The sequence below is a fragment of the Mercenaria mercenaria genome, unplaced genomic scaffold (genome assembly GCF_021730395.1).
Source record: "Mercenaria mercenaria strain notata unplaced genomic scaffold, MADL_Memer_1 contig_1283, whole genome shotgun sequence".
Taxonomy (NCBI): domain Eukaryota; kingdom Metazoa; phylum Mollusca; class Bivalvia; order Venerida; family Veneridae; genus Mercenaria; species Mercenaria mercenaria.
In genome coordinates, this window is record NW_026459263.1 from 1 (window position 1) to 59,340 (window position 59,340).

General features: G+C 34.6%; 2 protein-coding genes across 2 annotated transcripts; both read right to left on the reverse strand.

The window, feature by feature from the left end:
- Positions 1–13,099: 13,099 nt before the first annotated feature.
- Positions 13,100–36,849, reverse strand: LOC128551590 (uncharacterized). The gene is made up of 6 exons (XM_053532487.1): positions 36,521–36,849; positions 19,990–20,724; positions 19,124–19,615; positions 16,441–16,494; positions 15,328–15,810; positions 13,100–13,764 (listed from the first exon to the last, which is right to left on the reverse strand). The coding sequence occupies exons 2-6, from the start codon at positions 20,561–20,563 to the stop codon at positions 13,730–13,732; spliced, it is 1,638 nt and encodes a 545-aa protein (XP_053388462.1). The 5' UTR covers positions 20,564–20,724; positions 36,521–36,849; the 3' UTR covers positions 13,100–13,729.
- On the reverse strand, positions 31,751–32,182 carry LOC128551589 (uncharacterized). The gene has a single exon (XM_053532486.1). It carries the CDS (start codon positions 32,180–32,182, stop codon positions 31,751–31,753), a length of 432 nt encoding a protein of 143 aa, XP_053388461.1.
- Positions 36,850–59,340: the final 22,491 nt, after the last annotated feature.

Consider the following 59,340-nt stretch of genomic DNA (forward strand, 5'->3'; position numbering starts at 1 on the left):
AAAACAAAAATTTTGTTATCCAATCTCCCTGGTCATGACCAATAATATTACTATCAGCTGTGGGCAACAGGTCGTTGACCTTTGTGACCTTAGATAAATAGTGAACTCCAACAATAAGACCAGCATTAATCAATTTTCTACATAAATTACTAACAACAAAATAATTCTCATCCTTGTTCATCCAGAAATTAGTAGTTAATTCTTCTAAATTCATATATCTAAAATATTTGAGACTTGACAGTCAGACTGAAGGCAACACGAAAATCAATATTTCTATAACCAGATTGTGGACCAGAATGAAAATGCCTTTAGAAAGCATAAGTAATGAATTAAGGTTTGAAAAAAAAAAGGTTAACAGCCAAGCCAGCCAGCTAAAGGAGCCACACAAACTGGCTATGCACAAGGCAGATGGCTGCTAAAGATGTAATACAGGTGATTAATGAAGCAGGTTCAACTGTACTTAACATTTGACAATTAAACTATACAACAAGAAAGAATGTAGAACACATGACCAAACACCATGAGTTAACTGAATTTTACTTAATATGACTTTTACCTAATATGACTAACTTTTAAATTAGACTGACAAGTTCATTGACAGTTCAAGGGAAACAACTGTTACAAAAAGATTGAAAACTTATCTTATACATTATCTCCCCTTAATACCAAAAAAGATGATTTTCAACATGATTCCACTGTTTTGTTAGAGGGTCACTGTGAAATTATTATGCAAATTCCAATGATCTTTCAAAGGGTCCTCAACATAATACAAGCCAGCGCATGGCAGCACAGGCTTTTAGGCTATCGGAACTGCTATCATTGGTAGAAAATCACCAAAGGAACATTTCTGCAAACTAAGTCATATACTATTGTCTGGACGGTCTGGTAAGCAATTTTTCAACCATATTGCAGTCAAACGGAAGCATTTAAAAACAAGAGGGTCATGATGACCCTGGATCGCTCACCTGAGTAATATGAGCTACATGTTTCAAATGTCAAACTGATAATAAAATATTAAGAAAGTCAGTAGGTCACATTCATGGTCAATGAAATTCAGTTTTACGATTGGTGTGCAAAACTGTGTATCAAAACTTCAAGGCTGTATCTTAAACATGAGGGCCATAATGGCCCTATATCGCTCACCTGTTATCAATTCACTTAAGGACAGGAAGGTCAAAAAATCATAATCAAGATCAATCAAAAGAATCATGAGTAAATATAGTTGAAATTTTCTTAAAAGTACAGATATGTCAAAATACACCTAAAATTGGAGGTACCATCCATGTTGTACCACAGAAAAGTGGTCTCGGTTTTTCCCTATGGCCAATAATAAAGAAGTTACAAAATAAGCTATTTATAGTAACATAGAATAAAGTAACCCCTGGGGCTGGGTCAATTTGACCCTGGGGGGGTCAAGATTTGAAAATTTTTTGTAGAGGTCCAATAGGCAATGCTACAGGTCAAATATCTAAGCTCTTCTGGTTTATTTTTAGAAAATGTTGAAGATTTTTCTATGTACAATCAAGTAACCCCATGGGGCGGGGTCAATTTGACCCCAGGGGTCATGATTTGAATAAATTTTGTAGAAGTCTACTAGGCAATGCTACATGTCAAATATCTAAGACCTAGGCCTTCTGGTTAATTTTTAGAAATTTTTGTTAAGATATTCCTATGTAAAATCAAGTGACCCCTGGGGCGGGGTCAATTTTAACCCCGGGGTAGATGATTTGAAAATTTTTTGTTGAGGTCCACTAGGCAATGCTACAAGTGAAATATCTAAGCTCTAGACCTTCTGGTTTATTTTTAGAAAATTTTTGAAGATTTTCCTATGTAAAATCAAGTGACCCCTGGGGAGGGGTCAATTTTGAACCCGGGGGTCATGATTTGAACAAATGTTGTTGAGGTCCACTAGGCAATGCTACAAGTGAAATATCTAAGCTCTAGGCCCTCTGGTTTATTTTTAGAAAATTTTTGAAGATTTTCCTATGTAAAATCAAGTGACCCCTGGGGCGGGGTCAATTTTGATCCCGGGGTCATGATTTGAGCAGATTTGGTAGAGGTCTACTAGGCAATGCTTCACACCAAATATCTAAGCTCTAGGTCTTCTGGTTTTTAAGAAGAAGATTTTTTAAGATTTTCCTATGTAAAATCAAGTGACCCCTGGGGCGGGGTCAATTTTGACTCGGGGGTCATGATTTGAACAAATTTGGTAGAGGTCTACTAGGCAATGCTTCACACCAAATATCTAAGCTCTAGGGCTTCTGGTTTTTGAGGAGAAGATTTTTAAAGTTTTTCCTTTCGGTTGCCATGGCAACCAGAGTTCTGCATGGAATTCAATTCTTTGAACAATTTTGAAAGGGGGCCACTAAATGATCATTCCTGTGAAGTTTGGTGAAATTCTGCCCAGTGGTTTTCAAGAAGAAGATTTTTTTACAAATTGTTGACGCACGACGGACGACGGACGACGCACGACGGACATCAAGCGGTCACAATAGCTCACCTTGTCACTTCGTGACAGGTGAGCTAAAAGCAGGAAAGTAGGTCAGTAGGTCAAGGTCACTGTCAAGTGACATCATATTACTTGGGGTCATCAGGTAATTATAATTAAACAGTCATAAAAACAGGATCAGGTGAATTTTTAAGTATTTTTTCCTATACAACTCACACAATAACTAAGCGACCCCAGGGCAGGGCCTCTTTTAACCCCAGGGGCATAATTTGAACAATTTTGGTAGAGGACTACTAGACAATGCATCATACCAAATATCAAAAGCCTAGGTCATATGGTTTCAGACAAGAAGATTTTTAAAGTTTTTTCCTATAATAAAACTTGGGACCCCCAGGGCAGGGCCTCTTTTCACCCAAGGGGTACAATTTGAACAATTTTGGTTGAGGACCATAAGACAATGCTACAAACCAAATATCAAAGGTCTCAGTGTTGTGGTTTCAGAGAAGAAGATTTTTAAACTTTTTTCCTATATAAGTCTATGTAAAGCTTCGGACCCCCGGGCAGGGCCATATTTGACCCTAGGGGGATAATTTGAACAATCTTGGTAGAGGACCACTAGATAATGCTACATACCAAATATCAAACCCTAGGCCGTGTGGTTTTGTACAAGAAGATTTTCAAAGTTTTCCCTATATAAGTCTATATAAACCAGATGACCCACGGAGCGGGGCCATATTTGACCCTAGGGGGATACTTTGAATAATCTTGGTAGAGGACCACTAGATGATGCTACATACCAAATATCAAAGCCCTAGGCCATGTGGTTTTCTACAAGAAGATTTTCCCTATATAAGTCTATATAAACCATGTAACCCCCGGGCGGGGCCAAATTTGACCCTAGGGGGATAATTTGGACAATTCTGGTAGAGGACCACTTGATGATGCTACACACCAGATATCAAAGCCCTAGGCCCTGTGGTTTTGGACAAGAAGATTTTTAAAGTTTTTCCTTTTGGTTGCCATGGCAACCAGAGTTCTGCATGGAATTCAATTCTTTGAATAATTTTGAAAGGTGGCCACCGAAGGATCATTCATGTGAAGTTTAGTGTAATTCTGTCCAGTGGTTTTCAAGAAGAAGATTTTTTTACAACTTGTTGACGGACGGACGACGGACAATGAGCGGTCACAAAAGCTCACCATGAGCCTTTCGCTCAGGTGAGCTAAAAAGAGGGCCATGAACAACTATGGATAAAGGCCACCTCAGGAACATCCAGGACAAGTTTCATTGTCTTCCACCACATAGTTTCAGAGATGTTGTTTGAAGAAAAGCGTGGACCGCCCAACGGATAACAGACGGTGAGTGATCACAATAGCTCATCCCGGGCATTTTGAGCTCAGGTGAGCTAAAAAGTCATTTTTAAAAGTTCCAATATACATGGATCTCCTACATACATACTGGAAGAAGTGACCACACAGTCTGGCACCAATATTTTTGAGAAATCGAAATAACTTGAACAATTTTGGTTTTGTGTCAGTCACCCAAGAAAAATTTGCATGAAACTAGGACCAGCAGTTTTCAAAATTCACACTTCGTACATTTTGGGAAAAGTGACCATACCCTCTAGTGGTCAAATTTTTCGACAAATAAGAAGAATAACTTGAACAATCTTGGTAGACGGTTACCCAAAGAATATTTCTATAAAATTATTTTGAAATCCAGAATGTGGTTTCTGAGAAGATTTTTTAAGTGCCATGGCAACCAAAGATCTGCATGGAATAAATTCTTGTAACTTACCATGCAAGGAATATCCTGGCCAAGTAACTTTAACAACCATCAAGTGGTTTCAGGGGTTATGTCTTTTGAATAAGTGTGAACTAATGCATAACATCCAACAGACAGCGAGTCATCACAATAGCTCTTAGGGTGATTAAATTAGCGGTCAACTGAATAAGCCAAGCTGGAAGGCAGAAACATTAGGATGAGATATTACTGCCTAGTTTGTCTTTTTAAGATCACTGCATATCAACAATGTCATACTGGTAAGTTTTATAATTATACTGCTACTTACTGTGGGTTGGAAAGGATCTCTGTAAATACTGCTGTATCCTGCAGCTACAGCAGCCACTGCCATTCCATATCTAGGGTCCTGGTAGTAAGCCGGACCAGGCCGCATCTTTGAGCCAGATGGACTCTGTGGTCGGGACCTCTTGTAGGGAGAAGAAGCATCATGCTGGGATCCCCCTGGGCCCCTGAAAATATTAAGAATACACAACATTGACCAAACCGTTTTATTTTGGAACTGTATACATTTACATTATGCCAAAATCTGTTTCAGAATGATGTTAAAAGGCCAGTTCCTCTCTGCAATATTCCAAAATTCTGTGTCAATATTATACTGGCTTGGAACAAGTAGCCAACCAAATCTTTGTATTTTTCCTTCATCCTTTTCTCAATTTTTTTTACATGAATGAAAATCATATTGCATAAACTTCAGTTCTTACTGCATCCGAAAATGTAATAAGCACAATAGTACAATCAAATATAGGTTTCCTAAGGGGCTAAAATGGGGTCCTAATAAGTAGTAATTCTCTCTGTTTAGTAAACATGTAGTAATACAAATATTTGTGTAATACATGTATCACTTTTAGTCAGCCTACGATGTGTTCCTGGATTTCATACCAGTACTAACTTGCTCTCCACAAATATGAACAGATTTCTTTCAACTTCGACCCGTAAGTCAAAGGCAGAAAACTGCTTTCAGATGTATCCTTCCAAGCTGTCAAGGACTACTTTGCTAGCTCGGAGGGATTAATACTTATAACTTCTGCATTGGCAATATAAATTATTAACATGGCAAATTTATTTCTAGAACAGTAACCTATTATAAACTCTAATTTAATGATTTTGCAATGTAGTGGTCTGTCACACATGCTCTGTACATTGCCAGGTCTTTTGTTAGTTTGTTTGTTTTGGATTTAATGCAGTTTTTTATTGTCTTTTAGTTATGTAATGGCAGTCAGTTAACCTAACCAGTGTTCCTGGATTCTGTACCAGTACACACCTGTTCTCCGCAAGTAACTGTCAACTTCTCCACATGAATAAGAGGTGTAAGACCTATGATTTCAGACACAATGTCTTTTATGAAATCGTAACAGAGAACATACACCTTGCCCGAGGATCGAACTCACGACCCTGCAATCCAGACCTGCGCTCTCCTTACGCAGGTGGGCTCATTGCCAGGTCTGAAATGTTCATGTCTCCCATGAACTACTCAACAACTGATTTAAAGATATTGCAGATTTTGTCCAAAATATGAACAAGACATGGCTTGGAAACCAGAGAAAAACAACGTTACACGAAGCACATAATGCAAAACAAAAAAAAAATTATTTACGGTATAATTTGATTTTGATATTTGAGAGTTCAATTAACAGACTCATCTGCTGAGTGCTGATTACTGAAATAAGCAGGATTTACTTTGCCTTATTTAGGTATGAACCACTATCGTACTGAAAACAAAATTACCTAAATAAGAGACTGTTCCATTATTAAAAGTACAAAAACATAGCTAACATTAAAACAAAATGGTACTGATTGTTTACTTACATACTGCTAAAAATAAGATTAAGAATACCACAAAACTGTGCTGTACTTATATTTAATTAGCACTGGCAGGTTGAAGAGGGATTGGAGAATAATGTTTTTGGACCTGGCAACCAACTAAGCACTTGTGTGCTTTGTTAAACAGAAAGTCGAAGTTATGAATCAAACAATGCTTGCCAACCAGCATTTCAACTTACACTATTGTTTTATGTGATAATAACCCCTCTAGGAGAATATGTACATGGCGCTAAAAGACAGCAAAAGCTCTTAACTTCAAAAACTTGCAGTGAAAGGGAAATATTAAAAAGATGTAGAAGTCCTAATGTAACAAGAGCTATCTGTTGACAGCATGCTCGACTAGACTATTCGAAGAATTGATGGAAGTATGGGGTTAAAATATGCGAAACTTAACTAACTTCTATGTCAAACAAGGAGCTGCGTTCAATAAACGCATGATGCCCCCGGTGGCATCCTTGTCGATACAAAGCAACCTAAGTCCAAAACGAGGTCAAGGTCACACTGAGGTCAGGTGATGTTTGAAGATGAGGAACGGTCACAGGTTACATCTGTATTAGTATCAATTCATTTTTGTACGCGGTATTGATGCTAGACGAAACGGTCCCATTTGGTTAACCAAGAGATGGCCCATATAAAGCAACCTAAGTCCAAAATGAGGTCAAGGTCAAGGTCAAACTGAAGTCAGGTGATGTCTGAAGATGAGGAATGGTCACAGGTTACATCTGCATTAGTATCAAGTCATTCTAGTAAGGGGTATTGATGCTAGACAAAACGGTCCCATTTGGTTAACCTCGTACGGACGGACGGACGAACGGACGGACAGGACGATCACTATATGCCTCCCTGCCCACCGTTACATGACTTACTACTGTTGAAAAATGGCGTTAAACCCAAAACAAACAAACAAACAAATGTCCTAGTTTTGTAATCTTGCCTACATATGTAGACTATGATGGTAAACAAGTGGTCAAAGTTTCAAAGCCAGATGACAAACAGGTTAGGCAAAATATGGACCGGTATGAAAAATTCAACTGATTTTCAAGTCCAAAAAGGGCCATAATTCAGCCAAAATACTTGACAGAGTTATGTACTCTTGCCTACAGATGGAGATCATGACAATAAACAAGTGTTCAAAGTTTCAAAGCCACATGTCAAATAGTTTTGACAAAATGTACAAAACTGAACCAATTTCCAAGTCCAAAAAGGGCAATAATTCAGCCAAAATACTTGACAAGAGTTATGTATTCTTGCCTACAGAAGAAAATCATGATGATAAGTAAAATTTCAAAGTTTCAAAGCCACATGTCAAATAGTTTTGACAAAACGCGGTCTTGAACAAAAATGGAACCAATTTCCAAGTCCAAAAAGGGCCATAATTCAGCCAAAATATTTGACAGAGTTATGTACTCTTGCCTACAGGTACAAACTTTTATCAGAAACAAGTGTTCAAAGTTTCAAAGCCACACGTCAAATAGATTTTACAAAACACGGCCTTTTACGAAATCTGAACTAATTTCCAGAGTTAAGTACTCTTGCCTACAGGTAGCGACTGTTATAATAAAAAAGTGTTCCAAGTTTGAAGTAAATATCTTTGATAGTATATAAGATATTACCATTTCATAAAAACTTTTACCAATGCCAATGCCGACGCGAGTAGAATAGCTCTCAATATTCTTCGAATAGTCGAGCTAAAAATGTCTACTGTAGATTAAGCTAATAGCAAGAACAATATTTTCAATTAAATGAAGAGTTTTAGACTGTGGGGGAATCTAATGAGGGCAATATGAACAAATAATTAGCATAACTACACAACTTGTTAGAATATAGAGTACTTAATCAAACTGTTAACCATATGAAATGCATTTATTTGTTACATTTTGCGTAAATTATTTCTTACCATAATATCAATTGGATAATGCATTTATATCAAAATAAGCATTATATCTGGCTTGTTTTTGTCACTTTTCTGCACTTTTCTGTACTTTTCTGTACTCAAATACATCTCTGATTGATTCTAACTGATATCCACGTCATTAGATTAAGTGTTGTCTAAAGTTTTTTAATTACCAGTGGTTCCAACAGACTTGAAAACAAGGCAATTTGTAACAAATATGCATTCTATTGTGGCACCAAAAGCAGACAATTTGCAGTATTAACTACAGGGTAGTACTGTCATCACTCATCACCATAGCAATGTACAATCTCGGAACACTAACATAATGTCAGAGGACAGCAATCAGGGTTCCCACACTTTTTCGTCTATGAAATTTAAGGACATTTCCAGGACCTTTTTGCGATTTTCAAGGACCTCTGTACGACATATCGGGTTGTACGTTCCCATCAATTTTTCTAGATTCAGTGTAAAAATATAAGAACAAGAGGGCCATGATGGCCCGATATTGCTTAAAATTTCTACTTATTAAATAAATACAGGCTCTGCACTCTGCAATTTTTTTTTTTTTTCATTTTGTTTCCTTACTGTCCTGAAGTTTTGTTTCTCAAGGAAACTATGAAACATTTACTTGTCTAGCATGTTGTGAAGAATTAATCAACTCCTTCATAATAACTACACCTCTGGTGCCACCTACATTATTTATATAATCTTTGATACACTTCTAGCAATTAAATTATTTTCAGTCAAGTTGTTGTTTGATCACTGAATTCAAGCGTGTCACTAATCACGATTTTCACAATTGTTCTCGAAAATAATCGGAATTTCACAGGGCTTCTTAAAAATTGACACAAAAATGACCGAAAGCCTAAAATTACTTTTTAAAAATTCCTTTAAGGGGCCATAACATTCGAACCCATTATGGAATCTGGCCAGTTTTCGAAAGGAACCGAGATATTACGCCAATACAACTTGTGGCCAAGTTTGATTAAGGTTGATTGCAAAATGTAGTCTCTATCGTGTTCACAAGAAATTATGAACAGACGACCGACGGACGACGGACGAAGGGCGATCACAAAAGCTCACCTTGTCACTATGTGACAGGTGAGCTAAAAATGCAAAACAGAGTCATCAATTATGGAACTTGTGCACTGCATGTTAAATCATCACAGTAGTTTCAATCTATTCCTATTTGTGGGAACTGAGACACCAGCTTCAAAACAAAAACTTTACAAAAATTGCTTATATGAAGAGAGACATAATTTTGTAAAAAACCAAAATAGAGTTATGGAAGTTATGTCATGTAAGGGAATAAGTGTGTGAAATTTCAATCCATTACCACAAGTGGATACCGAGATACCAGCTTACATACAAAAACATAACCAACGCGGGATGAGACGCCAACGCAGATGCATGGGCGAGTCAAATAGCTCTACCTATTGTTCAAATAGCCCAGCTTAAAAGATCTTTGGGTCAACATTAAACAATTTTAGATAAAGTGACCATGCTTTGGAGGGGATACAAGGACGCTACTGGATAAATTTAATTAAAATCAATCCAAAGATGCAAGTACTTTTTTCGGCCATTTTTTGAAAGTAATTCGGCCCCATTCCACTCTCCAAAAAGTATGTTCACCTATTCCCCCCCTCCCCCATTTTTTGACAAAAATTTGCAACAAAAAATAAAGATATATCTATATATACAACAATTTTTTATTTTACCTATTCCAACCAAAACTCTATGTAGATCTACATAACTTCATTAGCTATATCATTTTAAAAGTGCATTCTAAGACATTTTCTATTAGATTTTCAAGTGTCACATATTTATGAAAAATCTTGTTATTCCCATTTTCCACAGACACTAGGAGGTCAAGGCCCCCTCCCCTCTCTGCCCCTACCAAATTTTCAGTACAGAGCAATTTTCCCCTTCAAACAAGTCCAGCAACCAGTCTTCCAAAACAGAGTCATTTATGCTGAACCATTTTTTAAAAAATCTTGAGAAAGATCTATGTGAGACGTTTTTACATCATTTTAAAATATATAATATATATATATATATATATATATATTGTTCCTTACAACAGAAGCAGAGAGCTGGCAACTCAAATTTTTATAAAATGAAGTAAATTGAGCTGTCAGAGGACAGCAACGCTCGACTATTCAACAGCCTTGTCAACTGAATGGATATTAAAGTCGAAAAAGGGGCATAATTTTGTAAAATTGCAAAAAAGGGTTATGGAACCTGTACAATGCATATCATCTCATGACAATGGACAATTGTGTGAGTTTCAATCCATTCTCATTCGTTGGTACTGAGATACCAGCTTACATATAAAACATTAACCAAACATTTCTAAGTCGAAAAAAGGGTATAATTTTGTAAAAAAAAAAGCAAAATAGACTTATGGAACCTGTGCAATGTAAGTCAGTTTATCACAGTGAAGAAGTGTGTGAAGTTTCAATCCATTCCAACAAGAGGTTACTGAGATACCAGCTTACATTAAAAAACTTAACAAAATTGGGACGCCGACGCATGGGTGAGTCCAATAGCTCTACCTATTCTTTTGATTTAACTTTAGAATTTCTCTGACATAAGCAGCAGAACTGCTAGACAAGCTAATACATTAATTCCAGCTATTTTTTCATTTCAATGTAACTCAGTTCCTTATATTTTAGGCCCCATGTGGTTCTGGGACGATCTGTGTATGAAAAGAATTGGAACCACTGTCTTACCCTTGCATGATCGTAAGAGACGACTAATAGGGTCTTAACACTTGGTTTTGCAGTAACTCTGTGATTCCAGCAGGTATGCAAATTTTGATTCCATAGCTCATGTTTTCATTTCGATGTAAATGAGATGTGGAACCAAAATTTGTAGTCCTGTTTGGCGCCATATAACCTATAATGTATTGGTGCGCCGTAAAACCCAAATAAATAAATAAATTATATTTTAGACAAAACTAAAGTCTTGTTAAAACACTAAAAATGATTATACAAACAGAACAAAATACCTTGGTGAAAAGCTGTTCCTCCAATAGCATATTTGTTGTTGCTTGTAGATTGGAGGCGCATAAAAATGTCCATTGAAACTCATGATTTTCTATGAACAAAGACTTTGTGGTCTCTCAAAACTAAACACCTTGGAATTTTTCAAACCTAATGTGATTTTTTTAATGTTAAGTATTTGTTTTATAGTATATTCTGATGTATTATTGTCTTTTCAAAGTTTCCACAAGCAAATTCGATGAATTGGTATCCCCCGCCGAAACGGTTTGTGATGAGGAATGGCAAAATACTGCTGATTAACATGTACATTTGAACTTAAAAGAACAGATGTCCTTAAGAGAACACAGGTAAGATATCTTGAACATGGCTGAGGGCAAGGTTTGTGCAGTCACAACTTAACATGTTGAAGGTTTGAACATTTAAAAAAAAAAGGAATGGAAATATAATTATATATGTATATATTTATTTATTTAAGGGGTGGGGGTGCGGGGGAACGCGAGAGGAAACAAAATTCCACATGTTGATTATAAATATTGATGTAAAATTAAAAATTAAAAAAAGGGTAAAAGGGTGAAGTTGAGGGGGGGGGGGGGGGGGGCAGAGGATGCATGATTAGTGGTGGGCATGACTGTATGGAGGAGTGAGGTGGGGGAACTTGCATGTTGATAAATAATCATGGAAGGTTTGAAAAAAAAATCTAAAATAAGAAATGAAAAAAAGTAAAGTTATTATTTGTTTTTTTTTTTTGGGGGGAAGGGGGGTTGGGAGGGGGAGGGGGTGTGACCAAGGCAAGTGGGTGACCAGGTGCAGGTGCGCAACTTCACATGTTTCTAATAAATGTTCACAGAAAAGAATGAAAGAAATTTAATGAAATTCTGCAGAATGGTAAGTTTGTTATGTACAAATATGTGGATTTTTTTATTTTTTTTTTGGGGGGGGGGGGGGGGGGGGGGGGAGAGGATGCATGATCAGTGGTGGGCATGACTGTATGGAGGAGTGAGGTGGGGAAATTGTACAACTTGCTTGTTGATAAATAATCATGGAAGGTTTGAAAAAAATCTAAAATAAATGAAAAAAAAATAAATATTTTTTTTTTTTGGGGGGGGGGGGGAGGGGGGTTGGGATGGGGAGGGAGTGTGACCAAGGCAAGGTGACGAGGTGTGGGTGCGTAACTTCACATGTTTATAATAAATGTTCACAGAAAAGAATGAAAGAAATTTAATGAAATTCTGCCAAATGGTAAGTTTGTTATGTACAAATATATGGATTTTTAGACAATTAAAGGGCAATAACTCTGAAGTTACAAAAGAAATCCGTACAAAATTGTGTGTGCACAACCACATTATAGATCTATAGTACCCTATATAATAGTTAACACTAGAAACGTCTAAGGGCCATAACTCTGGTGTTACTTGGGCAATCTGTCTGAAACTTGATGGGCCCCATAACCTCATAGTGGTGAACATGTTTATGAAGTTTGTCTGAAAAAAATGTAAAATAATGATTTTTTTTTTTTTGGGGGGGGGGGGGGGGGGGGGGGGGGGGGTCCGGGGGGGTGTGATCAAGGTAAGGGGGTGACCAGGTGTGGGTACACAACTTCACATGTTTACAATAAATGTTCATGGAAAAGAATGAAAGAAATTTAATGAAATTCTACCAAATGGTAAGTTTGTTATGTACAAATATGTGGATTTTTATACAATTAAAGGGCAATAACTCTAAATTTACAAATAAATCCAAACGAAATTGTGTGTACACAACCACATTATGGTGATCTGAATTCTGTTTAAGTTTCATAGTTCTAGGTGAAATATATCAAAAGTTATGATGCAGAAATTGCCATATTTATAGTATCCTATATAGTTAACACTAGAAACTTCTAAGGGCCATAACTCTGGTGTTACTTGGGCAATCTGACTGAAACTTGATGGGCCGCAAGAACTCATAGTGGTGAACACGTATATGAAATTTTAAATAAATATTCTTAACCATTTCCTAGATATGGCTCCGGACGGACGGACGGACGGACGGAAGGACGGACGGAAAGACGGACGGAAGAACGGACGTACGCACGCGTCATTCAATAATACGTCCGTTTCTTTCAAATTAGGATTTAACAAGAAATGTTCTCCATAATGAGACAATGCGCTAACACATGATCTAGGCTTGTCAATTAAAGGTCACTGTCTAAAGTCATGTAAAAATATGTTTCCACTCAATAACTTTTATATGTATTGAAGGATTTTCTTACCAGACAATGCATCGCATAAATGACCCCTGGGGTCAAAGGTTAAGGTCACTTTTGAAATTAAAGTCAAAATAGTTTTTGTTCCTTTGCTTCTACATGCCTTGCATTCACACACCTGTTCCCACTAACCAGATGATTTGCTGCGTGTTTTGCCTGTAGAACTCATCTATGTTGCCATTGAAGATCAAGTATAAAGCGTTCTGCTCCATAGCTTTTAACTGCATTGAAGGATTTTCATTATCACACAGAAATGTTCCCCTGTCTCATGTCCCTACTTGACTTAGTGGTGGACTTTTAAAGCCGTACACTTTTAGTGCAGTTTTGCTAGGCTCATTCACATTCACAAAAGCTCCGGTTTCCCTGCATACGATTCTATAGTACTATAGTGTAGTTGACTAACATTCTTACCAACAACCACATGGGACGAACACTAACAAAGTGTTCCACCGGTAGGGGACGTTCGCTTTACCACTGCAACACTCAGTCACTTGTTTCAATTGCAAAAATATATTTACCTTTTTGAAAATGTAATTTCTGCACATTTCTCTGAAATGTAAATGTAAATAGACAAAGTTGTAGTTTCTACAAACACATTTTGAGATTTTAGATATTTACTGATAAGGTAAGATACCGATTGACATCTTATTCAAGTTTATATTTAAAGCGAGACAATATCATATAAAGATAAAGAAATAAGCTGTACCCCTTTCACAGCAGTACAAGAAAATACATGTACGTTTTTATAGAACTTACAGGTTTAGTGAAGTAGTGTGTGCATATTATAGTATCACCTGTACTGAAAGGACCAGTCAGGTTTGGCTAGTAAGACACCTACAGGCATTGATAAGCATTACTTATATATATCTTTAATTGCAAGGCACTAGGCATGTAGGCAAACGGTATAATTTGGTAATAATTATTTCATTAGCTGGCTGCTCACCAAGCAGCCTCCCTTCATTAACAACAGCCGACGCTGAGGTGACTGAAACTTTCGATCAGGCGATTTCGGGACAGACTCCTAATTCATTAGGGCAAAACAGTTTATGTTTTATATGAAAGAACAGGAGAGTAACGTCAAGGGAATGTTTTCGAGTGTCGATTTTTTTTTTACCTTGTCCGAGCGTTGGCAAAAAGCGACAACTTTTGCATGAATTGTGTTCAAGAGTATTAACAAAACATGCTACATACTAAAATTCAATCATATATCCCCCTCTAAGAGACCATGTCGAAATTAAAGTTACGCCCTTTGAAAATATAAGAGATCTAGTGTTTCAAATAGAAATACAATGCACCTTAAATGGAGTCATTCAACAGAAAATTTAGTTCTATGTATTAGGGCGTTTAATTAGGACAGGATGCATACTGCATGAAAGCAGAACTGCTAGGCTGTGCGCTTGCTATTTAATGTTAGACTTCGTTTGATCAGTTAACAAGTATTTTTTTTCTTTTTTACTAAAGTCATATGAATCATTCATTTTCTAAACCACTTCTATCGCATAGTTCTCATCTAAAACGCACAGTTCGGTAAAAATGTACTTTTGGAACATGTGCACAGATTGCGGAACATAAGCATCGGTTGGCAAGGGGCTAGGATGGTAGTCTATTAAATGATGGCATATTATAGGATATGAGAATTATATACATAACATAGGCCAGCGAAGGTAATGCGGGATATTGTCAATCTGAGAAATATAATAGCACCCGATGTGCTGGCCATGGGTGTTATTATTTTTTAAGGGTTTGACAATTTTACATATCACCCAAACAAGCCTGTGTTGTTTGTTTTATTACTCTGACGATCACAGACTAAAATATTTATAAAACGCAGAATCTGCAATAGCAATATCATTTTTTTCCGTGTATAATTAATTCAACAGAAAGAACTCGTTAGTTTTAGATTGGAACTGTTGTTTTGAAAAATGTTTATAAACGACTGAATCCACTAGTCATCTCATAGGAATGATACTCGGTAGAGGGTTTTAACTACAAAAAAATTATATATTTCATATATGTCATTATATATATACATATCTATATATTCAAAACAAATCCTTGTTCGAAAGTTGACATGGAGCATTTACTTGAAGTATAATGAAATGTAATATATACCTCCATACGCATCTGAGGATGGCTCTTGTTTTATTTTAACTACACGTCTTTTTGGTAGTGTTAAGACCGCCTCGAGTATCGGATGCTTTGATTTTTTTGCAATACCACTCAGCTTATCAGGAACGCACGTGATGATAATATTCAACTTGCCGTCCTTCACCGCCGAGTAGAGCATGTCAAACTTCCGCAGCCATTTCTGAACGACAGCCATTTCGGACGTGTACTTTCCTCCAAGATCCTCGATGACAACAACACAAGTTACACCAAATCGGATGCATCTTAAGTCACCCGGTTCGGTCAGTATGAGATAATGGCCTTCTTGATATGACGACAGAAGTGATAAGGCAAGCGTTGTTTTACCACTACCACGTGGACCGGAAATCACAATAACTTTCTTGGACCGGAAGAGCACTAACGCGTCCTCTTTAAGGTTGTTGTCCACCAGTTGCATTTTGTGATGTTTGCAATATGCTATAGATTGTACTGTAATATTAATGGAGCAGATCCTTACAGTTTACAAGCCAGAAATATTAAGAGCTTAAAGATAGCTAAGTAAAGAATTTACAATTTTGTAAATTTAACTGCAGATCCAATTTAAAGATAATCGACGACAAAAGGTTTTGAGAAAGTTAAGAATGGTCGCAACGCCGCTTGACTCAAAACATAACTGTAAAACGCCTAAACGTAGAAGAATGCGGATAAACATATAGGCAAAATGTGATACAAAGATCGCAACTAACACGGGTATGTAGATTGAAAGGACATCAACTATCACAAAATAAACCTAGACATGTTTCCTTTACGTCTGACTAATGCAATATTCTGGCAAATATTATATGTTTAACATATAGTATGACATGACTTACTATAGACATCACACAGAAAAACACAGATGAAAATTTTATTGGCACAAACATAAATACAGTTTATGCTATAATTAAAGTGTCAATATTATTGATAGCAACAATAACCGTATCAATTAATGATAGCTAAATAGGTCTGGCAGAAATAAAATATGTTTACTTGAAAAAAAATCCCGAGCGTTGTTTGATTCAATTATGAAACTTATTGATCATTGATATTGACCTTACTAAATGTCATTTAAAATTTTACCCAACAAGTTTCTGTAATGTGGATCTGTTCCGACTTGATACATTGCACTTTCACCTAAAATAGAAATTGCTACATGTATACGTGCCAATACAATATTCTTCAGTTTTTAATTTTGTATTTATAAAAGCTAGAATATTTATAAATCTTCCCAGAGAAAGTATTGTAAAAATATGAAATAAGTAAAACAATATACACAACCAATAGAGAGAATAAGAGAACACGACTACTAACCTATATGCGAAATTAGAAAAGCCCTGCGAGCATGTCGCGAACATGTCGCGAACATGCTGTGAGGCTGTGAACAAGCCGCGAGCATACCTATTCGCAGGAAGGCCAATGATCGCGGCATGATCACGAGAAGAACTTAGAAGATTATAATCTTTTGGTAAAATGTTAATGAAGAGCTTTAATAAGAGCAGGTAATTGCAGATCAATTATTTTTTAACATTATCTGTAAGGTCACAGTATGAGTTTGATAAGTTAATTACAACCATATATTTTGGACATGTTTACAGGGAAATCTGTAAGAATTACATCTACAGTTTTCATAAGTGAATGTGCACTGATTCTTAGAGGTTGATGGGAATTTAATAGATTCTTATTTGTGGTAAGTCAGAAAATTTATGTTTAATATCTATACTCATATACAGTCAAACCTGTGTTAAACACCAACTCTGAACAGAAACCACCTGGCTCTAAAGACCACATGTTTTGTTTCCGATTTTAACATTTACAGTGTAATTTAACCTGTGAATAAAGACCACCTCCCAATAAAGACCACATTTTGGCTCTCCCAAGGGTAGTCTTTGTAGACAAGTTTGATTGTATCTGAATAAACAGAAGGAATTATGAAAACGAAATAGATGTTTAAACTTTTACAGAGCTGAATCAGATTAATATCTAAAAAGAAATATAAACCTTATTATGACAATTTCTAAGCTTCTTAAGTTTGATTATTAACACGTATAACTATGACAGATTTGTAGTCATACATATAACTTACAAGGAAATTCATTGATGCAAGCATCAAAGACGCCGCCAAGTGTTGTGTCTAAAGTACGTTTATTGCAATATGAGAAATCACCTAAGCATTACTTTATTAGTCTGACCGGCTACAAATTATCAACATTAGCACATGAAACAATATATGTTATAAACTGTTTAAAACATGAAGAATAAACATGATAGAAAAGTATTACCATGCCATACAAATCCTCTGCTTGCAATGACATTGACATTTCAAGTAGGTGTCCCCTTTACATACAAAATTAAAGTTATTATTTCACTAAGGTCAGCACCTGTGAAATCTTATATGCAGGAGCGTGTGTATGAAGTTTCACAGAAATGCAGTTTGTTGGAAAATGAGGTTATGTTAAAAGATAATTATTTCAAGGTTGTGGTTCACAGAAACCATTATTTTTATTATCATGTAATGTAATGTTTTCTATTCATTGATGAAGTTTCATAGACCTTAGTCACCTACATTATAGATTTCAGAATGCAGATTATACACAGCATTTTACTGTTTCCGTTGCCAAAACAACCAAAACATTTGTCCAAGAAAAGACTTATGTAACACAGTAATCTCTATATTGCCCCTATTCACAAAGCATGAATCTTTCTTGTATACTTTTGGTATATAATAGAATTCATTTTTATTTCGGACGAACGATTAACTTGAAGTCCTAGTTGAACCGTAAATAAGACAAAAGGTTAAAAATAAGTTAACAGCGGCACTTCTGCGGTGTGTTCTATTAAGGCTGAACACCATTAAATCCAGCTCTTCTTTATTTCATATAAAATCCACTTACTTCATAACGGGTTTTCGACATTTTCTAGCATATCAGATTTTCAGAGACTTATATTCCCATAACGTCGAATAAGCAATGTAAATAAGAAAAAAAAACATTGGGAAGAAATGAATACATGCACTGAGACAATGTTGTTGAATTTACAATTAACAGTTAAAAATCAAACATATTTTATCATTAAAATTCAAAATGTGAAAAAGTTCAGACATTGACAAGTTCAGACATTGTTACTCAGTAATTTATATCCCTTATTCCTATTAATTCATTCATTTGTGCACTTTTTATGTGAATCTTATTTTGCAGTGATGTTTTTTTTTCCAGCTAGTTCGCGGCATGTTCGCAGCAATTAGTTCGCGTGATGATCGCAGCAACTTGTTCGCGGTAAGTTCACAACTACTTATTCGCGGGAAATTCGCGGCAACTTGTTTGCATGTGAAAAGTGAACACCGAGCGAACATCCCGCGAACATTACACCAGTTTTATCAAAAGTGTTCGCAGCATGTTCGCCTGATATTCGCTGCATGATCGCAACAAGTGTTCGCAGCAAACTATTATATTTCTGTAAGGGTGACATCCAACAATATATTTTGTTTCCAAAGTTATAACCAGAATACAAAATGACCATCAAACTAACCGATCCCATGTCACCCTAATAAAACTTATCGACCCAGTTTCACCCTTACTTAACTAACCTATCCCAAAGCACTTTAACTGAACTTACCTCTCCTGTTTCACTATTATTGATATAACCGATCCTGTCTCACCATAACTGAACTAACCGATCATGTTTGATCCGTATTGAACTAACCGATCCCATTTCACCCTTATTGGACTTATATCTTATTAAGATAAATCGAAAAAACATGAATTACCTTCAACAAGATCAACAGGAGTGTCTTCTGTTGTTGGTTTGTACACAATGATTGGGTTTTCTATCAAGTCATGGCTGAAATGTTTCTTACATTCGTCTAAAATGGACTGGTCTGTTATTATGATGACATCAAATAACTCGTCTTCGTCATTTACTGACACTGATGACTTGATACTATCTAAGACAGCATTCATGGATTTAGCTTTGTCATCGTCGAATTGGTTCTTTCCAAAGGGATGGAGAAATACAACTAGGTCGGCATCTTCAGCACCAATGTGACGCCAGTCAGGAGGAGTTGAAACTAGCACACATCTATCTTCGTCATAGTCACGACTGTCGATAACAGAAAGTGCTGTCTGTAGGTAAAGGCCTTTTCCATACCCAGAAACCACCACTAGGTGATGTTCTTCAAGTTCACTGGTAATTCTTGTAGCTTCTGGAGGGCTTTGGAAGTCGCTTTCTAATTCATTTTTTATGAGAGACCAAAAACTGCCTAAAAGTGTTATACACTTTATAACATTATAACAAAACTGACATTTGTAGAGAATAAGAAACCTCTAGAGTAATTATAGCATTAACTACAGTAAGATGCATCTACCATGTATTTATGTGTCCAGTGTCAGTTTTATCTCAAACGTTAGTAAAACTTGACAATCTCAAATGGCAGCTAGGATCAAGAATTATATTTAAATCTAATTTAGAAATTGAAATATATATTTTGCGTCAGTTTTAAAGCTATGGATGAGAGATCATATCAGTTTAAAAGGATAAAGATACGTAAAAGTTTTTATATCGTTTGTACCTTTAAAAAATCTGCTAACTGTTATAGATCTACTATGCAAATACTGTTAAAAAAATAAAACCAACCTCTCATATTTTCAAGAATATGATCCACAGTTTTGAAGCGTTTAGTGATTTTACCCCCAGATCGTGTGCGTTTCACAGTTGTTTTCTTCAAAGTCTTCCTCGTTTCCGTTGTATCTTCTTGGATTTCATCTATCTTATCTTTAAGTTGTTCTATTTCGTCTTTAAGTTTGCTAATTTCGGCCATATACCATTGTCTTAGAACATCCCCTAGATCTACCAAGGCACTGTTTGCAGCAGTCTCGATATCTTGTTTAATTTTGTCTGCATAACCTTGACCTTTCGCAGACAGAGCAAGCTGGACAATGATTGACTGCAGTTGTTGATACATATTTACAAACTCCGTTTCTGTTATTTGGCATGTACCTGAGATATGTTGCAAATTGTTTCGGATACGTCTTATAACATTTATATTTGTTACTTCTGTCAATTGAAGTTGTTGTTTGAACATTTCCGTTAACATAAGTGATAATAACGTCAAATCCCACTTTTTGATGTTCGTCTGACCTTGACCTTGAGGAGGAATTAACATATTTGTCTGGTCCTGCGTTAATAATTTCTTTGATTTGAGTTTCATGATGTCTTTATTCCGAAATAGTAGATATGCATCTAGTGTAGAGTACGGTGTTGGTAGATTTGGATCTGCCGCGGCAAGCTTCAAGAATAATTTACGCAATGGACCTGGACATATGTTAACCAAAAGGTCACTAAACGATAGTACTTGTCTGTCATCTTAATCTGAAGCAAAGAAAATGGTTAAGGCAACTGTAATGACAAACTGTCTGTTTCTTATGATATTTGTAACAGCATGTAACAATTCTGAATAAAATGACCCGTACCTTAATTAACAAGAGGGCCATGATGGCCCTATATCGCTCACCTGTTATCATTGTACTTGAGGACAAGAAGGTCCTCAGAAAAAATATCTAAGTCCAAAGGACAGGAACAACAAAGGAAAGAAATTTAACCAAAAAGAAAAACAAAATTCTTACAAGGTACAGATATGTCAAAATACACCTAAAAATTGGAGGTACCATCCATGTTGTACCACAGAAAAGTGGTCTCGGTTTTTCCCTACGGCCAATAATAAAAAAGTTACTAAAATCAGGCTATTTATAGTAACAGAAAAGGGAAGTAATTCGAAAGAAAATTATTGTAAGTTAACAAAAGAAGGATCTGCCAAATAAATCTGTTAACATAAATGAAATTTCAGATCAGTATCTTTATTAGTTACGGAGATATACCCATTTTAATTTCAAAAATAAAGGGAGGTAATTTGACATTAAATCAGTCCATAGTTATCTACCCTGATTGGCTCGGTCCAACTAATGACAATAATGAAATTTCAAATAAGTCCTGTAAGTACTTACTGATATAAATCCATTTTGACTACAATCAGGGGAGGTAATCAGATAAAAAATAACTCTGGAAATTACGAATGGATCTGATTTGTCATGGCATCCAAGATTTATTGTTGTTGAAGATATTTTGGAAGTTTGTATCAAACAAGAGCTCGTCGAACACGAAATGCCCCTCTTGATGCATTCAGTAATTGCACAAGGAAAAGAAATTATATGCTCACTGTAAACAAAAGTTCTACCATTCTGGTTTAATCTGACCTTGACCTTTAACCTATTAACCTAACAAGAGATTACAGAGTGATCTTGGCGCCATCCACTGAGCCATTTTTTAATGTTCCAAATTTCAAGACTAGCTCAAGGTCAAAATCAATGTCAAATTTCATTTCGGTACAAAACCATGTGTATGTAGTCCAAATTTGAAAGCTGTGGCTTGCGAAATGTGAAAGCAGGCCACTAGATCAATTTCAAGGTCAAAGTTCATTTCGATAGACAGAACTATGCATGTGCTTCAAATTTGAAGGCTGTAGCTTGAGAAATGTGAAAGTAGGTAATAGGTAAAAATCAAGGTCAAATTTTATTCGGAACACAAAACTATGCAAGTGGTCCAAATTTGAAACCTATACCTTCAGAAATGTGAAAGTAGGTCACTAGGTCAATCTCAAGATCAAAGTTCATTTAAGTACACAAAACTGTGCTTGTGGTTCCAATTTGAAGGCTGTAGCTTGAGAAATGTTAAAGTAGGTCACTAGGTCAAAATCAAGGTCAAATTTTATTTTTGGAACAAAAAACTATGCATGTGGTCCAAATTTGAAGCCTGTACCTTCAAAAATGTGAAAGTAGGTCACTATGTCAATCTCAAGATCAAAGTTCATTTCAGTACACAAAACTATGCATGTGGTTCAAATTTGAAGGCTGTAGCTTGAGAAATGTGAAAGTAGGTCACTAGGTCAAAATCAAGGTCAAACCACAAAACTATGCAAGTGGTCCAAATTTGAAGCCTGTACCTTCAGAAATGTGAAAGTAGGTCACTAAGTCAATCTCAAGATCAAAGTTCATTTCAGTACACAAAACTATGCTTGTGGTTCAAATGTGAAGGCTGTAGCTTGAGAAATGTGAAAGTAGGTCACTAGGTCAAAATAAAGGTCAAATTTTATTTTGGAACAAAAAACTATGCATGCGGTCCACATTTGAAGCCTGTACCTTCAAAAATGTGAAAGTAGGTCACTAAGTCAATCTCAAGATCAAAGTTCTTTTCAGTACACAAAACTATGCTTGTGGTTCAAATTTGAAGGCTGTAGCTTGAGAAATGTGAAAGTAGGTCACTAGGTCAAAATCAAGGTCAACTCATGTCAAGGTTCATCTTGCCACTCAAAACAATACATGTGGTCCAAATTTGAATGATGTAAGTTATGGACATGAAGGTTCTAAGGTTTTCCCTATATAAGTCTATATGAACCATATGACCCCTGGGGCGGGGCCATATTTGACCCTAGAGGGATAATTTGAACAAACTTGGTAGAAAACCACTAAATGATGCCATATTACAAAATATCAAAGCCATAGTCTTTGTGGTTTGGACAAGATAATTTTCAAAGTTTTTTCCTATATAAGTCTATGTAAGCCATGTGACCCCCAGGGCGGAGCCATATTTGATCCTAGGGGAATAATTTGAACAATCTTAGTAGAGGACAACTAGATGATGACATATACAAAATATCAAAGCCCTAGGCCCTGTGGTTTTGGACAAGAAGTTTTTCAAAGTTTTTCCTATATAAACCATGTGACCCCCGGGATGGGGCCATATTTGACCCCAGGGAAAAAAATCTGAACAATCTTGGTAGAGGACCACTAGATTTTGCTACATACCAAATATCAAAGCCCTAGGCCCTATGGTTTTGGACAAGAAGATCAGAAACCGTTTTAACTGTTCCTGGCCAATGTGACCTTGACCTTTGACCTTATGACCTCAAAATCAATAGAGGTCATCTGCTGGTCATGGCCAACCTAACTATCAATTTTCCTGACACTAGGCCCAAGCGTTCTAGAATTATTGCCTGGACACCATTTTACTGTTCCTGGTCACTGTGACCTTGACCTTTGACATACTGACCTCAAAATCAATAGGAATCATCTGCTGGTCATGACCAACCTTCCTATCAACTTTCGTGACCCTAGGCCTAAGCGTTCTTGAGTTATCATCCGGAAACCGTTTTACTGTTCAGGGTCACTGTGTCCTTGACCTTTAATATACTGACCTCAAAATCAATAGGAGTCATCTGCTGGTCACTACCAACCTCCCTATCAACTTTTATGATCTTAGGCCCAAGTGTTCTTGAGTTATCATCCGGAAACCATTTTACTATTCAGGGTCACTGTGACCTTGACCTTTGACATACAGACCTCAAAATCAATAAGGATCATCTGCTGGTAAGGACCAACCTCCCTACCAACTTTCATGATCATAGGCCCAAGCGTTCTTGAGTTATCATCCGGAAACGGATTGGTCTACATTCCGACCGACCGACCGACCGACCGACATCTGCAAAACAATATACCCCTCCTTCTTCGAAGGGGGGCATAATAAAATCATAAATGAAGCCTCTATATGGCTGCAAAAGCCAAAATAGCCAATTTTGGACATTTAAGGGGCCATAACTCTGGAACCCAAGCTGGAATCTGTCCAGTTTAAGAAAGGAACCAAGATCTTGTGGTGATACAAGTTGTGTGCAAGTTTGGTTAAAATCAAATCATAAATGAAGTTGCTATTGTGCAGACAAGGTCAAAATAGCTAATTTTGGCCCTTTCAGGGGCCATAACTCTGGAACCCATTAGGGGATCTGGCCGGTTCAACAAAGGAACTAAGATCTTATGGCAACACAAGTTTTGTGCAAGTTTGATTAAATTCAAATCATAAATGAAGCTGCTATTGTGCAGACAAGGGCAAAATAGCTAATTCTGGTCCTTTCAGGGGCCATAACTCTGGAACCCATAATGGAATCTGGCCAGTTCAAGAAAGGAACCAAGATCTTATGGTGATACAAGTTGTGTGCCAGTTTGGTAAAAATCAAATTATAAATAAAGCTGCTATCGTGCAGACAAGGTCAAAATAGCTGATTTTGGCCCTTTCAGGGGCCATAACTCTGGAACCCATAATGGGATCTGAAGAAAGGAACCGAGACCTTATGGTGATACAAGTTGTGTGTAAGTTTGGTTAAAATAAAATCATAAATGAAACCACTATCGTGCAGACAAGAAATTGCTGACGGACGCACGGACGCACACACGACGGACGACGGACGAAGGGTGATCACAAAAGCTCACCTTGTCACTATGTGACAGGTGAGCTAATAAAATGTATCCTTATTAGCATTAAATGCAACCAAGCTAATTAATAGCAGATTTTGTTTTAAAGAGACAGACCTTGACAGGTTACGAATTGTGCAACAACCTAACATTCCTTGCACTGGCTTCAGCGGAATTCTATAACACATAATACATATTGAATGTACTCATTAGACCAAAAGACCAGACAAGTGGTAGGATATTCTGTATTAAATAGCAATCTTGTTTATTTATTATGGAATTCCCATATTCATTGCAAAATGTGTTAATAGAAAAGTGTTAATTGTAGACGACGAATTTATGAAAGTTCATATCATTTAACAGAGTTAAAATGTGTTATACACGTTTAAGCGTTTTATCGGTTAGAAGTACAAACTATTGTTAGCATTATTTGACCGATCCCAAGATCTAGGTGCGTTCAGATGATAAACACTATTATTTGATAATTAAGAGTCATATCAACTCATCAATCTAACTATTTAAAGGTCTCGATCTTCCTGCAAGTTAGATCTGTTAGACTATTCAAATAATATTTTTCTTTAGAATAAATGTTTCGACAAATTATGAACAGGAGACCATGAGGTTTGTTTCTAGACTATCTTTAAATATTTGTGAAATCTCGAGAAATGCAAAATTGCACCAACTGAGAGATATCCGGTGCATTAACGAAATCGGAAATAGGGTATTTTTAAAGAAACATGCTGAAAATAACTATATTAAAGGTACTGACAAGTAAATGGGATCAACGACTTCACATCTAAGGTATAAGATATTTGCTATATTCAAGAAAACTTAGCATTACGTTTTGAGAAACAAAAATCAAACAACACCAACTCATAAAAAGAAAGAGTTGTTTCACATGAAAATTGAACAGCATGTAAAATATGTATATCATTCTACGAAACAAGTGTCAGTATACGGATATAAACATTGAATATCGGAAAAGAACAGCCTAAAGGGGCCCCACTTCTGGACAGTCAAACGCCTTTAATACTTACCATTTTTAGCTCGACTATTCGAAGAATAAGTAGAGCTATCCTACTCACCACGGCGTCGGCGTCGGTGTCGGCGTCGGCATCGGCGTCACACCCTGGTTAAGTTTTTCGTACCAGTCCACATTTTGACAAAGTCCTTTGAGATAAAGCTTTGAAACTTTCAACACTTGTTTACCATCACCATGTCCAGTTATACGCAAGAGTACATAACTCTGTCAAGCATTTTGACTGAATTATGGCCCCTTTTGACTTAGAAATCTTGGTTAAGTTTTTCGTACCAGTTCATATTTTGACAAAGTCTTTTGAGATAAAGCTTTGAAACTTTCAGCACTTGTTAACCATCACCATGCCCTGTTGTAGGCAAGAGTACATAACTCCATCAAGCATTTTGGCTAAATTATGGCCTCTTCTGACTTAGAAATTTTGGTTAAGTTTTTCGTACCAGTTTATATTTTGTGTAAAGTGTTTGACATATGGCTTTGAAACTTTTATATCTTGTTCAGTATTATAGTCTCTATCAACAGGCAAGAGTGCATAACTCTGTCAAGCATTTTGACTGAATTATGGCCCCTTTTGACTTAGAAATCTTGGTTAAGTTTTTCGTACCAGTTCATATTTTGACAAAGTTTTTTGAGATAAAGCTTTGAAACTTTCAACACTTGTTAACCATCACCATGCCCTGTTGTAGGCAAGAGTACATAACTCCATCAAGCATTTTGGCTGAATTATGGCCCCTTCTGACTTAGAAATTTTGGTTAAGTTTTTCGTACCAGTTTATATTTTGTGTACAGTGTTTGACATATGGCTTTGAAACTTTTATATCTTGTTCAGTATTATAGTCTCTATCAACAGGCAAGAGTACATAACTCTGTCATCTTTTTTGGCTGAATTGTGGCCCTTTTTGAACTTGGAAATTGGTTCTGTTTTCGTATATGTCCATGTTTTGTCAAGACTATTTGACATATGGCTTTTAAACTTTAAACACTTGTTTATCATTATGATTTCCATCTGTAGGCAAGAGTACATAACTCTGACAACTATTTTGGCTGAATTATGGCCCTTTTTTGACTTTGAAATTTTTGTCAAAACTATTTGAACTGTGGCTTTGAAACTTTTAACACTAGTATATCAACATGATTTCCATCTGTAGGCAAGTGTACATAACTCTGTCAACTATTTTGAATGAATTATGACCCTTTTTGGACTTGGAAATTAGTAAAATGTTTCATACAAGTCCACATTTTGCCTAACATATAACTTAACATATTTGCCATTATGGTCACACATTGCCATTTAGCGCAAGACTAATTGAAATCCACAAATACAGAAACATTTTTTGTTTAATCAATTTTTTTCTTTTGTCTGAAAATCTATGGAAATATTTTGACCCCATTCTTCAATCAATTCTTCGAATAGTCGAGCGCGCTGTCATCCGACAGCTCTTGTTAAAGTACTGCTACATACGTTCGTTTTGATGTACTTTTTTGCGTACGAGTGTCGAAATTTCACCCAACTAGGTGGAACACAGTTTTCAGCAATTGTTTATTCTTATTTCTTTACAGACAGGCAGACAGACAGACGTACCTATCGATAACTTTATTTCACCCAATGTATTTATACAATACTACATGAGGATATGCAAATAAGTTTGAGTAAAGCCACATCTAGTTCCGGTAGCAACCTGCGAAAAAGCGTATAATCAGTTGATAACAAATACATGTAGATGTGTACATAATACATCGTAATGATTTAAAGTAAAGCGTGAGAGTGCGTGACTAGATTTCAATGACCTGTCATTCTATATTTAGACAAAAATAAGTGCTTTCATAACAGAACAGAACAGAACATATTCTTTATTTCCAGTAACTTAAACAATATAATGTTTCTCGTTACATAGCATCAGTATAGAGTATATTTATGTGTCACTAAGGACGGTGAACAAAATCAGATAGTGAAATAAATACATGTGCTTATAGAGGGTGAACTAAAATAGCAACCGTAACATGTGATATTTACTTACAGTATACAATATATGAATGCAAAGCAAATGGAACATTGTTGTCGTCGGAGCTATGGGTACAGTACTAGCATTGATATACACCTAGATAAGTAACCAGTGAAATAATTAAGACAAAACAAGTGACTATCATTTTCGGTGCTATGCTGATAAAGTTGCCGAGTATAATACTGTGTCAGAATACAAATGCAGTAGTATGTCGAGTAATAATGATTAACGATACTAATAGGTACTCACATATAAAAAACTAAGAAAATATAGAAATGCGATAGGCCTTACCGAAACGAAAATGTAAGGATAACCAGGCGCGTACGACAAACGGAGAACAAGCACGGATACATAATACCTAAACATGCCTTGTAGAAAAAAAACAACAACAAGGCATGAATAGTTACGAAGAGTGTAAATAACTAGAAAGTGCTAATATATGCCGCAGTATGACAAAGAGAGGTACCTTAAGTGGATATATGCAGCACTGGTACGACTGCATGACAAAGTAACCATAGCTCCGGCTACAGATATAAATAAAACTATATACATCAGCAGATCATGATGTTTGTAAACATGAAGGTAATGTCAATAGCATATTATATTAAACTCCTACTGTATAGCTACAGAAAGACCTTTTCGTAATATGAAAGCGTTATAAATAAATTTACTAAGCTTCAATAAAGCTGAACGTTGAGTATTATGCATTAGTTGATTAAACTTGTATACACTAGGTCGACGATAATAATATGGCTTGATAATACAATTTCCTAATAGTGTCATATACTGGACATTTAATAATAAAATGGTACTCATCTTCTATATCGCCGCTTTTTACACAATAAACAATATCTTTGGTTATGTTCAACCCTGTTAGCGCCATAACGGCCAGATTCGATTCTTAATTGATGCGATGAAAGGCGAAGACGAGAAAATGCAATTCTAAGTTTAGGTGATAAGAAAATCTAAATAGTTTTCAAATCCAAATGTAGTTTTAAACAACTTATATGAACATAAGCATCTGCTATTGTTAATACCATTGTAACAATTTTGTACAAAGTTTTCAATCACTCTATTCTTGAATACAATATGGAACGTATTAAGATCCACAATATCTGGATTAATCCATACATACGAAAACCCGTAACTATCCAATAAATGTTTAACGTTAGATGCCCAATTCGTTCTACCCATTTCAATATCACTTACTAAAGAATAATATAACTTTGTATAAAAATATTATCAGACTTAACAACCTTCAACCAGTATTTATAATACGTACATATCTGTTTACATATAATGGGTATCTGCCTAGTTCGCTATAAATACCATAATTACAAGTAGATGTCTTTACATGAAGAAGCAATTTACAAAATTTCATATGAATTCTTTCAATTGGTTTTGATTTACCAAAACCCCATATCTCACTGGCATAGCATAATGTTGACGTAACAAATGAGTCAAATAATTGCAAAATAGTACTAGGTTTTAAGAGATTAATTTACTAATATTATTTAGCAGAACGTTCATAGCTTTAAGACCCTTTCCAGCAATTGTTTCTTGATTTGATAGAAATGTACCAGTATAATTAAACACTGTTCCTAAGTAGTTATAACTGTCAACGACTCGAGGGTCTTATTGTCATAATACCAAACTTCATTACGTCTAACTGGCCCACGCTTTCTAAAAACAACTATTTTACTTTTATCTGGGTTAACTTGTAAACCCCAGTTTACACAATATTCTTTTAACAAATTTAAACGATTTTGTAAATCCTCAGGATTCTTACCAATAATGACCATGTCATCGGCGAACAACAATAAAAAAAAGTAAACTCATCTAAATTGAAGCCGTTGTCGACACCGTCAATCAAAGATAACTCTATGTCTTCTAGGAAAGAGAAAAAAGAACGGGCGAAATTACTTCCCTTGTTTTAAGCCCAATGAACATTCAAAAAAATCCGAATACGTCTTACACCCCCGTATACGGGACTTAACTTTAGAATACATGTCTCGAATAATACGCAGAGTTTTACCAGCAATTCCTAGTTTATATAATTTGAACCACAATCCATTATGATTTTATACTATCAAAAGCTTTCTGAAAATCAATAAAAGCACATGAAAGACGGCCATTATTATTTAAAACTTTTTGAATGAGTGCATTTAATACAAAAATGGCATCAACAGTCGAAACGACCCTTTCTAAATCCAAACTGAGCATCACTAAGTATATTATATCTTTCAATCCAGATATTAATTCTTTGGTTAAGGATACCTGTAAATATTTTCGAAAAACAACTAACTAATGTAATACCTCTATAGTTACTGGCTAATTCCGGATCGTTTTTCTTATGTAATGGTACAATTATGCCTTCCATCCAACTATCAGGAAAAAGTCCTGAATTAAATATACCGTTAAAAATATCAACCAAATGTGATGCTAAAATATCTGATGTCTCAATAAAATACTCATTTAGTAACTGATCAGCAGCAAAAGACTTATTTTTTTTAAGAGTATGTAAGACCTTCATAATTTCTGATACCGTAATCGGAACATCTAACTCTTCGAAAATACAATCATCAACATTAAAATCGTGATTATTACAAAAGGTTTCAGCGTCATTATTAACACAAATTAGGTAAATTATCATTCAGTGTCGAAAAATAGTTATAAAACACATCAAGCGAAATATTGTTACCTGATGATTTCTTATTACTTTTGAAAAATTTCCAAAAATCTTTAGGTTTGCTATGTCTCAAACGTTCAATATCTTTTATGCGTTGAAACTCATAACGCCTTTTCTTAGATTTTACAAGACGCTTATAAAACGCCCTTTAAAGTACACATATTAGACCTATTTTCATCAGTTTTATGGCAATTATATCGATTGACTGCAGCCAAATAATTATTTTTTTGCAATCTGACAGTCATTATCGAACCAATCAGCCTGTTTGCTCAATTTATTTGATACTTTAGGCCGATTAGACACTGTTACATTTTTAGTAAATAAAGGGTCTGCTACACTAAGCAAAGTATTCGTAAATTCGGAAACACAAGCATTTAATGCAGCTCTGTTGTTAAAATCAGTATTTAATGTTATAGCATTGAAATCTGCAAGCTTTGAAATGATACCGTTACGAAACTGATTACGTAATTCGTCATTCCACTTTATACTCTTTCTTTCATACTTATCATTATTATTCAATGTATTTGTGTTACAATATAACGAAAAGTTGATAGCTGCATGATCAGACAAATGGGAAAAAGGCTCAATGCAAAAATCCGCAAGTGTACCAAAACATCGTTCGTGCGCAACCAAATAGTCAATAACACTAGCCCCCGCAGGGCATGCATAAGTATAATTGCCTACACAAAAGTCTTTTCCAAGTCTACCATTAACGATACGCATCGAACAAGATTTACATAAATCAAGCAACTTAATACCGTTATTGTTGTGCGCAGAGTCCATTGATATACGGTCCATCGGTATATCCGGACAATAGTCATCATTGTCAATGAAATTCACGATCTATCATAAGCAATATAATCCCTTCTGTCCCCATTTCCGACCCTTGCATTCCAGTCACCAACTATCATGACGTCACCACGTGGTTCAAATTCATGAATGTCATATTGAAGCAGTTCAAAAAAATCATCTGTTATCATGTTGAATGCTGGCGAATTTTCGACCCAAATATAAATTCCTGCTAAGTATATGTCATTTTTTGTATTGAAGAAATTTTTATCAAGCCGCAACCAAATTATAGTATCATGGTGATTCTTAAACGATTTTAACTCCTTTACTAATAGAATTTTTAATATATAACACTAGGCCTCCACTGTTCCTTTTAGCCCTCCTATTCTGGTACTTCTATAGAAATTATAACATTTATAACCATCAATATCAAAATCCGACTTCGAGTTCCCCCATGATTCGTATATAAAAGATAATATCATGTTTCGATAAACAGTTCAAAAAATCCTCATCTTCAAGTTTTAAACGATTCAGGCCGTTAATGTTCCAAGAAATAAATAGAGAGTTCATCCTCAACGCGCCCCTAATCTGCTGCCCTATCCCGCACCGGAACTCCGTTGACATACAATGTGTCATAACTGATCCACGCTGATTTGCCTTCACGTTTGGCGGCTTTGAGTTTGGGTATCAGCTTTTTTCTGCGTTCCATAATCTCGGGCGGATATTGCTCATGCAAATAGAAGTTGGTTCCTTCCAGTTTACTCTTCAAACGACGAACGATTTCTCTATCCTTAAATAATGTAAATTTAGCAACAATATTGCGTGGCCTGCGAGATTGATCACTCCTAACCGTGTTACGCTTCATGCGATGCACCCGCTCAAATTTTATTTGATCCACAAGATCAGCTGCCATTTTAAGTTTATCAGTCATAAACTCGCGTAACTTTGCCTCAGTTTGCACGGGAGATTCGTCCGAACTTTCCGCTATGTTACCAAAGATCAAATTATTCCTCATGCTTTGAGATTGTAAATAGAACATATCGTCCTGTAATTTGACCTTTTCTGCGTGTAACTGGGTTTATTTCACTCTGTGCCTGAGAGAGTGAAAATTCGAGGTTATCGACCTTGCAGTCAATTTCAGTGATTTTGAAATTACTGTTTTTGGTGTGCTCTTCAATACGAATCCATAGTTTTTTAAACTCGACATCAAAACTGTTAATTTTTACCTCTAAATTGTCCAGAGCATTCAACCTCTCATCTACTCGACATATCTTGGATTCAATACGTTTCAGGAATTGCATAATATCCGTAGAATCTGTACTATTACTATCACCCTTGTCCTTGACGTTCTGGCTCTCAGTCACCGTGTCACTTTGGTGACCTGTGTCTGACTGCTTGCAGAATCCATATCGCTATGTTCAAATACAGAATTGTCTAGTTCAGGAATTACAGAAATAGAATCATCGTGTAACACTAAATTGGCTTTGTGCAGAGCGTCACTCAAACTAACACTGTTATTTACTGTTACCTTAGGCGATCCGCCATGACGCGGGGTTTTCAAATCCGTTTGACTGCTATTGTCACTACTATGTTTCCGTTTTTTATCATTTAAATCACAAATGCCGGTTGCCATAAGTAATACATTGACTAAGACACAACCACTTTAACTTTTAACGATAAAATTTAAGTCCAAAACATAGTTGATTCAATGAAAAAGACACTTTTATTTCCAATCTAATGACCAGTGGCAAAAACACGTCCGTCCATTATTTCATATATGGGTCAATAACAGCGAATTATGTATGGCAAATGGCACTCATTTTTAAAGAGGGCAACATTTTCAGAATATTTTAAGTATCCGTGGTACGGGATATTACGGCAGAACATGTAATTGTCATGTAAAATATTGGTAAAGATGTGATTCGTTTATTATATCAAATATTTCTGTGTTTTGATGATATACACCTAAACCTTATGTACGATGTTCATCCGAGCCAGTATCCTCTGCCTGCATTACATCTTCGAGTGAACTTGTTTCCAGAGAAGGATCCGATATGTATACATGTATATACACCGTGTAATTACGTAATTGTTAATAGTTAAATATAAAGCTTTATAAGAAGACCAAATCCAGTTTTCTATATCTAATAGATTTTAGTTTAATCATATTTTATTGTAATTATCAATTTATCACACAAGACATTATGGTAAGTGTACATAAAGACAATAATATACAGATACACACAGCGCACTATCATTACATCAAGACATATACATGTATAATGCTACTGTACGAGGGTTGTCCCAGAAAATCGCGATCTTCTTATATCATTTCAAAAATAAACGACGCATCAAATAATTATTTTAACTGATGTTGTTATTTCATTGTATACTCTACAGGACTATAGAGTTTAAAATTAAATATCTGTCATATTATTTGAGTTTATTTTTAAATAATGGACGGCAGTCAGTGCTAGTTGGCGCACGCTCAATTTTCCCCACTCTAAAATTAAACAGCTTCATTTTAAATTCATGTAACTTACCCGATATCATACATTTCACAACATCAAAATTTATTTCAACATTAACAGCAACGTTTGCAGTGTAATTATGTTGCGTTTCAAGCCTTTGACATCACTTATGTTAGAACAGTGACGTAAATTTTAAAGTAATTGTCGCATGCCATTTCAGAAATGGCGACGTCAAATTAGTTTGCGGCGAAGAAAGTATTGAAATTTTATGTTGCCCTATCTTTGAAACACTCGCGTAACCCTCGTTAAAACGTGTTTGTCACGTAAAGACAAGTGTCCTGCTAATATTTGCCAAACTTTCCGAATTTTCCATTTCTCGTTTTGTTAGCGAAGGAGTCAAACCGCGATCTACGCAAAATTTGAGTAATACTTCCTGGGCCGCGAAATTATCTGACGTCGCAATTTCTGAAATGGTGTGCGATCATTACTTTCAAACGTCACTATTTGAACGTTAGTGATGTCAAAGACTTGAAACGCACGTGATAATTACGCGTGAAACACTGCCGTTAACGACGATGTAAAATGCTGTGAGATGTCTATTGGGTAAGTTACACGAATTTAAAAGAAAGCCACTCCTTTTCGTAGTAGGAAAATAAAGCGTGTGCCGATTAGCACTGACTACCGTCCATTATTTAAAAAACACTCAAATAATATGACAGATATTTAATTTTAAACTCTATAGTCCTGCAAGGTATACAATGAAATAATATCAGTTAATATAATTATTTGATGTGTCGCATATTTTCGAAATAATAAAAATGTTCGCGATTTTCTGGGACAACCCTCGTACATTAAGAAATATTCGGTAACTTTGCAAAGGTGTGATAATACAAAAGGGTTGGACCACAAGTTTTGCCAACATTAGAAATCGGTCTGTCCCGGAATTTATCTAATAATTATGTAAATTATATAAACGCAATAGAATTAGTTGGTTTCCTATTTTTCCATTCCTAATTGAAAAGCGTTTGTAAGAGATACCGGAGATAATCTACCTTAACTACCACTCCCGCAAGATATTTGTAACAATAACGTGTTACATGATATTATTGAGAAAATGGGAATTGGGTAGTAAAACCATTATTCGTGACAAACTAGTTGTACTATTAACAAACCGCGATAACTGTGGCCTTTATTTACTAATACCGGATCAACCCATAACAATGAAATAGGGAATCATGTGGAAACATTACATGACAAATATCTTATATCGCAAAACCGATGTAAATAGCGGCGTGGTCTAGTTGTTAACACGTATGATTTGTAAGCTTACGGTGCTGGTTCGAATACGGGACGAGCTACTTTTTTTAAATTTTCTAACACGTTTTTACCTGGAGAAGAATGCAGGTAAAACTATTTGTATCATGATTTTCTTGTGCACTTATACTAAGTACATATTAATATTTTTCGGAGGATCTCATATTAGAATCGATATTAAATCTATTAACATTGAAAAATAAATAGAGAAAACTCTTGCAAGAATGAAAGCAAAAATAAATACAAAAGATGATATAAAAAAGATCTGCAAAAATAGAATTAGTAAAATCATTTTTTAAAAGAAGGACTCGAACCTACACCATACAAACATAAAATGAATAGAGATCCAACACACTATCCACTTGACTACAAATCTGTTATGGAATGACGCATCGTGTCTGGAGTAAAGAATATACTACAATATACAAATTAACACCACTTATCAGAAAATGCACCTGCTTTACCTGATTTTGGATTTTACCAAGTACCGTTAAAATAAAATTATCGCGATCCATTAATACTTTTGAATCGTATTGACCATTATAAAGAAACCCCTATTTACCATGAAGTAAACCCTGAATTAGCAATAAAGACATAATCGACTTTTCCGATAATGTTTTCGTTATCGTTCTCTATTTATATAGGACAGATTGTGTTTGCATACAAATCCGTTGTATTTTCTATTGTTAGAACAGATAATACAAAGGTCGGGTGAGCAGACGCCGAGCGTCCATTTTTTTGTAAACAGTGATGTTTTTCTAACGGCTTAAACTTTCTTAAAACACAAATTATATCAATAATTATTTTGATCAATGGAAAGGATATAAAACAAGCAATTTATTGATTACTTTGAATTATTATTTCGAAATAAAATGGATTAATTATGAACGCCTAACTTATACAGTGTTTTTTCTAAAACTTTGGAACATCGTTAAGCCGCTAATAAAATCATATGTCATTTCAAATGTTATTTTTTTTCCATTTTAATAAGATATTTAAATGAGAAAATTTGAAAATCGTAAGCATTTCAAAACTTTTTGAATTTTTAAAATCCATAAATTAGCGAAAAAGTTATTAGAAATTAAAAATTCCGATCCCGTACACAAACGATGTAAAATATTTGTTTAGCCCACCACCAGATAAACAGGTGTTAATGCGTTACGTCTAGGCGATCTCTCCTATAAAGATTTATGTTCAACCATCGATAATTACGTGTTATTCTGTGGTGTATTGGTCAAGTGTGCAGGAAAATATTTATTGTCGCAGCGGCCCGTGTTCGATTCCCGACTCTGGCGTGAAAGTCTCTTGATTTCACTTTTTTAAAGATGTTCATAATATGACGAAACTTTTACTCTAAAGAAAAAAATATTATAGCTTCAAATGAATTTTTAGGAAGATCGAGAACTTTAGTCAGATTATTTATCACGCATCTTAACTCCTGTCAATATTTTATTAACTGATAACAGATAGCAACAGATTTATCATTTCTTAAGTTACACTTACTTAGTCTTGTGTGATTGCTGCTTGTTCGGTTAAAATGCCAGGTTTTTTATTATTGAACAAATTACCTGATAAAACGAGATAAACGTACTGTTGATTCACAATATTGTTAAAATCCGTAGTCACTTTATTGTCATCACTGTAAACAAATGTAGTTTGAAAAACACACAACTATATTCATGTAGTTCAGTTTGCTACCCAAGGTATAGTTATCCAAAGAAATGTAATTGCGCAGATTGAAGCATTAGTCCATTTTTTTTATTTTTCAGAAAATTAGTTCGTGATACCATATTAAACTGCATTTATGCAATTTAAATAATTATAGTCCACGCTTTTACAGCAAAAATAAAAGTACAAAGGTTCCTAAACATTTAGATTTCTGCCATAATTTATTTCGTCTCTTATTCAGTTGTCAAACTATTAAATGTAAAAATAGTAGCAAATGGGTTTTACCAATACCGGATATAGATCAAAACATGGATTTCCTATCACCGTCGTATATTTATAAACACCGGAGAACTAACAGGTTGCCAAGTAGTCTTGGTATTGTGCTATTTTTTAACCTGTCAAACACGCCATGTACCCGGATAATCTTAACTCTGTTCAGCGACCCTAACTCAGTGCCAACATGGCGGATGTAAAGCCGATACAACTTTGTTTTCTGTGTAATTACGATGTATAAAGGAATGTTTCTGTTCTTATATCTATATACATTGATCAAGTGTGTATTTATTTCAAAATGTATCATGTTAAATATACCAACCCTTGTGTTTTCAGGTGGAAAAACGACGAACAAGGCAACTTTTTCAATGAAAACTTTTACAAAAAATCTTTAAAAATACTTCTATGCTTTTGATGCCTCGACTATTTTGTTGTTTGAAAGCAAAGATATACTGCTTTATAGGCCCGTTTACACTATGTTGTTAACCCACTACATGTTGACACAATACATGTTCAAATGTACTGACAGCGAGAAAAGGGATAAAAACCTAACTTTGATTTGATAAAAACCGAACTCAGTTTACATGAGGAATGGATAAAAACCTAACTTACACGAAAATGTGTGACGGATAAACACCTAACTGACTAGTATTCTATAGAAATGAATGAGTTGACATGTACATGGTCTGATTATTGTAAACATTACTTTAAAAGCGGTGCTGTCTTCAAACTTTGTCATTAATTTTACAAGATGTTATATGTATGCCCACTACAGTCAAATATATTTTCATAATTTCAATATTATGCAAATAGCAATGTTTTGAAAAATCTGGATAAACCCTAAAAAAATAACTCAGTATACAAGGCAAAATTATTATAATTACATAAGAAATTATTTAATACCACCGATGTTCGAAGTTCTGTAATACCCAACCCCCCCCCCCCCCCCCCCCATCCCCCACATACACACTGTTTCAGAAGAATTGTGTTTGTTTCAAATCTTGTATATCGTATAGTGTAAGAGATTTTTATAAAGGTGCTAATGGAATATCTTTGATATTGTTTAAATGGGATTAGATTTATGATTAATTATTAAATATGATATTTTTCAGACGGTAAATAGGGAAGAAAAGTGTGTATGTATTGTGTGGTAGGAGTGATGCATGGATTGACGGGACAGGGGTGTGGGTAACCTTACATTTTTCACTTGTCCACGGACACTTAAAAATCTACTTTTCCATAGTCAAAGTTCATTTGCTCTGATTTGTAATATTAAACCTTCATGAAAGTGCAAATAGACTGGAGATCGAGTTCTTTATTTAGGACAATGAAAAGAAAAGCATATCACAGTAACTGTGGTAAAAAATAAGCTGTTGAAATATTTGCCTTTTAACGTTTATAAAAGTCTGAAATCGCGTAAGCAGTGTTCGGGATCTTTTGAGGTCATGCCCGAAACACTGCCCACGCAATTGTGCAAAGCCAGATGAATTCAGAGAAAGACTCTTAAAACGTTCCGACTTGTTTTAGTCATACTTGCGATCTCTGTGCTTTTGATTTTAATTTGGCTGACTACTGGGTCAAATATTTCCTTTGACAGTGACTTATTGTCTCAGCAGTTAGAATTCTACTTACAAACTTGTCATAATGCTTTTTTTAAGTTGTTTACGTTTCTGATGTCTTTAAATGTCCTTTAAGTTCTCTGTGTGTAACCCTTGTTTTCCTTTTTTAGTTTTAGTTACAGAATGTTATATGCTGATGATGCAAATATTTTTCTTCAGCTACTTTAAGTAGTTCTTATGTTCCCTTTAGCATGTATATGATTACTTCTTTTATGTTTTTTTTAATGCATGTTGTACAATGTGACTCTTCTTATTTTTGTGTAGTGTCAGATAATTTTTTTTATTTTGCTTTAAATGTGCTAAATCTGTATGTGGTAAATTACTTTTTCCTTTTTTTTGCTATGACATATGTGCTATTTTGTTTTAATGCGCTGTAACATGTATGTGATAATTTGTGATTTGTTACTTATCTACTTAGAGCCAGATGCTTTATTTGCTTTAATGTGCTTTAACATATTTGCATTTTATGACAGCTGTTTTACTTATGTTGAGCTTATTTACATGTGTTTGTCGGAAAATAGCTTTAAGCTAGTGTTATACGTTTATACTTTTCCGACGTTAAATAAATCTTGTATCTAAATCTTCTCTGATATTTTATCATAGTCACCGAGTTACAGTGTGCGCGAGACCTAGTCAAAGAACCCATTATCTTTATCACCTCCATACACTTGAAGCAACACACAATCTAAATGATATTTTATGTTTTCTCATTTTATACCTGAAAAAGTATGCTTGTCCACGGACACACAGAATTAAAAATGCACTTGTCCGCCGGCAAAAAATCAAGAGTCGGATAACTTGGATATAGGAATCCCGCATCCCTGCAGGAGTGGGTAGATCAAAGAAATTCGATCATCAGCAGTCCATAAAAAAGCACAGACGAACAGCCGTTTTCATTTGGTTAGGTGTTTATCCATTCTAAGTTCGTATTTATCCAGCACTGTTTCCTATACCAGTTAGGAATTATCCTCAAATTTAAACCCACCTCATAATCAATACAATTTTTAAGCTATAAAAATCAATTTCAAACTTTGATACTGTTAAACATTGTCAAAGAGATATTTATGGAACTAATACATTTAATAAGTGAGGTCTTGCTGCAATTTCTGGTACTTTAAAACAGTTAGAAACATAAAACATGTTCATTTTGAAGACTTTTTTCAGTACATTTTAATGAATTCCGGCCACATAATGTGACATTTCGATTGAAATATTTAGTACACAAAACATTTTATCAATACAGGATATTATGACTATCAAAAGTTTTACGCTAACATTGCATACTCACATAAAAACATGAAAAAAGACAAGGAAATTAACTACATACATCGTCTTTCTGTCAGCCATGTTTGCACTGAGTTAGGGTCGCTGAACAGAGTTAGGATTATCCGGGTACATGGCGTGCAAATGTGCATACATTAACGCTCTGTGCGTTCGATATTATAATATTCGGTTCAACTTCGGTGCTATCCGTATGTTTTACGGGAATAAATTTTGGTTAAGTGTCTAAATGCCATTATTAGTATTGTAAATGAAACACTTATTTGTCGTTCGTATCGATTGCCCAGTGGTTACACACGGTGGCGATACCCTGGGTATGCAGGGGTGCAAAATGGCGGCGGAATCTCTCGATTCAGGTAACATTTCTTAATACTTAACCAGTTTTAACGAAATAAAGACGAGTGCCCGCTCATAAGAATACTACACCCTCAGCTATAAAGCTTGAACTCCTGAGTTTCGTAGTTTTTGTGAAAAGCGCAACGGCGCATTCTGACGGAAAAAAAATGCAACTGCTATGTAGGGGGGCATTTTTATGAAAATGACTAAACCAGCTATCCCCGTTTGTTTCGAAAAACGGCTTGTAGGGCGGAACCGAGCTTGACATGTTCCAAAGCTGTTGTAGAACTTTAGCACGTGAACTCGCCAGTTTTCGGCAATTCCGGACGATTAAAAGGAAATGCTATGTGGGGGAGGTGTTTTCATTATGTCATGTGGGGGTGCTTTTGACATACTGGGGTGCCTAAACTGGCTACTAGAGACACGCAATAATACGGACAAATAAAGCCAGCGAAAAATACTTTTAACTGTTAAAGGCATATTATATGTCAAAATATATTGTGATGATGTCCGTCCGTTCGTCCTTGCATGTTTCTTCTCATACATCGTTGGCACTAGAGACTTAAAACTTGATGTCGATTTGACATCTACTGTTTAAACGCTAAAAAACAGTTTGCTGTTATGTTTTTTTATTACTTCACACAATTGACTCGTATTCACAAATACCAGTTCTTGTGACAAGATGTTCAATTTGTTGTATTTAAGTATGACAAAGTCCTTCATTTTACTTTGATCTTTGCGCTTAAAAATCGGAAATAATTAAATTCCCCGTAACCTTTGTCAGATTTTATAACCAACTTGGCTGTAATGTAAACTGAACAATCAATGCGGCAAAAAAAAAAAGCGGCGTATAGATACGCGATGGTATCATTTGACAAATTCTAGTGATTCATTGTAGTCTTCCTTTAACACGGTGGCGATATCTTGGGTATGCAGGGGTGCAAAATTTAACCTTTTTTATGGTAACTTTATTAATACTTAACTAGTTTAAATGAAATAAAGATGAGTGCCCGGTCATACGTTGGATTTGTTTCATCAGAATGCGCAGTTGCACTTTTTACACAAAATATGAAACCCAGATGTCCAGGCCCTACAACCGAGGCTGTAGTTTTCATATGGGCGGACACTCGTCTTTATTTCATTTAAACTGGTTAAGTATTAATAAAGTTACCATGAAAAAAAGGTTAAATTTTGCACCTGTAAACATCTGTCATCATTCCGAGGAATCAAATGAAGATTTCTTTCAAGTTTAAAAGTACTTTTACTATAAGTTATAGTAATATTCTCATACAGTAACAACAGTGTTCCTTCATACAGTGGAATTACAAATACCTACAAACAGGAGTTGGTTGAATTTTATCTAAGTGAAATTGAAAGTTGGCGGTTGTTGCACTTTTGATGTGACGCTTTTGAAGGTCAAGACTTAAGTCCTAGCCAGTTTTGTTTTGTTTTGTTTTATTCATTTTTATTTGTTTACGCTGCGCTGCGTAGTTATGACTGTTTCCAGTCTAACTAACCAATCGTAGGCCCAGCGAGATTTGAATTTTGAGACCCGTTGCCAGATACAGGTCGGCGCCTGGATCGATTCCAAAGAATTAGATTCATATGATATAATTAAAATGGGGCCTTAATTCAAGGCCCGGGTGTTAGTTTTGGAACATGTCTGGGTCTTGGCTGGAGTATTTATTGTTATTGTAATGTTTTTAAATGTTATATCCCCCTAAATTGTGTCTAAATTTCCAAAATAATAAATAGATTATGAAATATATATTTAAATTTATTAATTTTTGTCATCCAGGGTAAGAGCCGCGATTACCTCACTTACACTCCTGAAACGCCTGAGAAAAACTGCCACTGACCATGAACTAAGTAGCAATGCAAACTCCGCTAGGTGGCGCTGGCGTAGTGTTTTTCCCGTACTATTTTTGGCTGACCTCATTTTTGGTATCATTTCTTACGGTCGATTTCGCTTATAAAACATGCAAAAAGCTGGGAACCACCGTGCCATATATGGAGAAAAAAGAAGTCCGCAGCGGGAAATGGTACCTCTTTGTAAATTATTGCGCAAAAACATAAACAAATCATTATATAAAGTTTTCATCAAGTCGGAAATTTGTGAAAACGGTGCCTTTCGCGGAAATTTCTGGCTTTAGGAGGTATATCGATCATTGTTCTACTTAAAAAAACATAGTTTCCCAACGGAAACCACCGTAAAAAAGTAGTATTTTGTCATTTTCTGAAGCCTGTGCAGATAGCCACGAACGGCAACTCTTCATGTTCCGAACGTAAAACGCGCACCTGCTACTGACACCGGTACGATTAATTTCATAACATTGAATCGAGTTTGCAGTATTTTATACCATTCAGAATTAGTTGTAATGTGTTTTTACTGGAGTTGTAAATGCAAGTGTACATAAATTACACAATGCAAATAGAAATTAACAAGTAAACGAGAGAATGCAACAAAATCACGGGTAGAAATTGTCGAGTTGTTTCGTCACCATAAACTTTCGTTCCCATTATGTAACAACTACGCCGTAGTAAATATTTACGTTTTTTAAAGCTTAAACAGTTATAACAACGCATAATACATGGAAGACTATTTAAAATGTTAAATATATCATGTTTTTACATTTAATTTTTACCTTTTTCAGTGACAATAAATTGAAAAAATGTTGTTCCCTATCCACACCCCGGCCCAGTCTCATAACACTCCCACTTCAGTGACTGCATGACTCTGTCTGGTATGTGTTATATCATGAATCTAGTATGACCCAGTAATGAAGCCATTTGTGAAATTTACTGAATGTTATGACAAAATAATAAGGTTCCATTAATGTCAAATTGTTAAAATCTTTATCGACTGTTGAAAGGAAAAATGTATTAAGAAATGCTAGAATCAAAATATAGCATGACATAAAGCCATATTAGAATAATCATTATCGCATAGTGCGGCAATTTTCCTTTGATCTTTGCAGCATGTTATACATAGCAACACACATTATTACTACAAAACTGTGCTGATATCTTACAAAACTGTTGCGATATATATCAACACGGAAATCTCTATGGAGTTTCATAAGAAAAAAAGTGTTCCGATATATATCAGCACAGTAAAACTGTTCCGATATATATCGGAACACTTTTTCTCTATTGAGGTCCTATCAAGGGAGTATAATTTTTTCCTTTCATAGAAAAGATGATTTTAGCTCCAATTTACAGTTCACAGAGAAAGAATTGTCACAAACACCTACATTTATAAAGTAAAAGAATAAATAAACTAGAATATTTCAAAAACTTGATAGTTATTGCCAAATTCAGAAATACATGAAATATATGAAATTCTGAGATTTCTCAAATGTTTCTTTTTCTTTGATTTTTTTTACAAACAAAACAACAAGTTTTACAATAAGTCTGGCCAATGAAATGCAAAGATTTAAAACCAGTGCAGAAATTTGTTGGGTACTTTTATCTGGGAACACATTTTCTAAAACAGAAGTTTTAGTTTTTCAGTCAGCGAGGCGCAGAAAGGGAATCAAAATAGTAAAAATAATAATAAACAAATTTAAATGAAAATAATATATAAATTTTAATGATAAACTATGCGATAAAACAGTTATAATATGTAATGCTCGTGTGTTACCAGGATATATCAGAGCTAGGGGTACATCTCGTTATTTTTCTCTTCACATATCTGTCTCGGCCTACCGGCCTCGACGATATGTGCAGAGAAAAATACCCTCGATGTACCCCTAGCTCTGATATATCCTGGTAACACGCTCTCACACATACTATAACTATTACGTAATACATAATTTTAGTCATTACATTTTCAGCGCTGTTCAACTTGTTCTAGTTGAGTTTTTAATACAATCATTTTTGTTCATGTTACAAAGCATGCATTTTCCATCAGTTCCAGTTAAAACAATTCTTACAGTCAAACCTGTGCTAAATACCACCCCAGAACAATAGCATCTTTCCAGAAAGACCACTCTGAAAGTCTCGCTGAATATTACTCTTCAGTAAGTTATACTGCATACACAATATATACAACAGCCTGGCTCTTTTAGTAGTTCCCAGGGTGGTCTTTAAAGACAGGTTTGACTGTAAATACATTGGATAAGATTATAATTTTCTCAAGAGTTACTAAATTAACCCCTCTATTGAAAACTGGACTTAAAAACTTAGTTTTGGCTGTGATTGTTTCATCAGATTTTCACACATAAAAAACACCATAATTTTATATAATTTCCTATGATATTTATTGATAATGCAGCAAATAAAACCTGATCTTAGACAATATTCCAATGAAAACAACATTCAATATTTAGTGATAGAGTAACTTTTTTATGCCCCTGGCATCTACTGATGCGGGAGGCATATAGTGATTGTCCTGTCCGTCCGTCCGTCCGTACGAGGTTAACCAAATTGGACCGTTTCGTCTAGCATCAATACCCCTTATTAGAATGACTTGATACTAATGCAGATGTAACCTGTGAACATTCCTCATCTTCAGACATCACCTGACCTCAGTTTGACCTTGACCTCATTTTGGACTTGGGTTACTTTATATGGGCCATCTCTTGGTTAACCAAATGGGACCGTTTCGTCTAGCATTAATACCGTTTACAAGAATGAATTGATACTAAAACAGATGAAACCTGTGACCATTCCTCATCTTCAAACATCACCTGACCTCAGTTTGACCTTGACCTCGTTTTGGACTTAGGTTACTTTGTATCGACAAGGATGCCACTGGGGGCATCAAGCGTTTATTGAACGCAGCTCCTTGTTTGGGATTTACTTGAATATTTGTGGCCTACTGAAAACACGTTGTCTGATACACTATATTTGTGACCGGAATACGACCAAGGAATAACAGAAAAGGCCTAGGTATATAGAGTTTTAGTGCTCTCTTATACTATTTATACTACTGGGGTCAAGTATGATTGTTTTTGTGTCATATTTTTAAATAAATGTCATTGTTTTGGTATCAGGTTGTTATTCGGGCTAAATTTTTGAAAAACGGCTTTATGAGCCTTAAAACGCCCATATTTGCATGTATATATTTTTCTAAGTATTGTGGTAACTCTTTTTTTTCACTTCCATGTTGTTCTGGGGTACAAACTCCTATGAAAAAATGAAATTTTAAGTGTAAAAGTCTGGTTTATAAAAATCTCATTGCATTGCTAAACTAAGTCTATGCGCTACTACTTTATTTATTAACTTTAAAACCTTTTAAAATGTATTAAAACGTTAAAAACAGCTGTATAAAATCATTCTATTTACGTCCGATACACTTCCACACACAGGTTTATTTTTAGATTACACGCCACGCCTATGTGTCATATCGATAATTATGTTACTCCATGTACTTTTCTGTTCGCATTATGGTTAACAATTTCTGTTTACTCTATGTTTTTAAATTGATCGCATTTTTTTATTAATAAAGATTTTTCTATTCTGTTTTTGGACTTTTCTAGCAGAAAGACCAAATTTATTGTTCGCATTGGTTTTAATTTCTTTACTTATAAGACATAATTGTTATTCACGGTCGCGCTGTGTAAAGTTTTACCGGTAATTTTATTGAAAATCGGCTGTTTTTATGTAATTTTCATTTATTTAATGTTATTATCTTGATAGAAATGCCATGATATTCTAGCTGCATCTATCTTTTATAGATGTTGAAAGTTTGAAGCAAATCTACTTGGTATTAGAAGCTCTACACGCGTTTTCTGTGTATGGGAAGACCTAAATTTCGCAGAATAATTCTTAAATAAAATTTACCTGTTTACCTGTTGCCTGTTTTCGGTTGCCTGTCGTCGTCTGCTTGTTTACTGTACGCCCTCACTACTGGATTTTCGTTTTTTTTTTTGTTTTTTTTTGTTTTATTCATTTTTATTTGTTTACGCTGCGCTGCGTAGTTATGACTGTTTCCAGTCTAACTAATCAATCGTAGGCCCAGCGAGATTTGAATTTTGAGACCTGTTGCCAGATACAGGTCGGCGCCTGGATCGATTCCAAAGGATTAGATTCATATGATATAGTTAAAAATGGACCTTAATTCAAGGCCCGGGTGTTATTTTGGAACATGTCTGGGTCTTGGCTGGAGTATTTATTGTTATTGTATTGTTTTTAAATGTTATACCCCCCTAAACTGTGTCTAAATTTCCGAAATAATAAATAGGTTATGAAATATATATTTAAATTTATTAAATTTTGTCATCCAGGGTAAGAGCCGCGACTACCTTACTAACACTCCTGAAGCGCCTGAGAAAAACTGCCACTGACCATGAACTACATCTATACTCTTAAGCTTTATTTTATTAATATTAAAACTTTAAAAACATTAAAACTTTAAAAACACGTCTAAAACATAACCTTTATATACGTCCGATTGTTGACAGTACACAGGTTATTTATAGATTACACGCCACGCCTACTGCATAATTGTGTCATATCGATAAATATGCTTACTCTATATGCGCTAAACATTCAATGTGCTTCACCGAAACCGTTTTACTATATTTTTAAAATGCTGTCGTTTTGTCATTTTTTAATGTTTTTCCGATCTGTTTTTTGCACTTTATAGTCTAAAGTCTGAATTTATTGATTATATCGGTATTAGTTACTTTACATATTACATGTAAAAGATATTTACGATCGCGCTGTATGAAATTTTGCGGTTGTTTTTATCAAAGTTCGACCGTTTCTGAGTGATTTTGGTTATTTTAATGATATTATCTTCCTAAAAGTGCTCTAGCAATATAGCTATATGTGATACTGGATTTTCCTATGGTGGCTTCTTACTTATACCTATTGCCCTGTTTTTTATGTGAAGTCCTAGCCAGGATTTCTTACCGGCTTTAATAAACATTTGGATCTGAAATCCACCAATCAAAAACAGTACAATCCAGAAATCCACCAAGATCCACCAATCAAATGATAGAAGGATTTCCGAGGCTGAAATCCAGCATTTCAGCAGCCGCCATATTGAAATGCAGCACGAAAAATAAATAAGAAAATGATCAATAAATTGCATATAATAATGGTAGTTGATGGATTTCTAGTGTTTAACAATCATAAATTACAAATAAATACAGATCATGAATTGTTCCTAGGTAGAAACTTTGACTATAAATGGAAATCTTATAAGAAAATATTGAAGTGGGCGGATTTCAAATATTTCCGCCAGTGAAACTTTTGGTAACAATGAAATCTGAGAAGACTGACAAATTTCCATCAAAAAGGTAAGTATTTCACAATGTTATTGTGGTTTTCATATATAAAATGTTCATTTCTAATCTGTTCACACCAGTATGGCAAGTTTATAAAGTAAGAGTATCTTTACTTTGTAAAGATCAGTTCATGGCACAGGATTTCACAATGTCACCAGGATTTCCATATAAAGTTCCATTGTAAGTCTTTCCTCAATTATTCACCAAACGTTCATATATTAATGGTGTTAAAGTAACTTAGAAAAATATAACAGACCCTTACAGCACCCCTGCATACCTAAGGTATCGCCACCGTGTTAAAGGAAGACTACATCAAATCACTAGAATTTGTCAAAAGATACCATCGCGTATCTATACGCCACTTTTTTTGTCGCATGGATTGTTCAGTTTACATTACAGCCAAGTTGGTTATAAAATCTGACAAATGTTATGGGGAATTTAATTATTTCCGATTTTTAAATGCAAAGATCAAAGTAAAATGAAGGACATTGTCATACTTAAATACATCAAAGTGAACATCTTGTCACAAGAATTGGTATTTGTGAATACGAGTCAGATGTGTGAAATAATGAAAAATATTACAGCAAACTAACTGTTTTTAGCGTTTAAATAGTAGATATCAAATATCAGATGGACATCAAAATGAATATGTTCCGACTTTTAAAAGTAAAGGTGAAAAGTCAAATAAAGGTAAAGGTCAAATATTAAAGAATATAATTGAACGTCTTGTCAACAAGGTTGTTATTTGATTATTAGCCAAATCGGTCAAGTAATAATTTAGAACAAGTTACAGCAAAATTTAATATAATAGATCAACGCCCCTTATGACACTTATAGCTTTATATCTAGGTGTCGTATGAAAATGCACTCTCCAAAGACCATAGCAGTATCGTGATCAAGTTTCATGTCTCTAGTGCCAACGATGTATGAGAAGAAACATGCAAGGACTAACGGACGGACATCATCACAATATATATTGACATATAATATGCCTTTAACAGTTAAAAGTATTTTTCGCTTGCTTTATTTGTCCGTATTATTGCGTGTCTCTAGCAGCCAGTTAAGTCACCTCCACATGTCAAAAGCACCCCCACATAACATAATGAAAACACCTCCCCCACATAACATTTCCTTTCAACCGCCCATAATTGCGGAAAACTGGCGATTTCACTTGCTAAAGTTCTACAACGGCTTTGGAACATGCCAAGCCCGGTTCCGTCCTACAAGCCGTTTTTCGAAACACACGGGGATACTGCTGGTTTAGTCATTTTCATAAAAATGCTCCCCCCCCCCCCCCCCCCCCCCCCCCCCTACATAGCACTTGCATTTTTTCCGTCAGAATGCGCCATTGCACTTTTCACAAAAACTACGAAACTCAGGAGTCCAAGCTTTATAGCTGAGGGTGTAGTATTCTTATGAGCGGGCACTCGCTTTTATTTCGTTAAAACTGGTTAAGTATTAAGACAGTAATAATGTAAAATGTTACCTGAATCGAGAGATTCCGCCGCCATTTTGCACCCCTGCATACATTTTTTATTTTCATTTTTGATTGTTTATTGGTTTATATGTTTTAAATTACAAAGGGGCACGTGAAAATCAAAGTTCACGGGCTTCACGTTTAAATGTGTTTCGTACTGAAATTATAGCGATCGAAACTGAATCATGAATATAGCTTGTTTTAATCAATATCTATGAAATTGTAATATACTGAAATAAACCGTGAATAAAAATGATATTAAAGAAAAGAAATTAAAAAAAGATATAAAAATAAAAAAAGTTGTAAAAACACAATGGAGGAAATATTAGATAAAATGTACATGTAGAAAGTGTTTGTGGAAAAAATACAGATACAGCACGGATTCGATCTTAAGAGGTTTCATGCTACTGACAGTGACCACTGAGCTATCGTGACTATCGGACCTCGGTATACACGCTTTAATATAAACCATTTTAATTGCAGGTTTCTTTCCGTACACTGTACGGAATGTACCGGAAAACAACCGAATATTAAATATTCTGTGCACCGACCATGTCATCAATATGCATTTTGACATAGCAATAAAATAGTACAATGCATTAAGGATAACGGTGTAACATTGATTAATGTAGTATTTTTATTTACCTAATTGTATTTTGGAAAACTTTAAATTCAGACTTACTTGCACAATGCATATTACTCATATAGATGCAATGATCGTTAGATGATTTATATTGCTAATTCTTAACACCTATAATATCTTTATCAAAGATGCATTACCACCAAGAAATTGAAGTTTTATGTTGTTGACAATACACTCACTTATACAATGGTATGGTGTCCAGTAAGTAACACAGGAATACCATGTCATGCACTTGTAAGATTATGAATATAAACTTTGTATGAATATTAGGAATAGCAATTTTAACACTGTTACAGATAGATAGATAGATAGATAGATAGATAGATTTTTTATTACCTCCACAGATAGGAGAGCATCATTGCAAAAGTATTCAAACAATAATCAATAGGCCCTTCTTAATATTATCTCATGAATATTGAATGAGATTCCCAGAGCGAGGCTGAGATGGGTCAGTTGTAAACATTGCTGATAAGCAGAATGGCAGCTACTAGAGTGATAGTGGTATATACCAGTTTAATCCCTATTTATAACTTTTTTTCTGCTGAAGATTATATTGGAACTTACAAGTTCTCTTCTAAAAAATATTTATGAATATTATAGTGAAAACTACATAAACTAATTTTAAAGTAAGATCAAATATTTGTACTACTTGAAACTAAATCATCAATACACATCTTATCTCTAAACCTGTAACTAATTGGTCAATTTATGCAACTGTAGAAGTGGCCAGCTTTTAACTTTTGATTATAAACACTGATTGCTTGTACTATTGGGGCTAGTAAGTTGTTTACACGGTAAAGTTTGTTCAGAGCAGTCAGATTCTTTCCCAACCATATTATTTCATATATCTTAAGTGACACCAACACAGGCTAGCTTATGTACCAATAGCAGCCAAAAGGTATGCTTAAGTCTGTGAAAACCATTTAAAAACCCTTATTTGGTTGTCAGTTTAAGGGCACCCTGGTTAGATACAAGTCCAGACAGACTAGAGATCCCTCCACTTGGGCTATTAAAGATCATATACCTTCAAGTTAAATTCGGGGAAAAGAAATGATCATCATATAGAAACCAGATTGGCTAGACTACAGTGAAAAACAAACTCAGCAATGTGGAGAAATAACAAAGCATTTAAGTTTAAATGTTTTAAGTTGGCTGGCTAAAGCAATACATTCTTATTTTTTCTAGCGCAGCTCCAGTCCTTCAGTGTTGATATTTCCGGTCCTTGTTCAACATAAAGTAGGACTGTTGTCAATGTTCTTCCTTCGGTTGTAGATGGTTCTTTTGTACTCTCCACTGTTTCACATTTTTGTCAGAAAATAAATAAATTAAAGGAATTTGAAAACAGCCTCCTTCATTTCTGAAAGCTGAAATGACTCTACAAAACATTATGTCAGTAATTATTTTATTTTTCTAATTATTAGACTAAGTGTTCTTTTTTGAAATTCGTCTTGGTTTAAGTTTTGGTCAGCCTGTATAATTTTCATTTTTGAAGTGCTAGGAACAAACGACTGCTGACTTAGAGATTTGTTCAGAAAAAAAAAACAACAGAAATCTATGGTATAAAGAATAAATATGGTAAAACTGGAAATGCATTTAACTAGCAAATATACTATTTACTCTAATAACCTTCTTTGGAACACATTAAAAGTAAATTATTATTATCTTATCATAAACAGTGTACTTTTACACTGGAAGCAGTAATACTGCTCTGAGATAATGTTTACAACTGACCCATCTCAGCCTCGTTCTGGCAATGGAATGTAAAGCATGCATATAATTTGAGAAGGGGCTATACAAATAAGTAAATTAAATACAAATATATACACAAAGAGCGTTAACATGACAAGATACAAACAAGTACAACATAGTTTAAAAGATAAGAAAAGCGAGAATATCACCAGCCGATATTAAAATGACCTGGAATTGTTTCTGTGCATACAATATCAATTACAAGTACTATGTGCACATATATTTAACTATATGTAGACTATATAACACAATCTTGTTAAAATTTGGCATTAACAACATATGGATGGATATCACCCTTCTATTCATGCCTTGTCGAAACGAAATACAAGGCAAAAGAAAAGGGTAATCAATAGACATATTGATATATATATACAAATATAAACTTACAAATTCCATTAAGTCTTTTCCACAAATCCAGCATTTGTTCATATGAACAATACATAAACGAGTAAAACAGTGACTTTTTAAACTATCATTTTATGGCATGCTTTTATCACATCTAATATGATTATATCATTATCAGTACAATATAAACCAGCCAGATCTCTCGGCGAATTGTTGAATTGGTGATAATTGTATGGTACTGATCGGATATCGTATATCAATCATATTGATGAGATTTTGACGACAGTTATTCCTTGCATTTTCTTATTCTGTTCAACTTGTTTAATAAATTCAATATGAAACGACTTTTATTGGATATATTCTATTCATTACATAGCAATTTATAAACTCCGTTAAGTTGAAACTCAAAACGTCAATAATTTTTCCACATTGACACTAATATTTCATATCGAGTGCGTGTCGTTATTTGAGCCGCGCCATGAGAAAACCAACATAGTGGCTTTGCGACCAGCATGGATCCAGACCAGCCTGCGCATCCGCGCAGTCTGGTCAGGATCCATGCTGTTCGCTAACAGTTTCTCTAACTGCAATAGGGTTTGAAAGCGAACAACATGGATCCTGATCAGACTGCGCGGATGCGCTGGTCGTAAAGCCACTATGTTGGTTTTCCCATAGCACGGCTCATTTGTTACGTCATGTAGTTTCATGCATTTCGTCGCGTTTAGTTAGGGTGTTATTGAAAATTTAACGTTTACTTGTGAATAGTATTTGTTGTGCTTTGTGCAAGGTCTCTTATAATTCATAAGTTAATAGCAGACTAGCCACTATACTGATAATATTATCACAAAATTTAAGCTGTTGTTATTATTCTTTTATTTTGTGGTTTAGTGACATTGCCAGTCCATTTTAGAGATTTTCTTAGTGAACTGTTTGTAATGTTATAATATGATACTGAACATTAAATAAAGACTAGATATATTTACAATTTTAAAAACAAAAACTAAAAAAGTATATATCATAGCCAAGGAGATATAATTGAATTGCAATGTATTTTATGTTAATGATGTTTTACTGCCATGATGTGTATATATGCATGATATATGATATGTGATCTACATTGAAGCGTAAAGTCTTACCTAACCATATATTGCAGCGGACCACTTAACAAGCAATTACCATAAACATCAAATATACATGTATATGACCACTGAAGATTTGTGGTATCATTATTCGTCACCCAAAAGGCATCTACATTGGTATACAGACCTGTTCAATTCGTCCTTATGGAATAGCTCAAATGTTCAAATAACTAACAAACAAATTCAAATAATTGTATAGATTAAACTGCTTCAGTGCTTTTGAAACAATGTAGAGAACTTACATACTCTCTCTCTCTCTCTCCCTCTCTCTCGATGAAAGCGTTAAAAATATCACCCACACGGTTGGCAAAAAGATTTGAAGTGGAGACGAATGCGGATGGCACAAAAAGGTGGTATGACTGGTATACTGTTCAGGTGCCTTTTCTTTATTTTTGGAATGTAATCTCATGATTATGTGAAGTTTTTAATAAAACTTGAAAACTGAATTTTGAAATATTGTATAATACATTTAGATCTGAAAATTAAAGGATGCATTTGAAAAACAAAATCCTTTTTGATGTAGTAATAAACATTTAATTAACCCCTTTGATCACATTAATTGCTAAGAGCTTCAAAGGTGACCAATTATCAGTTTTGATATTACAAAAGTTGATAATCTGTGAAGAATTAAATCTTGACAATTAAATATTACTCGAAAATAATTAAAGATAATCGCTAAACCAATTACCATTATTAAATCTGAAATCTCCTAATAAAAAGGCGCATAAAATTTTGCAGGTCATATTTAAACAATTTGCATTCAACAATATTATCTTTATATTGACTTTGTATTGTCTTGTGTTTTTGGATTAAATATTGGAAACTATAAACTGTAAGTATACTTATTTTAAATCCGTATTTTACCTATTTTAGAAAGGAACAGTTGACGTATCTAATTATGTCCTATGCTACATACAACGGATATAATTTTTAAATAAATCTGTTTTACAAGTACCAGATTTTAGGCTGACTATAGCCAAATATGTTTTTATTAATGTCATAAAGACAATTGTCATTTTAGCGATTTGTAAGACCATACGTCGTATGGTATTGCACATATTATAACTTACACAGATTTGACAGATACTAACCTTGTTACTGCCTTCATTAGATCAGATAATTTTGATTTAGCGTCGGTTATTAGCTTATACATGTACAAGCTAGTTTCATAATAACGTCCATTATAACATTGATAGGAAATTAATCATCAACATTTGTTTTCAATATCTAAAGAATTTTAAAACTGTGGAGCTGCAAAAACGTGTTAACTGAAGGAACGTAAAGAGTTAGAATGAAAGATGGAGTTATGTGACCGTTCAGTTTCATAAGTTAAAAATGGCATTTGCTATCCATGGAGTAATTAATCTTATGTTTTCACACGCTATTGACAGGAATTATAAAAATTCCAGGTATTTATATAGTTGTTTATTTATAATGTTCTATAATACATGGTTAAAAGGCTTTAAACTTTACTACCATTTTAAAAACTTTTTAAATATTTCAATTTTAAAATACACATAATTTTAAGCCATACTAAGGATAATTTTAGACTATAATTTAAAAAGAAAAAACAGGGGGCATATCCTTGCACACTCTTTATATTTTCGGTAAGGATAGTCACCTGATTTTATCCAATTAGTTGTAATATAATTTTAAATTAAAATTTTAAACCTTTTGGCATAATAAAAAAGGTCTTTGTGTTTTCGTTTTTCGACAAAGGCAGATTCTGATTTTACCAATTTTATCAAATTTTACCAATCTTAACCAAATTTTAAAGAAGTTAAATGCATGGTTAATAGTATAGGAATAAAGGTAATAAAATCATCGATAATATCAGAAAAGAAAATAAAGAAAATATCAAATACATGTATTTGTATCCAGTAGTGATGATGATCAGAAAACATACAGACGGCAACAGACAATGGTAAACAAACAACAGGTAAACAGGTAAAATTTTAGGCAAAACTCTCACGCGTAATTTAGACGTCAGGTACAAAGGATTCGCGTGTAAAACATTTATTAGATCATAGTTCTGATTCAAATCTTCAGTATCGCTAAAGAACATATATAGCTAGAATTGTAAGGGAATTTTTAGTACGACACTAACATAAAAGTAAGAAAAAAATCATAGAAACGGTCGAATTTTGATAAAATCAACTGATAAATTTCATACAGCGCGATCATAAATAACTTTTTTATACAATGAGTAATGTAATTAATACCGGTATACTCATTAAATCTAGACTTTAGGCTAGAAAGTGCAAAAAAAACACAGATCTGAAAATCATTAAAAAATGAAAAAATGACAATAATTTAAAAACATAGAGTAGCTCTAAAACAGTATCGTTAAAGTACATTAAAGAGTATTATAGAGTAAGCATATTTATCGATATGACACAATTATGCAGTAGGCGTGTAATCTATAAATAACCTGTGTACTGACAACAAACGGACGTAAATAAATAGCTCTTTTTAAAGGTGTTTTTAAAGGTTTAAAGTTATAATGTTAATAAAATAAAGCTGTAGAGTATAGATATAGTTCATGGTTAGTGGCAGTTCTTTGGCGTTTCATGTGTGTATGAAAGGTAATCGCGGCTGTTACTCTGGATGATAATGTTTAATAAAAGTAATTATATATCTCATAACCTAATCCAAATTTTGACAATTAAAACAAAATTTCAGGGGGATACAACAATTAAAACATTGCAAAACAATAAAATACTCCAGCCAACACCCAGACATGTTCTAAAACTAACACCCGGGCCTTGAATTAAGGTCATATCATATTGAATCAATCAAGACATCGACCTGTATTTGGGAACGGGTCTCAAAATTCAAATATCGCTGGGCCTACGATTGATTAGTTTGACTGGAAAAAGTCATAACTACGCAAAGCAGCGTAAACAAATAAAAATGAATAAAACAAAACAAAACAAATAGTTGTTTATTTGATAGTATAGGCTTTCTGCAGTGTACTGTATTTGTGGTAATTGCAAACTTCATTATGGTTTAGGACAATTTTCTTCGAAACTTAAAAAAGTGAGAGAAAGAAGAACTGTGAAGAAGTTTTATAGGTAGCTGGGAAAGATTTGTCTGTGGTATTCAGCTGGTTTAACTGCGCAAATTTAATTTAACCTAAGATTTAAATCGTAGGAGTTGAATGACAGGGTTGGATTGTTGGATCCAGAATGTTAAAATAGTCACAGATGTGAAAATTGTAACAAATGTGAAACAATTGCTTTAATTACAAATGTATTTTGAAAAACGTTTTATACATGTGTAGGAAAAGTGTTTGTACATTGGTGGTTTTCTTTTTTTTGTATTTGTGACATTTTTTTATTTTTTTTTTATTTTTTTAGGGCGGGGGTGGGGTGGGGTCTAGGGTCATTTTAACATCCAGATTAACTAGCTTTCACATTTGTGGAAAGTTTTTACATAAGTTTTTAAATAATTTCACATTTCTGACTGTTTTCGCATTTGTAACCATTTTTGCATTTTGGGGTCCTATACATAGGTCCTATAAAAAAGGTAACATTAATGAATGGAAAAAGAGAGATTTTTGAGAATTGAAAGGAATGCTTATTATCTTTGCAGCTTTTCACCAAGTGTATGTTATAAAATATAAACTATAACACTTACATCTCATCTTGTAAAAATACTAACAGTGGCTTTGCGACCAGCATGGATCAAGACCAGCCTGCGAATCCGCACAGTCTGGTCAGGATCCATGCTGTTCGGTAACAGTTTCTCTAATTGCAGTAGGCTTTGAAAACTAACAGCATGGATCCTGACCAGACTGCGCGGATGCGCAGGCTGGTCTGGATCCTTGCTGGTTGCAAAGCCGCTATGTTGGTTTTCACATGGCACGGCTCATATATACGCACAATCCATCTTTTTATGCTTAAAAAATGCTCCCGTATCAAAGATATTTTTTCGTAAGACGTATTTTTCGTGAATTCACTCTCAAGGTACACCTATTTTACAATGATTCTGCATAGTTTCGATGCAAAATATTGAGATAATCTAGAGAAATGAAACTTGCAGGTCACCCCCATCCCCACAAATACGAGAAATTTAGCAAAGTGCAAGCAATATTTCAATTTCTTTACCTTATTCGTAGAATTTTGATTCAAAATCCATTTAATCGCTGCGACGGTTTTTTTAATGAATTTTCATTCAGAAATATGCTAGTTTCAATAATATTTAGACAATTGCAGTGCTAAAGTACGAGAAAAGTCATTTACTAGGTCCTAAAACAGACCAAAGTCACAGCCACCTGGTCGAAAATTGGGTCTTAATTCCAAAAACACAAGAAATTTAAGAGTTTTAAGCCCCTCGTCACCATTTTACATAATAAAGAATAGATTAATGGCATTTTTATTGATTTTCAAGGAGTTTGGCAAAATACCATGTGTTGCCAATTATAGGCTGAACACCACTAAATCCGGCTGTTCTTTATTAATATAAATCAACTTACTTCATAACGTTTTATTTTTTTCGACATTTTCTGGCATATCAGATTTTCAGAGACCGCTAGATCGCTACTTTAGAAAAACAAAAAGAAAAGGAGATGTTAAATTTTTATTTTATAAGAAAACTCCAGTTCGTTAAATACAACCCGCTGATTTTACTACTTTTCGCTTCTTTCAATTTATCTTTTCGCGAATTTTAAGACATCATTTTGAAGATTTTAACATGTCAGATGTTTTAATATCATATTTTTACTTAGAAAGACAGTAACAGTGGCACTGTAATAAATCTATTCACAGGTTGCTATTGTTTCATAAAATAATTTTCATTTCCCTACGCCGAATCCAGGCTTTATTCTACGTTTTCCAGATAAATGACGTTATGCCATCACTTCCATTTTATCAAACGTGCAGAATTACCTTAAGTATCTTAGCAGGAAGAAGTCTGTTATAACATTACAATAAATTCCATGTAAATAATTGTGCTGAGATTTTTGTTGAGCTCATTCAAGTCAAGTAAACAGTCCATTTTTTTAAATTGTCGTTGATAACAGTGATCAACACGGCCATAAGGCTAAATAATGGAAAATGAAAGTATAAAGTATTTGAAATTTAGCATTTTGCAATTAGCATGACGCAATGGCCTCTCATATTAGATATAGAGGTTGAAAATAATTCTGAAAAGGCCGGTGCGCCATGCTAAATGCCAGCTGCTACTTCAATGCTAATTGCCATTACCTTCATGCTAAGAGCTAAATATTTAATGCTAAATGCGACATACCGAATGCTAGTTGCAAAATAACTGATGCTAAATGCCATTTATGCTAAATTCCAAACACTAAATCTCAAATAAGCCAAGTCGTATTGCCAAATGATAAATGCCAATCATCAAATGCTTTAATTGTATGAGTAAATGATTGGTAACTTTGTATCTACTGAATGTAAATCTAATTATTTGGAGGCAGTGACATCTTCTACTGGTCATATGAACATGGGACCAAAGCTGTTTACTTTAAAATGTTTAGAAAAAAAAAATAACAGAGGCCTACTTAAGTACAAAATGTCAATGACTATTTAAAGGATGCATTCATCTACTGATGTAACTCTTTATTTGAATAAGCACTCAATAGAAATAAATAGTTGGCACTTGCTGTTTCACATTTCACAATTACAAATAGTTTTTTTTTTTCAATTCCTGCTTGAATATTTGACATGCAGAATTTGGCAAATAACATTTACATTAACTATGTGGCATCTAGCATTTTGGCAATGAGCAGGGCGCACTGTGCTTTCTTAGAAAAGACCTGTCACATTTTGTTGTTATTAATGGAGGGACTTTTTTCAGATAGAGAGCAGAATATATGCAGTGTATTAATATATTCTAAAATAGGGCCTTGGTCTAACTTCTTTAATTATTTTCTTCTTAATAAACATCAACCATATAATAAAAATTACATTTAGAACTTAAAGTGCTTTCAAATTATTAAAATTTGTATTGATTAGGCCTAAAAAAATCTTTGTTTCCGGTAACATGCTCAAAATATTAGGGTAGCTATGTCGGATTTTTTTTTTGTGGATTTTTTTTTTATTAACATCACTGAGCGTAGTATTAGATCACTATATAGAGAACCTCTTTTTTCAGAGTATTCATTTCCTACCATAAACCTAGTTTTGACTGCAATTCTTGTGGGGGGGGGGGGGGGGGTAGGTTCAAGCCCTACTGGGATCAATTATTTTTCCTTTTTTCTAGTAAGTTTTTACTTCTTTCAAGACTTCTTATTGATTTCTTGTACAAAAATGGAAAAAGATGAATCTTATAAGCGAGCGATTTCTTGGTGTTCCAAGTGAATTTACTGCCAATAGAAGGGGTAGAGTTACACATCTTTTAAAATATTGAGGTAAGCGCGGTGAAAGTTCTTTATTTTGCTTTCACTCTTAGATTATATATTGTGGAAGAAATTTAGATAGGTTTTACGTCTGTCCTAAGGTTATTTTTAAATGGAGTAAGCAAAATTCAAAACAGAAACACAGCATTCGACCTTATTTTTCAATATTGAAGTATGAATTATGTCTCATTAAATCCGTTTACTTGAGGCACCATAGAAAAAATGATATTGACATTTTTATTTTGTGTTTTTATAATTTTTTGCC

Excerpts from the sequence above, each read along its gene's own strand:
- LOC128551589 (XM_053532486.1), bottom strand. The coding sequence starts at position 32,182 with ATGAGGAATAATTTGATCTTTGGTAACATAGCGGAAAGTTCGGACGAA.
- LOC128551590 (XM_053532487.1), bottom strand. The coding sequence starts at position 20,563 with ATGAAACTCAAATCAAAGAAATTATTAACGCAGGACCAGACAAATATG. Across the intron at positions 19,616-19,989 it reads TATTCTTGAAAATATGAGAG|GCAGTTTTTGGTCTCTCATA; the intron begins GTTGGTTTTATT and ends TAACACTTTTAG. Across the intron at positions 13,765-15,327 it reads ATCCTCAGATGCGTATGGAG|AGAAATGTGCAGAAATTACA; the intron begins GTATATATTACA and ends TTTACATTTCAG.